Source organism: Malania oleifera, unplaced genomic scaffold (genome assembly GCF_029873635.1).
Source record: "Malania oleifera isolate guangnan ecotype guangnan unplaced genomic scaffold, ASM2987363v1 ctg505, whole genome shotgun sequence".
Lineage (NCBI taxonomy): Eukaryota > Viridiplantae > Streptophyta > Magnoliopsida > Santalales > Ximeniaceae > Malania > Malania oleifera.
In genome coordinates, this window is record NW_026652034.1 from 14,561 (window position 1) to 85,316 (window position 70,756).

At 36.7% G+C, this 70,756-nt stretch overlaps 2 protein-coding genes and 1 pseudogene across 6 annotated transcripts; 1 reads left to right on the forward strand and 2 right to left on the reverse strand.

The window, feature by feature from the left end:
* Nucleotides 1-8,299: 8,299 nt before the first annotated feature.
* Nucleotides 8,300-32,388, reverse strand: LOC131147204 (pentatricopeptide repeat-containing protein At5g38730-like). 5 transcript variants are annotated; one of them, XR_009134650.1, is made up of 5 exons: nt 32,055-32,352; nt 13,758-13,865; nt 11,140-11,730; nt 9,348-11,007; nt 8,300-8,599 (listed from the first exon to the last, which is right to left on the reverse strand). XR_009134650.1 is itself a non-coding variant. In XM_058096974.1 (4 exons), exons 3-4 carry the CDS (start codon nt 11,272-11,274, stop codon nt 9,517-9,519), a joined length of 1,626 nt encoding a protein of 541 aa, XP_057952957.1. In that variant the 5' UTR covers nt 11,275-11,730; nt 13,758-13,865; nt 32,055-32,352; the 3' UTR covers nt 8,795-9,516. The 5 variants fall into 5 exon arrangements, 1 of the variants encoding a protein (XP_057952957.1); XR_009134648.1 differs by having other exon boundaries at nt 9,348-11,730; nt 32,055-32,388; XR_009134649.1 differs by having other exon boundaries at nt 9,348-11,730; nt 13,734-13,865; nt 32,055-32,357.
* Nucleotides 32,389-34,040: 1,652 nt separating this feature from the next.
* LOC131147205 (uncharacterized) lies at nt 34,041-45,077 on the reverse strand (annotated as a pseudogene).
* A 12,500-nt stretch (nt 45,078-57,577) lies between these two features.
* On the forward strand, nt 57,578-60,622 carry LOC131147206 (receptor-like protein EIX1). The gene has a single exon (XM_058096975.1). The coding sequence runs from the start codon at nt 57,578-57,580 to the stop codon at nt 60,620-60,622; it is 3,045 nt and encodes a 1,014-aa protein (XP_057952958.1).
* The last annotated feature ends 10,134 nt before the right edge of the window (nt 60,623-70,756 follow it).

Genomic DNA, 70,756 nt, shown 5'->3' on the forward strand with positions numbered 1-70,756 from the left:
ATAAAAAAAAATGATAAGAATTTTGAGGTCGTTACAAAATCTCTTGTCTACATTTTTTCTATAAATGTTCTTTGTGCTATTTATTTTATTGATCAGGAGATTAAAATCGTTATGCATCAACACATAACACATTTTCATTCTCATTGCATTTCCTGTATACCCTGCATTTCATACATATAACATAATTCAGCACAGAATTTTCATTCTACTCATGTCACACAATTTAGCAATATATATCAAACATTTTTTTTAAAATAAGTCAACCCTCATTTATTATTTATATACTAAAAGTATACCTTTAATTTCTTATACAATTATCCTGAAAAATCTTTCACTTTCATTAGTCTATTTTTACAAATACATACCTAATAAAACAATCATAGGTTCAAAAATCATAATTTAAACGGTTGGCATTTTAAATCCATACGAAAACATATATATATATATATATATATATATATATATATATATATACATAACATAATTCATTTATCCATTTAATTCATAAAACCTAGTTTAATATATATTCCCCCTTACCTGTGTTCTTGAACTACGTCAACAGGGGATCTCGAAAAGATACCTGCGGCGCTCACCCAAATCCTGAATCAAAAATCTTAATTCCATTAAATCAACCCTAAATAAAATACTATTTTAAAATTTTCTAAGCGCATAAATTCCAAATAAACAATTTAACTCTCAAATATAACCAATTTACTTAATTCCCCAAATCACACTCTCGCATTGGAGTGGTACCTAGGATACCCAAATTAAAAATTGACTTTAATCAAAATCACGATGGTCGAGACTAGGACCCTATGGTGGTGCCCGATCGTCGATTTAGCTAAAGATCTAAGGAGAAATTAAGGAAAAAGTGAGGATTTGCCTTACCCCAGAAGTGGTGCATACGCCGCTCCCACGATAAATCCGCTCTAGTAAAAATGTCGATGGCGGGAATAGGAACCCAACAGTATCTTCGATTTTATGATCGACCAAATATTGGGCGAGAAAATGAAGAAAGAAATGAGGAGGATGGAGGAGAGAACTAAGAGTTGGAGAGAAAAGAAAGAAAAATTTGAGAGATGCGTGAGGCTGGAGGGTTCAAATTTCCAATTTCTAAGCAATTGGATTCCAAATGGAATTCCAATCCATTTAATGGCATTAAAATAATATATACTTTATTATTTTATATAAACATTATATATATATATATATATATATATATATATATATATATATATATACCCATCATATTATTTACTTAATTATTTCAATTAAATAACATTTAATTAATTTATTAACTCAATTAAATAATATTTAATTAATTAATTTTTTTTAGGATCACTATTCCTTTTATTTGTTTATTTATTATTTTTTTTATTTTTTTTCTTAATTATTTTAATTATTTTAATTTTCGGGTCTTTGCAGCTGTCATATAAACCTTCTTTTTCAATTTTAAGGGTATTATATTATCACAGAGCACACTTGAAGCACTTCTCTACTTCACCCAACCTGCTTCAACTCTATGCATTCATCACCTTCAATTTCTCCTTCAGCGTGCATAATAGATCCAAGGTATCGAAATCTACATATGTTATTTATTTCTTCATCATCAAGTTTTTGTCCCCAATATTTCTCTTATCATTACTAAAATTACATTTCATATATTTTGTCTTATTTCTATTTATCCTAAAACTTCTAGATTGCAAAGCTTCTCTCTATAATTCTAACTCAACCTTTACTCCGTTCCTAGTTTCATCAATTAATATAGTATCATTTGCAAACAACATACATCATGGAACCTCTTTTTGAATACTCTCAGTCAATTGGTCCATCACTAAAGCAAAAAGATAAGGACTCAAAGCAGATCATTGATGCACACCTATGATGATTGGATATTCTCTAGTTTCTCCATTTATAGTTCTTACACTAGTCATTACTCCATCGTATATATCCTTAATAATATCAGTATACCTACTATATACGCCATTTTTTTTTAAAAAAAAAAAAAAAAACCCCCACCATAGAATTTCCCTAGGTATCCTATCATATGTTTTCTCAATATCAATAAAAATTATATACAAGTCTCTCTTCATTTCCCTAAACTTTTCCATTAATCTTCTTAAAAGATAAATAGCTTCTATGGTAGATCTCCCTGGCATAAAACCAAATTGATTTTCTGAGGCCTTCATTTCTAACCTTAATCTTTGTTCAACTATCCTTTCTTATAGTGTCATCGTATGACTCATAAGTTTAATTCCACAATAGTTATTACAATTTTGAATATCTCCTTTATTTTTGTATATAGGTATTAAAGTATTTTTCCTCCATTCATCTAGCATTTTCTTAGTTTTTACAGTTGTCACGACCTGCTCATTTTTCACATATTTTTTTTTTTAAATAATAATATCAACTTCATCCATTCCAGCTCAACAGGTCACCATCCACCTGGACCCGTGGATACCAAGGATATATCAGTATATATATAGCAGAAGCTTAGCAGCAGAAATCATACAATCTCATTCATCTCATCATTTCATAAATCACAATATCAGAGATACTACATTCACTGTATTTCCATATATACATCCTAAAATGTAATCTATGGACAATCCCCACAAAAACCTAACTGTCCCTACCAAAACTTACCCTTCAAAAAGGGCAACCACTGCTCTAGATCAGCGGGGCTTTTCCCGCTCTCCTATAAGAGGCTCTTGAAAAGTTAATAAGATTTAGGGGTGAGACACCTTTCAGTAAGGGAAATAAACTAATACCAGTGTGTGGCAACATGTGTATACCGTGTTCTACATATACCATACATATCATATTCAATAGTGTTTATCAAATCTAGGAAAACATATGTATATTAAAACATGGTAAAACATATTGCATTTTCATAACCATTTCTCATCTCATATCATAATAATAATAACATAAAAACCATCCTGGTAGGTTAGCTGGTTATTGTCATGTATTAGCCCCACATGACTGGGTTGTGTGGCCCAAAGGCGGAACCTGACAATGGTTGGCCGACCACTGCCAAGTCAACAGTCTGATTTGTAGGTCCGATGGGTCTGCCTGACCTAGTCCGTACACCAGGGGCGATAACAACACACTTCTTAAAAATAACCACATCAACCATCCAATCTCACACCACTCCGTATAGCGGCGTTAACACAGATATCATGATCACGAAGATCATGGACACATAGCAACAGTAACGTGCAAGTGCTAGCCTAAACCAAGGCAACCAGGTTCTGATATCATATACATATACTAAAATCGTGATACATAAATAACTCATATCATTTATTTTCACATCAATCATATCATTTGCATATATATTCGTGTATCATGAAAATCATCGGCCCGTACGCCGGCAAATCACATAGCACAGCCCATACGTTGGCAAATCACATAGCTCGGCCCGTGCGCCTGCAAATCACATAACACAGCCCGTACGCTGGCAAATCTCATCCACAGAGCACGGCCCGTACGCTGGCAAACATATCCACATAGCACGGCCCGTACGCCGGCAAATCACATATATATATATATATATAAATATCTCGGCCCCTACGCCGATTTTCCCATCATAAATATTCATATCATCCACATTCCCAGAAAACAGTATTTCACAACAGTTTTATACTCATGCCACACTAAACAAATTTTGACATATTCAACATACGACCATTTTCACAATATTTTTGTAAATATAAAACATATATATAAATATATATACATTTTCTGCAAATCAGATGCTAAATATATATATATACATACATTTTCTCAAAGCAAACTAGTTTAGTTTATCCCCTTACTTGTTTCCTGCAAAGCCCTTAAGAAAATCTTCCCTACACCCGCAGGGTTCCTAACTCAACAACCCTGGAAACGAAAACTCGTAGAATTAAAGTTTAGTATTTTCGTACGTACAACATTTTCTATAACTACCACAAAATCAAATTTGGCTTAGAAAGCCTTACTTCAACTTAGGGATGATTCCCAATGTTCCCAACTAACACCCCTGAAAATGAAAATTTTCAGTGTTAAAGTTCAGTATTTTTAAGCGTATAACACTTTTCTCAACTGTAACAAATCCAAATATTGAGTAAAAAGTCTTACCCTGGATTTGGGATGATTTCCACCTAACTTCCACCAACGGTCCGCTCTGGCAGATTTGGAGAGAATTTCCCCTAGAGCGTCGTGGTGACTTTGGATTGTCGATCCAGCGCAAATCTGGCCCAAAATTGACAAAAGAAAAAGGGAGAACCGAAGGGGAGAGAGGAAGGAGATAAATTTCTTAATCTTTAAGTAAAATCCGGATTTTTCATATTTATAGAACAGGGGATTTCGTCGACGAGCCCGTCCTTCGTCGACGAGTCATTCACAAATTTCGTTGACGAAATCCACTCCTCGTCGACAAAGTCTTGTGTTCGTTGACGAAATCTTTAAAGCCTTCGTCGACGAAACCCTGTGTTCGTCAACGAAGCTGGGCAGCTTCCCTTCTGTTCTTGTTTCCATTTTTCCCTCCCTCTTAATTATCTAAATTCCATTTTTATTTAGGTCGTTACAACAATTGTATTAAATAAATTAGTTAATCATATAATTCCATTATCACCTAAGCATTTCCAAACTTCAATTGGGATGTTATCTAGTCCCATAGCTTTCCCATTTTTCATTTTTTTTTAGTGCGAACTTAACTTTGTTAACTCTAATTTGCGAATAAGTCTCATATTTTTAGTCTTTTCCTTATTTGATAATTCTAAGTTTAAGTTTTCTATTTGGTTTTTATTAAACAACTTACTAAAGTAACTTCGTCATCTTTCTTTAATGTCTTCGTCCTTAACCAAGACAATATCATCCTCACTTTTTATACATTTTATATTTCCTAAGTCTTTACTCTTCCTTTCTCTAACTTTAACAAGTGTAAATATATCTCTTTCCCCTTCTTTTGTACCTAATCTATTATACAAACTATTAAATGATCTATATTTAGTTTTACTAACGACCTTTTTTGCATTTTTCTTGTCTCCTTATATTTTTCAAAGTTATCTCTGTTTCTACATTTTTGCCACATGTTATACCAAATTATTTTTGTCTTTATAATTTTTTTTACATCTTTATCTCACCAACTCTCTTTGCTATTCAAGAATCTTCCCCTTGATTCACCTAAAATATATTTTGCTATTTTTTCAATAGAGTTAGCTAATCTATTCCAAAGATTATTTATATCTATCACATCCTCTATGGTCCAATCCTCATCTTTAATCATTTTATCTTTAAATTTTATTATATTTTCTCCTTTTAGGTTCCACATCTAGTTCTCTTACATTTGTTTATTTTATCCTTCTTTTTTCTTTTTTTAATACATATATCTAATACTAAAGACTTTATGTTGTGTGGTTACGCTTTCACCTGGAAGAACTTTACAATCCTTACATGATAAACGATCTACCCCCTAATTAAAAAAAAAAAAATCTATTTGACTTCTATTTTGTCTACTTTTAAAAGTTATTAAGTATTCTTTTCTCTTCTTAAAACAAGTATTCATTATACTAAAATCATATGACATAGCGAAATCTAAGATCATCTCCTCCTACTCATTTTTGTTTCCATATCCATATCTTCTATGTATCCTCTCATAATTTTTATTATCTATTCCAACGTGTCCATTCAGATCTCCTCGTATAAATATTTTCTCAATCCCTAGTATGCCTTGTATAATACTATCCATATCTTCCCAAATTGTCTTTTAAGATTTTCTGCTAAACCGACTTGAAGAGCATAAACACTAATGATATTTATTATCTTTTGTCCTAATACCATCTTGCCATCTTTTAAGTTTTTTTTAATAATAATATCTACTCCATTCTTATGTTTTTCTTTTCTAATGCACGAAAGTTTACGTCCTAATTTATCATTTTCTCTAACTTTTTTCCCCACCCACTTAGTTTCTTAAAAGCAAATTATATTAATTCTTCTTTTGATCATTGTATCCACATTTTCCATGTTTTTACCCGTAAGTGTCTCTATATTCCAAGTTGTTAATCTAATCATAATTTCCTGAACTAACGTTTTACCTGCTCACATCCAGAATGATGTAGGAACCCTCACATACTTAACATCGTACCTAGGGCGCCGACATGGCACGTCATTTTGGGGCGACTACCTAGCCCACCCTCGCACACTTTTCGCTGCACCCAGGTGGTTCAAATGCAATGCGTCGCTCATAGGGAGACATCCTAGCAAATATTAGGAAAGGATTCACATCATAGTGATCTAACAAATTTTACGCTGACTATCAGCTACCTAACTCATCCCTCCTCCTTTACCCGGGCTTAGGACCGACTATGTGTGAAAAACTTAGGATATTAAGTGCATCACAGGTGGAGTTGTATTTTAAAATATGTTTACAAATAATCTTATAAGGTCATTTAGTAAAAGTAAGTATCCAAGTGTCGCTTATTTTAAACATAATCAAACATCACTTATAACTTTCAACATTTTTCTAGTTCGGCAGTTAGTAAATTCAACACTTTTTTCCGAAAAATATTTCTGCATAAATGGCTCCAAATGATCCCTTAAAAAGACAATGTTATAATAGCATTTGACAATTTTATTTTTTTTTTTTAAATGATAGAAACATTTGAGGTTCTGTTTCACAATTTTTGTTTATTAAATTTTAGTTATTTAAAAAATTAGAAAAATTTAAACTTATTTTTAAATTTTTCATCATTCGGATTAAAAAGTAGAAAGTAAAGAGATTGTATAAATAATTTTTTTCCTAAATTTTAAATCATATTAAAAAAAAAAAAAACTTTTTCATGGTCATGGTAATTCGTCCCAATGTATTGTAGCTTTAATAAATGTCATCTCAGCCATTTGGGAGTCGACGTTCAATTCATCCAACATGTGAAATTTACCCTTTTTTATTCCTTGTCCAAGGTTTACTATCAACTATTAAAGTTTAGTTTAGCCTGGTATGCCTTTTTAAAAGGAATTTTGTAAAAAAAATTAATGAAAATAAATTTTCTAAATAACTGCAAAAATTATTTAACCCCTCCTTGAAAAAGTAATTATTAAAAAAAGAAAATGTTGGGGTTGAGTGTTTAATAAAAAAATTATAAGATATTATTTAAAATAACTAAAATAAGTATATAAATGTATGGATGTTTCTGTTAAATTATTTATCAAAATATAAATTTAATATTTAATAACATAAATTTTAAAAATTAAAATATATGAATAATATGATTTAAAATTATTTTTAAATTATTTATCAAAAAATATTTTTATAAACAAATATTATAAAATTATCTTCCAACCAAAAGCTCACCCTTTGCTTTTTAAAGTTTCAAATTCGTAACTTCTATAAATTTTCCAAAAACACGATACATATAGCTTTCACTTTAAAAAGAGGAAATTGAGCCAGAAAATAGAGATCAAACTCACCCTAAGTCACAACTATTTTAATCTAGTTCCATGAGTCTCCAAGGAAATTGGATTTCTTTTAATTAAGTTGTGCTTGGGCTGGATAAGCATTGTCCCTAAAAATTCCAGCCTTATAGTTGGATGGCAGGCATAAATTAAAATTATATTTCTTTTCGGGTAAACACCCTCATATAGGAGAAAACAAAATGGGCTAAATATATATATATTACGGTTGCTAGTGGAAAGAATAAGAGGAAATGCAACATTTAAAGAGTTCTAATTTTCATAATGGGCTAAACAGTGATTGGGTGAAAAGAAGGGAAATATAAACTCCACTTTCCTATTCTCAAACGCAAGAAATTTAACAAGTGCGACTTTGCATAACAGATGAAACCCTAAAGCAAAAATTATCATTGGTCTTTTATGATGGGGATTGCATTTCCCTGGAATAAAATTATTTTTAATTAGTGCAATGCCCATGCCTCAATTAGCATCCAGCATTTTTGGCAGGAAGGGCAGTCCGGTTGACAAAGCTCCTGCGTGTGCAAGGTTCGGAAAAGGAGCTGATCCACAATAGATCTATAAAAATGCTCTTGTTACAATTTAAGCAAATACTCTAGGTTTATTGGGTGCAATCATACCAGCACTAATCCACCGAATCCCATCAAAACTCCATAATTAAGCATACTTAAGCGAGAGTAGTACTAGGATGAATGACTTCTGGGAAAGTTCTCATGTAGTACTCCTATTTTTAAAAGGATAAAAAAAAAAAAGACAAAAAACACAAAAAAAATCAACTTTTTTAGTCTGAAAAAAATTTACAGGGTTATGTAACAGCCTCTAAATAGAACTCCAAAGAACCTCAAACTTTGACACAAAATTCCATCAAGTGCACTCTAATTAAGTTTGCAGCAAAAAACTGCATTTTGTTCAAAATCAACTGGTGTTCCCCAGGTGAAACAAGTGAGTTTGACTGCAGAAGACTCGTCATGAAGCCAAAAAAAAAAAAAGGAAAATGGATTCTGGAATTATTAACATAAAATTTGGGTGGATCAGGGGCATGCCTTTCTAAAGGACTCGGGATAAATCCATTCTGTTCATTTCCTGACTGCAAGCATAAGTTGTGGCGAGTGTCTCATCGTTTTCAATAACAGATCTCCTAGTTTTCCTGCGTCAAAGAAATAATCAAGCAATTTCAAATAAAGGGCAAGGAGGAAATACAACCACATTCTGAACAATGCTGTAAATTGGGAATTGTATCCAAAAACAAAACAAAAATATTAGCATAAAGAAAAGGAAGGAAACAAAAACAAAAATGACAAATCATAAACAAGTAAGGAAAAAGAATGCAAGACACCAAGTAGATAAAGAAAATTCCATTGTTAAACTGATGTATTAAAGGGAATATGTGACAAAGAACATCAGTCATTTTACATCCAATTTTTAATCAAGGAAAAAAACACATTACAACACAAAAAGGCTGTTCTCAGAAATATTTTTTTAGCTAAAAACCTTAAAGCATATGATATTAGGTTAGGTGGTTGTTAAACATGGTAATGAAGCAATGGTGGCCCCAAGGTCCAAGACTCAACTGTTGCATCCCATGTTCATTTCCGATTACACCTCACAACACCATTGAAATTACTGCTACTGGTACCATGCACTCCAGCTGCACCGGCACCACTCTCAACATTCCCACAACTTTTTTATTCCACAAAATTACAGCTATTATGTGCTTTCTAAACAAGAAGTTGGATTCCACTGCCAGTAAAACAGGTTTGAAGAAACTTATAACACGAGAAACTAGGGATTCAGTAAAATTTAACAAAAGTTCCTATCATCGTTTGCCTGTGAAAAACGAAGAAAATATGTCAGAAACAAAGAAGAAGAAGAAGAAGAAGAAGATTTAGGTTCACCTTCAGGCTTCAGGCTTCACCGCTTCAGGTTCTCTCTCTCGCCTCTTGGTTCTCCTTCAGACTTGGATTGGAGCTAGGATGACATTGGGGCAGCATAGCTCGTGCATTGTGATTTACATAAGCCTGCAAGTTCAGGGTGAACTTCAAGGTTCAGCCATGAGTGCAAACACTACAGATGCTTGGAAATATTTTTTGACATTAAACCCCTCTCAACCACATGATCCCAAAATGGATCTAACAAGCTGTTATCCCCAGCATAAGAATCTCTGAAAGAATGGTATATCTTAACAGTTATCATCAATCTCCTCTTAGCCATCTCATCTAACACATCTGAAGCAGCCATTGAAGTCCCAGCTTTGAAGTAAGCACATGCAAGAGCAGTGTATATAACACTATCTCCTGATAGACCCTTCCATTGCATAAGACCAAATATTCTTTCAGCATAATCGACCTTTCCTTTCTTGCAAAACCTTCTTATAAGTGCCCTATACACTGAGAGGCCAAGGCAGAGACCTCTACTCACAAACTCATCGAGGAGTGTAATAACTGCTTCTTCATTATCTTGGTTGCAGTAACCATCTACAAGCCAAGAATATGTGCAATAACTAGGAGAAAATCCTGCATCAAGCATCTGAAATAAGTGCTCTTTAGCACTGTCCATCTCCAAAACTTTGCAGAAACCATGAATCAATGCCTTGTAAGTAAACTGGTCTGGCTTCAACCCAGCTTCCAATAATTTATTTTTTACTTTCAATGCAGATATCATATCGCCTATCTTGCAATAAGCATTTATCAATGTGTTGCAAGTGACAGTATCTGCATTAACCTTCCTCTCACCCATTTCATTCAAGAGCTTATTTGCATCTCTAATCCTGCCCTCCTCACACAATTTACGAAGGATCGCATTGTAAGTAACAACTCCAGGATACAACCCTTCATCCTCCATTACCTTACGCAATCTTAATGCTTCTTCAAGGTCATTCATTCTACAATACCCATCAATTAGAGTAGTGTATGTAACATGGTTGGGAGAAACGCCTTTGATTTCCTTAAATAGCCTTACAGCTTCTCTCATTCGACCTTCTCTAGAGAACCCATGAATAAGGGAATTATAAGTTACAATGTCACAATGCACTCCTGCTCTTTCCATTCTATCTTGAACAGAAAAGGCTTCATAGTGCATACCCTTCTTGCAATACAATGAAATTAATGCATTGTAAGTGAAAAGATCAGGAACAATAAACTTGTTCTCCATATCACCCAAAACTTGTTCTGCCTTCTCCACATCCCCAGACTTGCAACAAGCATGGATCAACACGTTGAAGATGTGGATGTTAGGAACAACACCCACTCGAAGCATCTTCCTATAAACTTTCCATACCATATCAGTCAATCTCTCCTTCACCAATGAATTTAAAAGCACGGTGCAAGCATGCAAATGGGGTTTCAAGCTCTTCACCCGCATGTGCTCAAAAACGTGGATTGCATCTTGGTTCATCTTTAAGTTCACATAGAAGATCACAAGCCAGCTTAAAATTTGGGAATTCCTATCCGGGTCATCATGCGTATCCATAAGAGCATTCAAAACTGACGGAGACGATAAAAAATCCTTATATGCAATCTTTTCCAGCAAGTTTTGTGCTGTTTTGAAGTGCTTTTGCTTAGTGAGAATGTGAATCATCGTCCAAGATGTTTGCAAAGAATGCTTATAGTTAGGAATGGATTCTACCCATTTAAATAATGCCCAAGAAAGAGAAGAACCATAATCAAATAGTGAGAGATGAAGCAATACCTGGTTCATGATTGTTGAGGTGATATTAGACCCAATCCTGGGTGTCAGGAGACAATTCCAATGTCCCTTCACCGCAATAGCACAAACAGTTTGAATTAAATGAGTTTCAGCATTTAGATAAAATAAGCTAGTCATCAAGACAGATCAGAACTCCGTAGAAGCCCCAATAATTTCATGGGCATGAGCTTTTACTCAAGTTGTGGGTATCATTGACTTGCCTGTCTTCGAATTGTCCTTTCATTCAAGAAACTTCACAAGCATGATTGATTGGGTTGGTGTTTGTCAAATCTTGGGCTAATTGCAGAAAAAGATGTCGCTTGGCAATGTAAAGTCTCTCAGCCATTGTTCATCTTTCAGTCGAGCAAAGAACCCATAAAGTTGCTTCTCAAGAAGCAGACACATTCTGCACCCCAAGTTGGTGACCCACAGGAAAGAACCAAGCCTTCCATGGTTGTCCAGTTCCTCTCCATACCCTTTCCTCTACACCTGCCACCATAAGCACCTTGGCACCTTGTCTCCCAGACTTGGCCGACCAATCTTCAATCACTGAGAAGAAATCTCAAGAAATCATGCAGGGACGGCCCCTTCTCCCTGCGCAGTAGGTGTGAGGTGTGAAAATAAGATACTCCAGCAGGATGAGACTTATTAAGGTTGTGTTTGGGAATGGGAATGTGAATTTGCATTTGACATGTATTTTAAATTCATGTATTTCAGTCTTAAATTTGAAATACATGCATTTACGAATTCATTGTTTGGTAATTCTTAAAGGCTGTGAATTTGAAATGCATGTATTTATAAATTCACTGTTTGGATACCTTAAGAACCTGTGAATTCTGATTTCAATTTAATTATCTAAAAATATATATAATTATAAAAATGCCTCAAATGCAAAACAAAAAACTAACATTCAAAATATCAAATGAGAATTAAAGTGTGTGTGTGTGTGTGTGTGTGTGTGTGTGTGAGAGAGAGAGAGAGAGAGAGAGAGACAGAGAGAGAGATAATCAACCAAATACTTGAACTGAAAATTTAAAATAATATTGTTTTTACAATCCCAATTAAAGAAATTCAAATCTAGTAGAGTTCAATAACAAGTTTTAAAAAAAATGTTAAAATCTAATAATATCATCCCAACACACCACCAAATGGAACATTAGAATATAACATGTCACAAATTGAAGACAAGATAGACTTTCTGAATGCAAAATGATAAGAATTATGAACAAGAAACATAGCAACAAAATTCAATTGGACTATAGGAATGGAACCCTCATTAGTGGATATTTAGCGGTGGCACAAATCCAAACTGAATTTCTAACTCGCTAACATGGGGTAAATGTAACAATATCATGTCAAGTTCACTTCATTTATTCCACTCTTTCGGCTGATGCAATTTTATAAGGCTGATAAGCAAAATGAAATCGTTTTTTTTCTAGATGAAAGCTTCCAAAAAAATGTCCCATAAGAGGCTACAATCAAAGCACTGTCCCAAAAACTGCCTCAGAACAAAAACTCCAGCTGAGGGATGTCACTTAAGTGCCTAAATCAAACAGAAATGAATCAGTAGTCTTTTCAGAAGCCCCAACATAGCACAAAACAAAAATGTATTACTTTATATTTAATGATAGTGGTTGTTATTCATATAGCTTTTTATTTTATCAACAAAGAAAATTTATTAAACGGAGAAGAGCGCAAAGGGAAGCAGACAAAAGATCTCCTTCCACAAACAAAACAAAAGAGAGAGAAACAACCTATTATTGTTAGAAAGCCCTCCAATATATTTGGATATCAACCAGGCAAACTCCTATAAAAAATACAAAAAAACAAAGTTGCCAAACTGCCGCACTGCTCTGCATTTGGATTGTTTGGAGTCTTGCTCCAACTAAACATATAAAACACACAGCAATTACATGTATGGTTTTCATGTATGTTATTCGATTCATAATCAATAAATCTGTGTAATGATATTCTTTGGTATTTTCAGTATACTATTTGCAGGTGGGCCACTGTTTCAATTACATGTCGTAGGTAACTCTTTAATACATATATAAGGCTATCATATTCCAAAAATTCAGCATCATCCCCTTTCATGCAACCAGACACTTTATCTTATTGTATCATTATTTGCATCTTATGTGTGATATTCAGAGAGATGTATACCATCAGCAGTTTTGGAAGTCCCAACATTAGCAATTATAATTAACATTAGCAATTATATTCTAGCATACATGTACTTTGGAAGTTTAGACCATCAGCAGAAAGGATGTATGCCTTAACATAAGGTATTACAAAATCAAGGTACAAACAAAGAAATGAGTTTCGTAACAGCAACAATAACCTGTTAGGGAAGTGAAAAAAGAAATTACAAACTCAATGTACATACAGTATACAGATTTGGCAGCATTATAGTATTATTATACTATTATTTTGAACATTTTTTAATTTCTAGATGATCAGTAATATTTTATTTCTAGAAATGCAATTTCCATTCATGCATGAGATTTTCTACTAGCTAGAGAAGTATCACCTCAAATTCATAGTTCAAATTTGGAAAAAAAAAAATTGGAAATTTTTCTTGAGAATTAATTTTTGACTGGTATAGAAAAAGTCAGGCAGACCAGCCACAGTCGGACGAGTGATTGAATGCATAACAGAACTGCAAAGGCAAGTGGAGAGGCTGATTCAAAAGAAGGAAGACCTCTTGTCAGCTATGAATAATATATTTCCTGCAGGCAATTAGGAGAAGTCAGTACTGCAGAAAATCGAAGGATGGGAAAGGTTCAGAACCCAATAAAACAAAAGAGAGTCTCTGTCATCCCTGGCATTTGAACGTAATAGAAATACCAAACAGACCCCTGCATAAAAGACTGTACCACTAGCAGAAAAATCTAAATTTAAGAAAACAAATTATGCAACATGAAACATATCAATACAGTTACACTGGTAGGAAGTTCTCATCAGCCATAATTAAACCAAACTGGAGAGAAGCAATCAGCTTCTGCTCCAACATCTCTCTCTCGGGATAAACCCAATTACAACAAGTACCTTATCCTATCTTTTTATACCTTCAAAGCAAAGAAAAATTATAATTTTTTTCCTTTATTTTCCCTCTTTATTATAATTTTTTTTCGGATTACAAGCAGGGCAGGATGCATCCATGTGTTACTATTTTTCGGATTACATTTATTCAATCAAGTTCTTTTCCCCCACGAAGAAAAGACCAAAACCAAAGGAGGACTTGAATTTACGCCAATAATGAGAGCAATCGCGGTGATCATTTGTGTATTTTGGATGCAGTCTGTTGATATGTGAAGTTAACAATATTAGGTAGTTAGTTATGAAGTTAGCATGTTAGTTAAGAAGTTATTTTATTTTACTCCTTGTATATAAAAGCTTAGATTTCAGCTGTATACACAGTACTGAATTTTATCAAGAATGCAGAGTAAATTTTTCCTTTCTCTCAGCTTCTTTCATTTCCCTCTACATGATTGATCTCAGTTTATTTTTCCACATGGTATCAGAGTAATTATGAGATCATTTGCTGCTCTTCCAATCCATTTTACACAAGCTGGTGATTCAAGAGGGAGTAATCAATTCTGGCGATTGAAGCCAGCCTCCTCAATTGAAGGTCCCAGGAGTTTCTTGAGACTAGAAGGAAGGTAACTTGATTATCATTAATGGCGTCCTCTTCCTCTGTCTCCTCTGTCAATCCTGCAGATGATTCTTCAAGTCCTTATCATCTCAATAATACTGAAAATCCTGGCATTCAGCTGGTTACACAACCTTTAACTGGAGAAAATTATCATGCTTGATGTCGATCAATGCAAATTGCTCTACAATCAAAGAATAAGCTTGGTGTTAGGGGTTGACAGTGTGACCTCAATTAAATGGGGAGGAGAGATGTCTTCACTTGCCCTTGTCAAGGATTTTTATACTGGATGTTGAATTATTCGGATGATAGCTCATTGGTTGTCATGTTGATTGAATATAACAACTAGTTCCACATGTCATTGAGTATGAAAGTCGTTTGTCTTCATGAATTCATTATTGTTGGAACTGAAATTTCATGCCTATGATGGCTTTTGAAAACTTCTCAAGTGTTCATGGCAGCCGGATTGAATGTGTAGTTGTTGGCTGACTCATCGAGGGAGAGCCTCGACGAGTGCCGCGCGGCCCGTTAAGTGAGTTTAAATTGGCAATCCGTGACAGTTGGTATCAGAGGACGGTGTGCGTGAACCCGATGGGCGTGAACACTCTAAGTTGGAAAATGAGAATTTAAAATTTTGTAAAATAGAACGATGTGGAGGCATGTAAAGCAAGGGATAACTCAAGAGAAAGGTGTGCCAATAGAATTTGAAGCCGCCAAAGAGAAAATTGATTTTGAAAATAGAACTGTGGAACTAGAGTACCTCACTCCATGTATAAGAATCGCTGGTATGGAGTAGTTGGAAGCCTCGAGAAAAGGGTGAAAAATATAGAGGGCATGTTGCCATCTCCCATCTCTTGAAGGAGAAAGACAAACAGAGTTTGTGGTATTCGAAAAGAGGATTAAGCAGTCGGAAACTCATTCAGGGCATGATGCCATCCATAATCCCAAGAAATAGTGCCAATAGAGCTTGAGGCCTCCCCAATAGAGCTTGAGGTCTGCCAGAGAATATTGAGTTATTGGAAGCCTTGAGTAGGCTGAAACATATCGAGGGTGTGATGCCATTCATTGTCCTAAAGGGTAGTGCCAATAGAGCATGAGGCCTCACTGCAGGAAACAGACCAATAGAGCTTAAGGTCTGTCAAAGAATATTAAGCTGTCAGAAGCCTTGAATAGGTTGAAAGACATCGAGGTCGGATGCAATCTAGAATCCCATGGGTTTGTGCCAATAGACCTTGAGGCCGCCCTACGGAAGTTAATTGAGATCGTTGCTTATATTGCGCGTACAAAGGATGGAAAAAGAATCCATGACAATTTGATGGGTAAGTGAGCAGAGGACTTCCAGTAAGACTACAGAGAGAAGGTAATGGTTCACACCAAGCACCCAGGAAAGTAGGCAAGGTGCCACACAAAAGTGCAAAGGGAAGGCAATGTGAACGCTGCGCGCTCTGTAAGTCAACGTGGTAGAGAAAGAGTAATAGTTCACACCAAGCGCCCAAGAAAGTAGGTAGGGTGTCACACCAAACGCTAAAGGGTTGGCAGGGTAAATAATATATGCTTCGGTTGGTATGGCAGAGAAACGATAATGGTTCCCACCAAGTACCTAGGAAAGTAGGTAGCGTGACACGCCAAACACGCGAAAAAGGGTAGGTAGGGTGAACGCTGCACGCTTTGACCAAGTTAAGATAGATAATTGCAAGCCTTTGACGACTTGAACGACGCTACAATGAGAGTTTCAGTAGATTTCAATACCCAGAAGACAACCAACTGAAATGGATGAGTCATAGACCCTTTTCATTTCTTTACCAGTCGATAATCATAGATACCTCACATAGTTGATGAGTCGTATCCTTTTTTAGATCCTTAACTATCTGTTGTCAAAGTCATCTCACACAATCGATGAGTCTTATCCTTTTTCATTTCTTTACCAGACAGTTGTAGTAGTTACTTCGAACAGTGGGTGAGTTGTATCCCTCTTCAGTTCTTTATAAGTCGGTGGGTGTATTTCTCTCATACCGTTGATGAGTCATATAGAGTAGATACTAAATACGTAGAGTATAACCTAGTAGACATGTAGTCAATGACGAAGGTCACCAACAACAAGAGTGGAAAGTCTTCTTACAAATACATCGACAAGGTTGTCGATAGAGTGAGTGGGGGAGAATGTTAGGGGTTGACAGTGTGACCTCGGTTAAATGGGGAGGAGAGATGTTTTCACTTGCTTTCACCAGGGATTTATATACTGGATGTTGAATTATTTAAATGATGGCTCGTGTGGTTGTCTTGTTGATTGAATATGACAACTAGTTCCACATGTCATTGAGTATGAAGGTCGATTGTCTTCATGAAATCATTATTGTTGGAAACTGATATTTCATGCCTTCAGCTTTCAAAAACCTCTCTCTCAAGTGTTCATGACAGCCGGATTGAATGTGTAACTGTTGGCTGACTCATTGAGGGAGAGGCTCGACGAGTGACGCACGGCCCATTAATTGAGTTTAAATTGGCGGTCCGTGACACTTGGCTTCATCGATGGAAGTCTTACCTTGCCATCTGATTTTTCATACCCAGCACATAATGCTTGGTTATGGTGTAATGATATGGTCTTCTCATGGTTACTCAATTCTGTATCAAAAGAGATAGTAGCGAGTTGTATCTATATTGATACTGCAAAAGAACTTTGGTGTGATTTGCAGCAACGTTACCTGCAAAACTAATGCACCATGAATTTTTCAGATTCAGAAGGAAATTGGAAATCTGGTGCAAGATGATCTCTCCATAAGTACATACTTCACTCGTTTGAAGACTCTTTGGGATGAATTGATGAATTACATGCCCTAGCCTCCTTGTGGTTATTCAAGAAATTGTAATTGTGAAGTCTTGAAGGCTGTTCTTGAATATCGGCAACGAGAATATGTGTGTGTTTCATGATGGGACTTAATGACACTTATGCAAGTGTTCGATCTCAGATTTTGCTGATAGAGCCAATTCCTGATATGAACAGAGTTTTTTCTTTGATCCTACAAGAAGAAAGACAGCGCAGTGTTCATCCTAATGGAAATTTGTCAATCTTGATTCTATTGCTCTGGTTTCTACTACTCAACAACAGAATTTTCAAAAAAACAATTCAAGATATAAGGCCTCTTCGAAGCCTAAACCCGTGTGTAGCCACTGTGGCATGATGGGGCATACCAAGGAGAAATGCTATAAACTTCATGGATGCCCTCCTAGTTACAAGTGTACAAAGTCTCAAATTAATTATGTTAATGGTAATTTTTCTAATACCATTTCACAGGGAGCACAAATTTCTGAAGGATCCTCATTGCCTTTTACTCAAGAGCAGTGTCAACAGCTTCTCTCTATGCTTGATTCACATAATTCCGCAATTAAACCTATAATGGTTCATCAAGTAGGAGTGTTCATCAGCCATTGTAAAACTCACTAGCAATTGTCAACGTGCTTAGCCTACTTGCCTCCCTCGCTAAGTACAACATGTCAACGGAAGATTTGTTAATGAATTACGTTTGCTTCAATGTTTACTGCTAGTTTGTCACGACTTTCATGAATTGATTATTGTTTCCACTGCTATCTGAATGAATGTTAATAAAAGTGCTTCGTGAATGAATGTTGGTAAACGATACGCTGGCTAGTTAAGCAAGAGTGCTTTAGCTAGCGCCGCACAGCCCTTCACAACAGTGTGAAAATAGTTGGACCGTGACATGTTGTCACGAACAAAGCTTGTTCAGGGCATTATGCTTGCCTGTGACCGCTTATCTAGTGTACTTAGGATGGGTTTCCATCATATAAATACTAATGTAGGGTTATTTTCTACTAGTAGAGTCTTTGTAAGCCAAATAAGGCAATATGACTCCTTGATCACTTTGATGTTTCCTAGTGCCAGAGTAGGAATAGCCCAGAAAGCTCTTTAGGGGAGGGTGAGTTTTCATCAGTCGTTGTAAAACTCACTAGCAATTGTCAACGTGCTTAGCCTACTTGTCTCCCTCACTAAATACAACATGTCAACGGAGGATTTGTTAATGAATTACGTTTGCTTCAATGTTTACTGCTTGCTAGCCACGGCTTTCATGAATTGTTTACTATTTCCACTGCTATCTAAATGAATGTTAATGAAAGTGCTTCGTGGATGAATGTTGGTAAACGATTGGCTGGCTAGTTAAGCAAGAGTGCTTTAGCTAGCGCCGCACGGCCCTTCACAACAGTGTGAAAATAGTCGCACCGTGACATTTGGTATCAGAGCTGAGTCGGTGACACTTGGTGAGAGCCCAAGGTTGAGTTGCTACGTGAATTCGATTGCCTTCGTTGTTGGATTTGGGAAGCTTTGGTAAGTGACCATGGCACACTGCTGAGAGGATCAGCGTGCTGGAAGCACAGGTTGAGACAACAACCAACACTATGGCCGCAGAGGTGGCCCAGATGAGAGAACTTGTTGATGAGGTGATGGGATCACAAAAACATCAAACAGGTTTCATAGGCGACTTGTCAAAGGACTTTCGCCACACAGTTGAAACTTTGTAGTCGCGGATAGCTGATCTTGATGCAAAGGTGAATCTGATGGTTCTTGCTATGGGGAACTCCAACACTACAGGAGTTAGCAAGACCAAGGTGCCAGAACCCAGGACATATGGGGGTGCCCGAGATGCCAAGGAGTTAGAGAACTTCTTGTTTGATGTGGAGCAGTACTTTCGCGTTGTGAGGATAGCCTCAGAACAGGCAAAGGTCGATACTGCGATCATGTACTTGGTGATGCCAAACTGTGGTGGCGTACCAAGTACAGAGAAATTGAAAATGGAAGCTATGTAATTGATAGTTGGGCAGACTTGAAGAGAGAGCTCAAGGCCCAATTCTTTCCTGAGAATGTTGAGTATAATGCAAGGAGAAACTGAGAGATCTCAAGCATACGGGGTCGATCAGAGAATATGTGAAACAATTTTCTGCTTTAATGTTGGATATTCGGGATATGTCGGAGAAGGACAAGTTGTTCTATTTTCTTGAGGGGATGAAACCGTGGGCAAGAATTGAACTTCATAGGCAAAGGGTTCAAGACTTATCAACTGCACAAGCGGCTGCAGAACACTTGACTGACTACGCTGGTGATGATACCGCTTCGTCCAAACGGTTTGGCGGAGAGGGAAACGGTGGAAATTCTTTCAAGAATGGCAAACCCAAGAGTGGGGGAGCGGACCCTAACCCATCAACCTCAAAGAAAGTTTCTTCGTCTCAAGGGTTCAACACACCCAATGGAAAGGGGAAGAGTAAAATTTCGTGCTACTTGTGTAGTGGGCCTCATAGAGTTTTTGAGTGCCCTCACAAAGCATCACTTAATGCCTTACAGGCTTCCATTGTAGAGCAGGAAGTGGAAGACGATGAGGAAGAGGATGGTGCCCCGAGGGTGGGTTCAATGCGGCTAGTGAACGCATTGGAAAAGTAGGCAAAAACACCAAAAGTTACACGAGCAAAAGGGTTAATGTTTGTGGACTTGAGGATAAATGGGAAGAGTACTTGCGCTATGGTGGATACAGGGGCTACTCATAATTTTGTTTCGCAGTTGGAAGCATGGAGACTCAACTTATCCTTAGAGAAGGATACAGGACGCATGAAAGCAGTTAACTCTGTAGCCCAGCCTACTCTAGGAGTAGCCAAGCAAGTGGCTATAAAGCTTGGACAGTGGGAAGGTAATGCGAATTTCACAGCGGTGCCATTGGATGACTTTCCAGTCATTCTATGAATGGAGTTCCTAAGGGAGACGAGGGCAGTGTTGATGCCTTCAGCTAGTTCCCTGTGTCTGATAGAAGATCACTCGTGCATCGTGCAAGTCGTTGCAATGAAAGGAGACGACCGGAAGTCCCTTTCAGCCGTACAACTCAATGAAGGATTGGGTAAGGGTGAGCAAACACGTTTAGCCATGGTGATGGTAGACAAATAAGTAGGCCAAGAGCTAGAGCCTACGACCATCCAAGCGGTGTTGGATGAGTATGAGGAGGTGTTGCCAGATAAGCTGCCTCACAATTCGCCTTCACAACGGACTATGGAGGATGAGATCGAGTTGTTATCAGGAGTGAAACCACCTGCTAAAGGGCCATGTCGGATTGCACCTCGAGAGATAGTAGAGTTGGGGAAACAACTTGATGAATAGGAAGCAGGATGTGTTGACCCTTCCAAAACACCGTTGGGAGCATCGGTGTTATTTCAGAGGAAACATGAAGAACATCTACGGAAGGTGTTCGACAGGCTGAGGGGAAACAGTCTGAATGTGAAGAAGGAGAATTTCTCTTTCGCTCGACAAAGCAACAAATTCCTTGGTCAAGTGGTTGAACAAGGTCATATCCGGAGGGGTATGGAGAAGGTAAGGATGATTCAAGAACGGAAGATCCCCACGACAGTGAAGGAGTTGCGTTCCTTTCTTGGCCTTACTAAACTTTGTAGGAAGTTCGTTAAGGGATATTCGCGGAGAATGATTCCAATGACAGGACTACTGGGGAGGTATTATTGGCCGCACACGCCGGATGATGTGGTCGATTATACCAAAACTTGTCTCACTTGCCAACAAGACAAGGGGGAGCAGAAGAAGTACGGTACTTTCATGGCCGCACCGAAGTATTGTTTGGTAGAGGGGACGACACAATTGTTCCTTGTGACTATTGTGCGATATTGGGGTTTTTTCCAAGTTATTATTTGTGACCAAGATTTAATGTTCACTGACAACTTCTTGACAGAGTTTTTCAGGATATTCAAGTCACATATTGACATCTCTTCGTGTTATCACCGACAGACAGACGAACAGATGAAGAGATTCAGAGAGCTGCTAGATGAATACTTGAGCCATTTTGTCAATGACAACCAGAAGAATGGCGTGCAACTACTTGATGTGGCTCCATTTTGTGGCAACGCCCAAAGGTGCTCAACAACCAACAAGAGCCCTATTGAGCTTGTTACAGGCCAGCTGCCGCTGTTACCTCACACAGTGGGCAAGCCGTATAGACGAAAGAGTCCCAAGGTGTGCATCTTCACCAGAGAATGGAGACTGAATGCAGAGTTTGCCTAAGCCTATCTGGAGAAAGCTTCTAAGCAGATGAAGAAGGGGGCAGATCAGGAGAGAAGACCGCAGTTTCATGTCAATTGCCTCAAGCCATTCAACGCCAACACCAACGACCTGAGCAGAAGTCAGTCAAACAGCACAGAGTTGAAGACAGTGCAACTTGACAGACATGAAGTTGAAGAGATCCTTGCAGATAGAAAGTTCATATCCTCAAGGAAGAAGCGATAGAAGTTTGTAGTGAAATGGAAGTGCCTTGATAACAAAGAAATCAGCTGGATTTCTGCGGAAGATTTGAAGCCATTCATGGACAAAGTTGAAGTGTACCTATCGCCAAAAGTCTACGAGGACGTCGACCGCATAAGTGGGGAGAATGTCACGAGCTAAGCTTGTTCAGGGCATTATGCTTGCCTGTGACCGCTTATCTCGTGTGCTTAGGATGAGTTTCCATCATATAAATACTAGTGTAGGGTTATTTTCTGCTAGTAGAGTCTTTGTAAGCCAAATAAGGCAGTATGACTCCTCGGTCACTTTGATGTTTCCTAGTGCCAGAGTGGGAATAACCCAAAAAGCTCTTCAGGGGAGGGTGAGTGTTCATCAGTCATTGTAAAACTCACTAGCAATTGTCAACGTGCTTAGCCTACTTGCCTCCCTCACTAAGTACAACATGTCAACGGAGGATTTGTTAATGAATTACGTTTGCTTCAATGTTTATTGCTTGCTTGCCACGGCTTTCATGAATTGATTACTGTTTCCGCTGCTATGTGAATGAATGTTAATGAAAGTGCTTCGTGGATGAATATTGGTAAACGATAGGCTAGCTAGTTAAGCAAGAGTGCTTTAGCTAGCGCCACACGGCCCTTCACAACGGTGTGAAAATAGTCGGACCGTGACAAGTAGGTACTCAGCAAAATTCTCAAACATTCCTTAACCAATCAGATATATTACCTTCTCCTCAACTTAGTATCTTCACTGCTATTAATTTTCAACATTTCTCTTCATTCATCAACAAGGTTGAAAACAACTCTTCTAAGGCACCTTGGATCATTGATAATGGTGCAACTGACCATATGGTCAGCTCTGTTTCTTTCTTACATTCATATTCACCTGTTCAATCTACTTTTGAGACCCTTCCAAATGGTCACAAAGTCAGTGTTACACACATAGGCATAGTCAAAATTTATGATACTTTAACCCTGACTAATGTTATATGTGTTCCATCTTTTTCATTCAATCTTTTATCAATTAGTAAGCTTGTTCATTCTACTAACTATGTTGCTGCTTTCTTGAATAAATCATGCTTCATTCAGGACCTATGTGCATGGAGGATGATTGGTCTGGGTGAACAACGAGATGGACTTTATTACTTGCTGCCATCTAAGCCATCAGCATCTGTTGTAGCTGATGTTTCTATTTCAAATGTATTTTCTGTAGCTAATGTTTCTGTAGCCAATACAATTGTTTCCAATCCTCATCCTTTGACAAATGGCATTATCGTCTACATCATCCATCACATGCTAGACATTGTTTGTTGAATAAACACGATTTTGTTATCAATTCTCCTTGTGCAAATGTTTGTGATATATGCCATTATGCAAAACAAGCTCGTTTATCTTTTCCTCTAAGTAATTATGTTACTACAGCACCATTTGAAATCATTCATACTAACATATGGGGTCCTTTTTCTACTTCCACCTTGGAAGCTTTTCAATATTTTCTTACAATTGTGGATGATTTTTCACGGGCAACTTTGGTCTATATGCTGAAACATAAATCTGAAACTCGACCTAAGCTACTTTCTTTCTTTGTTCTTGTTGATGTTGAAACACAATTCAATCATAAAGTTAAAACCATTTGAAGTGATAATGGTCTAGAGTTCAATATGACCAATTATTATGCTTCTAAGGGTATCATTCATCAAAGCAATTGTAATGCAACTCCTCAGCAAAATGGGATTGTGGAAAGAAAACATAGATATTTGTTGGAAGTGGCTCAAGCTCAGATTTCAAGTAATCTGCCTTTATGTTTCTGGGGTGATTGTGTCTTAACAGCTGCTTATCTTATTAACAGATTACCCACTCCACTTCTTTCAAATAAATCTCCTTACGAAGTGCTCCTCTAACAAACCTTCTTACTCTCATTACAAGGTTTTTGGGTGCCTTTGTTTTGCTAGTACTCTTTCTGCCCATAGAAGCAAATTTGATTCCCGAGCTTGCAAGTGTTTGTTTCTTGGTTATCCTTTTGGTGTAAAGAGATATAAACTCTATGACTTACATTCTCATACAATTTTTTTGTCTGGGGATGTTGTTTTTCATGAAACCATATTTCCCTATAGGTGTAATCCTGCTCCTTCTTCATCACAACCTGTAGTTTCTTTAGATTCTTTTGTTTTACCAGTTCCATTTTCTGATTCTATCTCAGATTCCAGCAACACACAACCACATCATCCTTCTCCAAGTACTAATTCTGCCACTGATAATGTTCTTCCGCTTCGAAGGTCCACTAGACAGAGACATCCCCCAAATTATTTGCACCGGTATCATTGTCATCTCAGCAGTTCTGCTTCAGACCTTGGTTCCCTTGCAGCAGTTGCTCCTTCCAAGGTATGTACTTCTTATCCTTTGTCTTCTTATCTTTCTTACTCCAACTTGTACTCTACATACAAAGCCTATACTATTTCCTTGTCTTCCAATATCGAACCTAAAACTTTTTCACATGCTATGCAATTTCCTCATTAGCGTCATGCTATGTCAGTTGAATTAGCTGCTCTTGAAGAAAATCATACTTGAATTCTCACTAGTTTACCTCCTGATAAACATCCTATTGGGTGCAAATGGGGGTACAAAATTAAATATAAGTCAGATGTTACCATTGAAAGATACAAAGCTTGACTTGTAGCTAAGGGGTACACTCAACAATAAGGTTTGGATTTTCTTGATACTTTTTCTCCTGTTGCTAAACTCACTAGTGTTCATTGTTTGCTTGTTATTGCTGCTGTGAAAGGTTGGTTTTTACATCAATTACATGTTAATAATGTTTTTCTTCATGGAGATTTAGATGAAGAAATATACATGTCACTTCCTCCAGGTTATGGAAGTGAGGGGGAGACACGAGTATGTAAATTTTCTTAAGTCGTTATATGGACTCAAGCAAGCTTCTCGCCAATGGTTTCACAAGTTATCACATTGTCTTTTGACTCATGGTTTTTCACAATCTAAGTGTGACTACTCTTTGTTTACTAAAGTTACTACAAGTTCCTTTATTTCTTTGCTTGTTTATGTGGATGATGTGATAGTAGCAAGCAATGATATTCAAGTTATGCAAGACATCAAGAATGTTCTTCATGCTGAGTTTAAGATTAAAGATCTTGGAGAATTGAAATACTTCCTTGGATTGGAAGTGGCTCAAACATCTAAATTCATTTCTGTTTGTCAAAGGCACTATGCTCTTGAAGTGTTAACTAATTCAGGTTTCATTGGTTGTAAACTAGCTAAACCACCTATAAATCCTAACTTGCACTTTACTAATGCAGACTATGGTTTATTAGAAGATCCTACCATCTATCGAAGGTTAATAGGGAGGTTGCTTTACCTTACTATTATCAGGCCAGACTTGGCATATTCAGTCCATATTCTGGCTCAGTTTATGGATAAGCCAGCACAGCCTCATTTGGATGCTGCATATCAGGTGTAGAGATACTTAAAAGGGACTCCAGGGCAGGGCATATTCTTATCTACATCTTCATCCTTACAATTGAAGGCTTTCACAGATTCAGATTGGACAACAAGTCCTGAAACAAGAAAATCAATTACAGGATTTTGTGTTTTCTTGGGTGATTCTCTTATTTCTTAGAAATGAAAGAAACAAAACACTGTATCAAGATCATCAGCTGAAGCTAAATACAGGGCTCTTGGTTGTACAGCATGTGAATTAACTTGATTACTTGTTTTGCTTAAATAATTTGGTATCCATCATACCTCACCAGCATTGCTTTTCTGTGATAGCAAAGTTGCTCTACAAATAGCAACCAACCCAGTGTTTCATGAGAGAACAAAACACATTGAGATTGATTGTCATTTGGTTAGGGAGAAAATTCAAGCTGGAATACTACATACTCTTCCTGTGAATTCAAAGCATCAATTAGCAGAATTCTTTACCAAGGCATTGGCATCACCACAGTTTATATATTTCCATTCCAAGATGGGAGTGATAAATGTTGAATTCCGCAGGTGTGGAGCCGCAGACAGCCGCACCAAAACCAGCAACCATCTTTGACACTGGAGATGGACGGCCACCTGCTCTGCAGGCTTTGCTGAAATTGCAAGCTACCATATTTGAATATTGCTCCCCCCTCTTGTATATATATATGTGTGTGCAGCAGAGAGTTGTGAGAGTGTGTGTATTGCAGAGTGCAGAGTGCAGAGAGCAGAGAGTTGTGGTGAGAGAGAGAGTTGAGCAGTGGCTCCTCCGTGTGTTATTTCTCCCAGATTATAGTGCAGTGGTGTGCTCCCGTGGACGTAGGTCAGTTTGGACCGAACCACGTAAATCCGGTGTTCCTTGTGGATGTGTATGATTTTTTTTTTTGTGCGTGATTATTACTCCAGGTCGGTTTATTCCCCAACAACTGGTATCAGAGCTTTGGTCGGAGTAAAAATAGCCAGATCAAGAAAAATTTCGGTTTTTTGAGCCCCTGTCCAGTACCTCAAAATTTAATTTTGAGGCTACCATCGAAGTCCTCTCGCCGAGACGAAGCCAACGGCAGTAACCGGAGCTCAAACAGAGCTCAGACGAAGCCGCACGCGCCCACACGCGCCGCCAACGTCCAAAGGACGTTCCCACGCGCCCTCACGCGCTCCCACGCGCCGGCGACAGGAAGGGAGTGGTCCTCACGCGCCCCCACGCGCCGGCGAACGTCCGGCGACCAGAAGAAGCTTGAAGACGCTGACGTCAGCGTCCACGTCAGCGCCGCGTCAGCCAGGCCCGCCACGTCAGCGCTGCTGCGTCAGCGCCACGTCAGCTCCAGTCAGCGCCACGTCAGCGCCAGTCATCTGCCACGTCAGCCGCCACGTCCACGCCACGTCAGCACCACGTCAGCGGTGGGCCCCAGTGCCACATCAGCAGTGGACCCCACAGTGCCACGTCAGCAGTGGGCCCCACAGTGCCACGTCAGCAGTGGGTCCCACGTGCCACGTCAGCAGGGTTGACCAGGTTTGACCAAAAGTTTGACCGGGTTTTTTGAAGCCATTTCGGGTCCGTTTTTCGAGCGGCTTAAGCCATTCCTAGGGTTTTCGACCGTTCCGGATCCAACCGTGCTGTCCGATTGAGCTAATTCCATCTCTAGATCAGTGAATCGAGATGTCGAACCAGAAAAGCTCTCACATCGAGATGTTTGACGGCACGAACTTCGGTTTCTGGAAAATGCAGATCGAGGATTTCTTGTTTGGTAAGGAGTTACACTTACCACTGATGGAGAAGCCAGAATCCATGAAGGAGAGCGAGTGGGAGTTGCTTGACCGAAAAGCCCTCGGAGTTGTGAGGATGACGTTGGCAAAGTCTGTTGCCTTCAACATCAAGCACTTGACAACCACCAAGTCCCTTATGGATGCGCTATCGAACATGTATGAGCAGCCATCAGCCGCAAATAAGGTACATCTAATGAAGAGACTTTTTACCATGAGCATGTCTGCAGGTGAAAGCTTCAACAGACACTTGAATAATTTCAACGAGTTGTCGGATCAACTCGCCTCGGTCGGGATTACCTTTGACAGTGAGATCCGTGCTCTATTAATTCTCAGCCAGCTGCCTGAGAGTTGGAAAGGTATTGTAACTGCGATCAGTAGCTCTGCAGGAAAATCGAAGCTGAAATACGACGAGGTTATCAGCATGATTTTGACAGAGGAGATCAGAATGCAATCGAACAATGCCTCCACTTCAAGTTCAGCTTTGAATGTGGAAAGCCGAGGAAAGGGAAGCGGGCATGGAAGATCTAACAATCGTGGCAGATCCAGGACTAGGAGGTCCAAATCCAGAGATTCCAGAGGTACTCAGGACACAGGTTCTCAGAGCAGAAAAGTTATTGAGTGCTGGAACTGTGGAAAGACTGGTCATTACAAGAACCAGTGCAGAAGTCAGAAGAAAGATACGAGGGCAAAGATAGAAGCAAATATTGCTTCCGAGAACGATGATTTGTTGATCTGCTCTTTGGAGAGCAAAAGGGAGTCTTGGGTGTTAGACTCTGGAGCTTCATTCCATGCCACTTGCAGCAGAGATTGCCTGGAGGAGTATACATCAGGTAATTTCGGTAAAGTATATCTGGGCAATGATCATCCTTGCGACATTGCCGGAAAGGGGACAGTAAAGATCAAAATGAACGGGTCAGTATGGAAGCTGAAGGATGTCAGACATATTCCAGACCTGAGGAAGAATTTGATCTCAGTCGGTCAATTGGCAGATGAAGGTTATAACACATCTTTCATTGGTGATGAATGGAAGATTTCGAAGGGTGCATTGACAATTGCTCGAGGTAAGAAAAGTGGCACTCTTTATGTAACTCCTGATACATGTATGTCTATTACAGTTGCTACAGAAAATGATGATAGCAACCTATGGCATCAACGACTTGGACACCTGAGTGAGAAGGGACTTAGGGTGATGCACTCAAAGGGTAAGTTGAGTGATTTACAGTCGGTGAAGATTGACACATGTGAGGACTGCATATTTGGGAAACAGAAAAGAGTTAGTTTCCAGGCAAATATCAGTACCCCGAAGAAGGAGAAACTTGAGCTAGTCCATTCAGATGTATGGGGACCAACAACCGTTTCGTCTACAGGAGGAAAGCATTACTTCGTCACGTTTATCGATGATCATTCACGGAAGGTATGGGTTTACTTCCTGAAGTATAAATCTGATGTTTTCAATGCTTTTAAAAATTGGAAAGCGATGGTAGAAAACGAAACTGGTTTGAAAGTCAAAAGGCTGAGAACTGATAACGGTGGAGAATATGTTGACACCGAGTTCAAGAATTTCTACTATGAGCACGGCATCAGAATGGAAAGAACTGTGCCAGGTACGCCTCAACACAACGGCGTAGCCGAGCGGATGAACAGAACGTTGACAGAAAAAGCCAGAAGCATGCGTATGCAGTCAGGCTTGCCAAAGATGTTTTGGGCACATGCAGTCAACACAGCAGCTTATTTGATTAATAGAAGTCCTTCAGTACCATTGGACTATTGCCTACCAGAAGAAGTTTGGAGTAACAAAGAGGTAAGACTTTCACATTTGAAAGTTTTTGGTTGTGTTGCATATGTACATATCAATGATCATGTCAGGGATAAGCTGGATCCGAAATCCCGGAAATGCACTTTCATCGGTTATGGTGGAGATGAATTTGGATACCGCATTTGGGATGATGAAAACAAAAGGGTGATCAGAAGCAGAGATGTGATTTTTGATGAAAAGGTGATGTACAAAGATAGGCACACAGCTGAATCCACCGAACCAGTTCAGAGAGAACCAACCTGTGTAGATACGGATAATGTCCCAGAATGTATGGGAACACAACAGCAGAATGCCGAGAATCCTCAGGCAGAGGAACCAGTGGAGCAATTCGTCACACCACCGCCTCCTACTCCAGCTCCGGAGCTTAGGAGATCTACTCGGCCTCATATACCAAACAGAAGGTATATAGATTATTTACTTCTTACAGATGGAGGAGAGCCCGAATGCTATGATGAAGCATGTCAGGCAGGAGATGCGAGCAAGTGGGAGCTTGCAATGAAGGACGAGATGAAGTCCCTCACCTCCAACAGAACGTGGGAACTAGCTGAGTTGCCCAAAGGTAAGAAGGCCCTTCGCAACAAGTGGGTGTACAGAATCAAAGAGGAGCATGATGGCTCCAGAAGATACAAGGCTCGGTTAGTAGTTAAAGGCTTCGAGCAGAAGGAAGGAATTGACTACACCGACATTTTTGCACCAGTTGTGAAGTTGACAACCATCAGATCTGTTCTGAGTATTGTTGCCTCGGAGGGCTTACATCTTGAGCAGTTAGATGTGAAGACGGCATTTCTTCACGGTGATCTTGAAGAGGAAATCTACATGCATCAACCAGAAGGATTCTCAGAGAAAGGTAAAGAGAATTTGGTGTGCAGGTTAAAGAAGAGCTTGTACGGTCTCAAACAAGCTCCCAGACAATGGTACCAGAAATTTGACGGCTTTATGCACAGGAATGATTTTACAAAGTGTAACGCCGACCACTGCTGCTACTTCAAGAGGTATCAGTCTAGCTATATCATTCTGTTGTTATATGTGGATGACATGTTGATCGCAGGACCAGATATAGAAGAGATCAGGAAATTGAAGCAGCAATTGTCAATGGAATTTGACATGAAGGACTTAGGCTCAGCGAAGCAGATACTTGGGATGCGAATCTCCAGAGATAAGCGACAGGGAACATTGCAGCTATCTCAGTCGGAATACATTGGCCGTGTTCTACAGAGGTTTAACATGAGCAACGCCAAAGCAGTAAATACACCTTTGGCAGGACACTTTCGCCTCTCCAAGGATCAGGTTCCCCAGACTGATGAAGAGAAGGACTTCATGGCTAAGGTACCTTATGCCTCAGCCATTGGAAGTCTCATATACGCTATGGTTTGTACGAGACCGGACATTGGCCAAGCAGTGGGAGCAGTCAGTAGATTCATGTCTAATCCAGGGAAGACTCATTGGGAAGCAGTGAAATGGATCTTCAGGTACCTCAAAGGCACTATTGATAAATGCTTATGTTTCGGCAAAGGAGACTTGAAAGTCAAAGGATATGTAGATGCCGATTTTGCTGGTGAAATTGATCACCGCAGGAGCACCACCGGATACATATTCACTGTTGGCACAACAGCTGTTAGTTGGATGTCGCAGATACAAAAGATTGTTGCCCTATCCACTACAGAAGCTGAGTACGTAGCAGTGACAGAAGCTAGCAAAGAGATGATTTGGCTTCAGGGTTTGTTGACAGAGCGTGGGTTGAAGCAGGAGAGGAATGTTTTGTACAGCGACAGTCAGAGTGCGATACATCTGGCAAAGAACTCAGCATTTCATTCCAGAACCAAACATATCGGATTGCGTTATCACTTCATCAGATCTCTATTAGAGGATGGAGTACTGGCACTTGAAAAGATTCAAGGCAGCAGAAATCCAGCTGACATGTTGACAAAGGTGGTAACTACAGAGAAACTGAAGTTATGCTCAACTTCAGTTGGTCTTCATGATTGAAGACATACATGAGCACAACATTTGCATATACACTGGTTGAGATGCTGTCTCCACCTCCAAGTGGGAGATTGTTGAATTCCGCAGGTGTGGAGCCGCAGACAGCCGCACCAAAACCAGCAACCATCTTTGACACTGGAGATGGACGGCCACCTGCTCTGCAGGCTTTGCTGAAATTGCAAGCCACCATATTTGAATATTGCTCCCCCCTCTTGTATATATATATGTGTGTGCAGCAGAGAGTTGTGAGAGTGTGTGTATTGCAGAGTGCAGAGTGCAGAGAGCAGAGAGTTGTGGTGAGAGAGAGAGTTGAGCAGTGGCTCCTCCGTGTGTTATTTCTCCCAGATTATAGTGCAGTGGTGTGCTCCCGTGGACGTAGGTCAGTTTGGACCGAACCACGTAAATCCGGTGTTCCTTGTGGATGTGTATGATTTTTTTTTTGTGCGTGATTATTACTCCAGGTCGGTTTATTCCCCAACAATAAATATATACACTCCATCTTGAGGGGGAGTGTTGATATGTGAAGTTAACAATATTAGTTAGTTAGTTATGAAGTTAGCATGTTAGTTAAGAAGTTATTTTATTTTACTCCTCGTATACAAAAGCTTAAATTTCAGTTGTATACACAGTACTAAATTTTATCAAGAATGCAAAGTAATTTTTTCCTTCCTCTCAGCTTCTTTCTTTTCCCTCTACACGATTGATCTCAGTTTATTTTTCCACGCAGTCTTTGCTTTTCCTCAAAACTTATCACTCAATTTAAAGGGTATTCGTCTTTTCACTCACTTCACTATTATAAAAAAGGAAAGGCAGATTCCATAAGCTTTAGTTGTTTCCTAAGATTCTCCGAATGAAGGAATAGAATGCACAGGGCCATTATTCACATCATGACAATCCATTTGACCATCATATGTATGTCCGGCAGAGAGAGAGAGAGAGAGAGATCAGATGTACCTGAAGTGAAAGAGTTGGGAGTACTCCGCAGTCTGCACACATATGATCGCACACAAGGATTGGACAGAACGACGAGGATGCAGGGGAAAACAGCTTTCCCGTTGAAGGTTCGAGGGAGAGACGAGCAGCTTCACGTTGGAGCTTCGAGGGATCGTCAAGAGAAGGGATGGGGGGGGGGGGGTGGTGGAAGAGGGAGCAGCTCTGCGCTTGGAGATTCGAGGGATTTCTGTCGAGAGAGCTTCAAGCCTTCAAGAGAGAAGCCGAGAAGGGATACAGATTTAAGATTCCCAAATTCAAATACATCCTTCCAAATTCACGTCGCCAAACAGACCACAGGTTTTTTTTTTCTCAAATTCAAAAATATAGAAAATGCGTAAAAGGGAAGGTTGCAAATTAGTTTCCAAAATCATTTAGGCTGTTTGTAACTCACAAAATATTAAAGAAAGAAAAGAAAAATGTAAGGGAATTCTAATTTTTATGTTTAGTTATTAAGAAAAATGAGAAAGAGTATCAAAAAATATACTAAATTTATAAATAAAAATTTAATTTTACATATCATTAATATTTACTTTTTAATTTTAATTATATTAAAATAAGCTTTCATTTTTTATAATATTAATAGAGAAGGAAAAATAAGAAAAAAAATTTGATAAGAAAAAATAAGTTTACTCCTTATTTTTCTTTTCTTTTTTTCATGTAAATTTCTTGATCCAAATGGACCCTTAGGCCCGTTTAGAACTCAAAAAATATTTTAAAAAGGAAGGAAAAATATCAAGAAATTCTCATTTTCATGTTTGGTTATCAAGATAATGAAAAAGAAAATGAAAAATATATCAAATTTATAAATTAAATTTTGAGTTTACACATTCTAATATTTAGTTTTTCATAATTTTTAGTCATATTAAAACAAACTTTCATTTTGATAATATCTAATAGAGAAGGAAAATATAAGAGAAAATCAGTTTTCTTTTTATTTTTTTTTCCTTTCTCGATCTAAAATCTTTGATCCAAACAAGCTCCTAAGGAATATAGCATTTATGTGAGCATAATAATAATAATAATAATAAGGTTCCATTCTACTCAAAATCTTTCACTAATTTAATTTCCTAAAATAATTCAAATAAAAATTTCCCATTTGATGAGCATAATGCTCAAATTTTTGAATAAATTTACGAGAAATTATGCAAGAGACCTCTCTCTCCACATGTTCATGCACCTATCTACTAGATGTTAAATATATGACAAATTGATCTTACATTAATTGATATCAAGTATGCAAAGAGAGACTCATTTTCAATATGTTGGAAATTTATAAAATAAACACAGACAAAAAAGTCTCCTAATGTTGAAACAATACAATGAGATTCACAAGAGCAATGACCAAGGAGGCCTAAAATTACCATCCAAGGGCATCTTCTTCCAAGATTTTAATAAAACATGTGCGCCATTTAATCTATTTTTAGAATTTCTCATTTTAGATTATCTGGATGCAAAGCACATGCATTTTACTATCCTTAGCCAATTATTCAACTTGGTTTACTTTTCTGACACTCTAGGTTAATTAAGCACACAAACTAACTACTTGAAAATGACCATCTCTCTTTTTTTTCTTACATATACATCTCCATAGTTGTCATATATATACCCATATATACATATCCATACAAATGTATGTATGTATATATATATATATATATATATATATATATATATATATATACACTCACATAGTATATATATTTGTTATCTGAAAAAAAGTTCGAAAAATGCTTGTTTAAGTTTGTGGGTAGGGAATTTAATGGCCTTGCATGCGCTTCAAAGAAGGATTTTTTGCTTATATCCTTTGTTTGGCTTACTCCTACCCCTAAAGACCCAGTTAACCCTGGCCAGTGGGCTAAGACTGCATTTCTAATGATAATGAACAGGCTGTTTCTTCATTTATATATATATATATATGTAAAAGGAGGGGGAGGAGAAGAAGAAGAATTAAATAGAGGAGTATTTCATTGAGTTTACACATATCCAATGTACAAACTGCCACTGTGCTAACAATTGACTGAAGTTCTCCCCACTCCCAGTTTCTGAATTCCCATGTGCATTCCCTTGCACTCACTTCCACATTACATAATTTTTCAATATGCAGAGCGGCAATTGGGTTGCGTGGGGAGAGGAACTAATAAAAATACAAATCGACAACTCTTTCTCTTGCTCAAACAATAGTAATACAAGAGTAATGAACCAATTAAAGGGCATATCAACTCCAGTTCAAGCTCTAATGAATTTTCAGCATTTCTCTGTTGTAGGACTTGGTGCAACAGCTTTTGGTTCAACCCCTTACCATTGCATACCCAGAACTACTGGGTTCCATTGCCTTTCCTGAACTTCATCTTGCTTTCAACCATGACTCTTTCTGGTGAATAGTTTCAGATGTCAATTCTCAACAATCTAGAGGAAGTAAGTCAACTGTTGCTTCTTCCTTGAACCTCCTTCTCCATACAAATCGTTCCACTGCTTCAGCTCACCCATTATTGAGCCCTCGGAAGCAAAAATAGCAGCAACCTGCATTGCATGATATATTTTGAGTCTTCAGACATAAAAGTTTACATAGAATAATATAGAGAAGTCATGACTAATAACCCTGGTACACAAATCATCCGCCAAATCCCAATTCTGTCCCTCAGTTCCATATTATTTTTACCAAAAATTACTTCTACTATTTAATAAAATTATTAGTTTACCAAGGTAAAAAATATATATTTTTACCACTTGGAATAAGAATAGAAACAATTTAACTAGCTGCCAACTTTCATGTAAGAAACACTGCAGTAATGAAGTGTGAAAACAGTCTTGAGCATCTCAATAATTTAGTTTGGGGATTGTGCATGATACAAATGAGTTCTTGGAGTTAGAAGATCAGCCCAATGATATTTTTTTTTTAAAAAGCAACACCCAGTGCACAAGACTTCTACACCATATCAAGGGTCAAATACAGGCCAAATGTCCATTTACTATGCTTCTATTAAAATCTAAAATGAAGCTCTGGTGTCTATATTTTCCTATTTAAAAATTCCAATGACTGTTCATAGAGACAGTTCCACACATATTTGCTGTGGGAAACTAACAGCAATCGGATACAGTCTGTCCAATAACTGAGTTTTCAAGAAAAAAGAGCTTTCCAGAGCTTTTACAAAAACAAGATTCCGGACATTACCTGATTCTTAGCCTGCCTCATGTCTTCCATGTTCAAGGGCCTCAGAGTAATCACTCTTTCCTCTTCACTTTCTTCTTTCTTATCTGCTCCACTTTCTGAGCTCTGTTCCTCTTCACTTGTCCGTCCCTCCTCAGCTTTCTGCTTCCTTTCCTGTTCAATGTCATTGAGATTTAGCAGAAAAAAATATTAAGGACTGCAACCAATAACATTTGGGAGAGGAAGAATATGACATGAAAATACAGGAATTTGATATTATGATAATGACCTTGTCTTTCAGTCTCTCTTGTTGTATTAACTCCCTTACGGGCCGATAAGCAGCTGTCACGCACAGATTCTGTTTTGAGCAGTAAATGCTGAGATTCAATCACCACTTATTATAAATCAATTAATCAACCTGTTATAAAAAATACAGACCTTAAGATCGCTTCCACTATAGCCTTCCGTCAAAGTTGCAAGCTCTTTGTAGTCCAAATCTTCAACTTTTCCAAATCTTCAACTTTCTCCTTTGCCAAGAGTGTTCTCAAGATCATTTCCCTGCTCTCCACTGATGGCAGACCGACCATGACTCTGCCCACCACAGAAAGCATTGGAGTTTATAGAAATAATGCTCAATGAAACAATATCATCCCTGCATTTTCTTCATGTTTCTAGGGAAGTACTTAAAAAATGAGTATTATAATAGTTAATGATCATTGTTAGATGTTAAGAGTGGGCACCTTTACTCAGAACTTCTATGAAATTTGTTTGACTGATAAGGTAATAAAAAGCAAATTATGTACTGCAGAATATTAATATGGTGGAAGCACTGACATCAACATATTAGCCACTAATGTTGTCAATTTCAACCCCTGAGAGATTTTAAGAGGCAAAAACTAGTCTTCAAAAATTCCTTGCAAAAGGGTCCAAAGATAGACCTAATTTTGACAGAATTATTGAGATTGATGAAGAGGAGATTCCTGAAGGTGAACATCCTTCAAGCCTCAAAACATAACATAAAAATGAAGAAGGGTGTTAATTCAAAGGAGATCAATTAAAAGTTTTTATGATGTTATATGCAAGGGATATGTATAAGAAGGAAAGAGAAACCAAGAGAATGACAAATACAACCAGCCGAGCAATTGTCAAATCAATTCCCATGAAAGCTTAAGCATGTTAGGTGAGGCCTTGAGATGGTTTCAATACCAGCCTAATATGCCCCACATGCAAAATTCCTTGTGCCATAATATTTTAATTTTTAATTAAAATAATGGGAACGTGAGGATGAGGTTTGAACTCTAAGCTTTTGGCCAAAAAGGTTCTGATACCATCCCAAAAAACAATTGGCCAAAAAGCTTAAGCTTGTTAAGTGAGACCCCATGAATGGCTTTAATATATGCCTACATATATAGTCTCATGTTTTCAGTAAAACATGGCTTCAGACAGTTTAAGCCTTGCAGTAAGAAATGAACTGAAGAGATGATTATGTTGATGCTGCCTTTAAAATGAATATGCAATTATACCTGCGCTCAAACCGTCTAATAATGGCTTCATCTAGGTCAAAAGGCCGGTTGGTTGCTGCAAGCACAAGAATTCTTTCACCAGGTTTTGTCAAAAGCCCGTCCCAATGTGTCATGAACTCATTCTTAATCTTTCTCATAGCTTCATGCTCCCCTAATCTAGTCCGCTGCCCAAGCATACTATCAACCTCGTCTACAAAAATGATAGTTGGGGAGACCTTTGCTGCAAGAGAGAATAGAGCTCGAACATTCTTCTCATCTTCCCCAAACCATTTTGAAGTGATGGTAGACATCGATACATTGATGAAGCTTGCTCCAGCCTCATTAGCAATGGCCTTTGCCAGCATTGTTTTCCCAGTACCAGGAGGCCCAAAGAGCAATATACCTCTGCATGGTTTTAGAAGCCCACCATTAAAGAGGTCTGGTCTTCGGAGAGGAAGCATGACTAGCTCCTGAAGTGACTCTTTAATTTCATCCAAGGCACCAATATCTGCAAAAGTTACTCCAATCTCATTTGCTGGGATAACCTCAGGCCTTATGCGCTTCTCAAATTCATTGTCAGGAGGAACATCCTGTAGGGGAAGATTAACACACGATTAGAGTAACGGATTTTGAGAAAAAATGGAAACCAGCATCATTTTGGTAGATTTTTGTACCGTTCTTTTCATTTTCAGTTGATCTTTTTAAAAGACAGGCCTTTTTCTAAAGATTTTCATAGCATTTAATTGCATTAAGCTGGGATTTTTGGGCTGCTTGATATGATTTGCATCCTTTATCTGGGTTACATCTTCACCTTATTTCATGCAGCTTCCCTTTTCAATTATCTTTTGTAGGATTTTGACTTACCGGTGTTTTTGCTGGGGTTGGAGCCTCACCATCTTTCTTTACTGTAGGAGCTGATCTTTCTGCCTCACTTTTATTTTCAGGTGCCTGGATGTCACCTTTTGAATCAGCGCACCCTTCCCCATCAGCATCCTAAAATTGATGAAAAATCAGAATAAAATCAGAATATGTTGGGGATGTCAAGTGTTACGACCAGTTACACTATTCTTGAATTGTTGAAAAGAAGGATGCTGGGATGTTGGAGAAACCTTGGATGATTCAGCATTTGTCTCGAGTTTTATTGAGTCTTTTCCACCACTTTTGCCCTCCTGGAATATACTCAAACCATGGGACAAACTGTTGAAGGGCCAGAACATTGCATTAATTACATATTTACATGGATCTCTGTCTGGAGCAAAAACAAAAAGAAAAATTGATGGAACACTGATGTCTACCTCTTGGATGATATTACAAGCTTTCCATTTCGGTATTCTGGATCTTTGTTATTCATCAAATGAAATGATATTGCTGAGACAACAATTTCTTCAATGTAACTACTGAGAACCAGCGTGTCAGCTTGGCAGATAGAACCCAGATCATCACAGTCCAGGTCATTTGCTGCCAGTACTTCAGCAATGTGATTTTTGTTGTCCTGGAACTGGACCAATTTCATGTCTTCCTCCAGTTTGGCTTTCCATTTGACAAGATTAGTCTCATCTTCAGGTGGCTTGACCTCAACGTTGTAAGGGAATAACAATGAGAGTTTCTCATCCACTTCATCACAATTTTTTGCCGGGTCCAAGAGCCGCGAACCGAGTATCAATATCGGTCCTGAAAGTTTCTTCAACATTTTATGAAATAAGTTGTATAATCTTTGTGATTGAATAAGCAGCTTCTCCACATCCCTAAGGTACAAAATTATAGAACTTTTCCCTGATGTTGAAACCAAAACCTGTAAGTAGAGCAACAATTCGGCCTCAGTACTCAGTAGCTTTCTTAAAAACAAGCAACATAATCAGCTAATATTTAAATCACGTATAAGAAGGAAAACAGTGCATGATTCTACGAGCAACTCAAGTTTTAAAAAAGCAACAACTGCATATAACAGTACCTTGTAAAGTGACTGTAAAAAAAGTTTCTCATCAAAACACCAGCTGCTTGTGCGTTTGAGAGGAGCTAAAAATGCAAAAAAAGAACATTCAGGTAAGAATAAGAATAAGATTTCAGTATTTTCCTATGCATTATGATGGTAAACTAGTTTACAACTGTGTGTACACTTCACCTCGAACAACTGTTCAGATACTGAAAAAGAGATGATGTTCAACACTGTATAAAAAAACAGACAAAACAAGCTTTCAAGGAACAAGGAGCATCAATAAAAGAAACTAGATGGAGTGCATAAGTTTCCCACATGACATTTAGAAGCCAAAAATGAGATTACAGTCAATAAGAAATTCTCACAGGGAATTAGAGCTGCTAGTGACTACTATCGCACCTCAATAGAAGCAGCCGAAATTATATTAACCATTTTCATGGAAGTTATTTTCCTGGGCAAGTGATTTGAGAAATTGTGATTGAAGGGTTATGAAAAGGATATTGAAAGTTAAAAACTAGTGTGCATATTTAGCGCTTTCCAATATCAAAACCGGGATAATACAAACCAAGATAAAGTTTCCCCAACCCAATTTTAAATTACTGAATGTAGGAATGGAGGGGTAGACTCACAATAATTAGGACTGAGGTAGAAAGAGAAGATTTTATAGCACTCCAACTTTTTGAAGATATTGCCCTAGATCAAGCAAAATGGAAGAAAAGGATTCATATAGATGACTCCATCAGGGCTTATTGTTCTTGGGAAACTTACACATCAATAAGAGAGCCCATAACCTTACACTAGATACCATGCTCACAAATTGCAAACCATTCCAGACAAACTTTTTTGAGAATCAACTCATGGAAAGCAAAAGGATTTAAAATTAAGGATCAGACAATCAGAAAATTAATGGTTATGATCATCAAGCTTCATCTATTGGAACCAAGGTCATAAATTTCGATTTCGACTCAAATTTCGAAGCTCCAAAAGTACGGAAATTTCGATAGAAATTTCGATTTCGATCCCGATTTGAAAAAATAACGGAAACTAGTAGTAAAGCATGGAATTCTGTGTGAAACTTTAGAAATGGTTAACAAACATAAAAATATAAGTTTTAAGAGTAATATATTACAAATTAAATACATCTATGTTTTGTATGAGGTGGAAAAGTTGTAAAATAGTATGTGTATCAAACATGTTTGTAAGATAATGTACATTAAACATATTCTGTTAATGCAAATGAAATTCATAAATCATTTAAATATTATTTATTATACAAATATTGAAAATTTAGACATGAATGGTTAAATAAAATATTACTATGAGTTTATTTTTTCATATAATTTCAAAAGCACTTGTGATAACCTTTTGTTTCAATAAAATAAAAAAATAAATTAAAAGAGAAATTTCAGTTCACTCTCAAGGTTTCGATCAATTTTGCTAAAATTTCGAGGTTTCGATAAATTTCGGATGATTCGTTGAGATTTCGACGGAAATTATGCAAGACGGAAATGGACTGCCATTTCAATTTCGAAGGTGACGGAAATCGGAAATTTCGACGGAAATTTCGACAGTTTCGTGGAAATTTAAGACCATGATTAGAACAATAACTGAAATGACAAGTCAGATCTTAAACCATCTTATTTATTAATTTATTTTAAAACTAGAATAAATAATGCATGCTCCAGATAAATTAAGAGTCCATATGTTCAAAATATTGAATTCAACACAACAATATGTCCCACAATGTTGTAATAGAATGACAATGGAAGCTTCTTTCAGCCTCAGTAATTCTCTGAAAGAACTGCTTCGGATGAAGCTAAAATCCAATTCTATCATGCAGCTTCCAGTAAAATCGTTGTATGCATGCATGAAGAATTGATATAAGCAGTGTCTTCTAACAGTTGTGACTTATGAATATTACTTAATTTCAAACAAAATCCCTTATGGTGACTCAAGCATTCATTAAAATACAAGCAGGAAAATATTGCAAGTAATCAGTGTTAGTGATAATTTCAAACAACATTCCTTATGGTGATTCAAGCATTCATTAAAATACAAGCAGGAAAATATTGCAAGTAATCAGTGTTAGTAACAACAGAAATTCTGAAAGAAGCCAGAATTTTTGTTTTTTTGGGTACATAGATTTTATTTAGAATAAATTCTGAAGCAAGAACCTGAAATTGTAGGAGGAAATTGGGAAGTGATGCCACTCATATCAGCTGAAGCAGAGGCATTTCTATGTAGTGTTGAAAGATTATTAGCACCTTCCATGCCCCTGTAAACGTGTGAACATGCACAGGTAACACATAAATGGCTGAACCTTCATCTAGCTATTCAACATAAAATAGTAAAAACTGATCTAGTAAACAAACTCTTAAAAGCCATCTTCTTTTGTTCAGCAGAATTAAGGATATTGATTATCTACCATACCTTGGTTTAATATCCAACCCGCTGGTTTGCCTATGTAACGTTCGTGTAATGAAATTATTAATCAGTCCATGACAATGAAAAATGTAAAGAAGAAGGAATCAAAGAACTTAAAGATATAATAGAACTTATCAAAAAATCAGGATATCCTGATTGACTATACAACACAAAAATGTGCACACACGAAAACATGCACGCACCCATACAAACATTTACGCATGTGCTTGTATGCGCAAAAGAAAATCAACTTTTTATATTTGAGAATGAAATAAGACTAAACAACTATGAAAGAGATGCAGTTCAAACTCTGTCTATCATCTAATTGAACAGTACATTATGCAATCATACACGTGTCAAGCTACCTAAAAAACATTACCTTGCCTACAAAAGTTTATAATTCAAGATTCACATACACACACATGCGCGCACACACAGACACGAGCAAAGCAATCATTCCTGAAAACTAGAAATTGAAAGACTATTTCCATTAACTATAACTGCCACATCAGAGCTGTGATCTGAAATATCCGAGACTCTTTTTCTTCTTTTCCCATTACAAAGGTAAAAATTTTGGGTTTAGGTAGACTATGATGTCCTCTTGAACATTTTAATTGCACTGTTGATATCACATGATTCATGAATAGCATTAGTTTTACGCTGGTTATCAGCTACTTAAAACAACTCTACTCCTTTATCCATCCTCTCTCTTTATTTTTATTTGCATGAATGTGTGCATATATGTATATAAAGTCACTGTTAGATTACCATTTTACCTAAGCTTAAGCTGTCAGGATGCGGGCCAACAATGTATATCAAGCTTTAACACTCCCCCGCACGTGCAGACCGACAGCACATGGAGAGATAAACACACAATGAATAGCACCCATGATAGGGAAATTCAAATGCAACACTCAGTGCATAAGGCTCCCCCGCACGTCCATATCCCAATATGGCATGGAAGCCTTATGCACGTGCAGACCGACAGCACATGGAGAGATAAACACACAATGAATAGCACCCATGATAGGGAAATTCAAATGCAACACTCAGTGCATGGGACCGCACGTCCATATCCCAATATGGCATGGAAGCCTTATGCACTGAGTGTTGCATTTGAATTTCCTTTTTTATTTGATTCTTCGGGGGAAAAAAAATAAGAAAAACTCTTCTTTTATGGAAAGTTGCTAAATTTGGCACAGAACAATATAGTCAGCATAACTGCTGAAATTTGCACATATTCACTATTTTAAATTGTCTTGAAATCCATAATGAATCAATGTAAATATTTTTCACATCCCTAGGCATTTCAATTTAAGGCTTTTATGTAAGTCACAGGTTCCCCTGCGGAATGAAGAGAGGCGTAATAAAGCTAAAAGAGAAGAATGTTTGTATGGCATGTCAATCGGACAAATTTAGTGATACTTGGATTAGCGAGGGAAGTCACTCTCATCTTCGTTGTTAGGCCTGGCAAAACGGGTCATAACCCGTCGGGTCACCCGGACCCATTTATTTAAAACGGGTTTGGGTTTAAAGAAGTCGATCCGTTTAATAATTGGGCGGGTCACGGGTTGACCCGTTTATAACCGGGTTTAACCGGGTTTGGGTGGGTCACCCGCCGGGTGACCCGTTAATTTGGTTCCTTTATGTCATATATATCACAGTTATCACTCACTGTCCACCGACTCCAACCCTAACCAAAAATCCCGTAGCCTTCAGCCGTCTGCGCTTCACTCTCGTCTGGTTCTTCTCGGCCTTCGCCTTTCGGTGCTTCAGCTTCGCTCTCCTCTGGCTCTCAGCCTCTCGGCTCTCACTCTCTCAGCCTCTCTCACTCTCTCAACCTCTCATCTCGGTCCTCTCCTCTCGGTTTCTAGGCATCTAGTAGCCCAGCCATCGCCGTCACCCACACTGCACGCCATCGTCGTCACCTACGCCACACGCCGTTGCCGTTGCCCACACCGCACGTCGTCACTGTCACCTATGCCGCACGCCGTCACCCACGCCGCACGCTGTCTGCCTGAGTGCCTATACAGCCCGTCCCCCTCCCTCTCACGATCTCGACTCTCCCTCTCGCTCTCAGTTCGGCGTGACAGCATCAACAATCACTCTCCCTCTCTCGGTTCTCTCACTCAATCAGACCCCGATCTGGATCTTTCTTTTCCCACTTCATTTTTTTTTTTTTTTTAAGATTCAATAAATAAAATAAGTATTTTTAAAAATAAAAAATAAATTTTAAAAATTAAAATATATAATTATTTATTAAACGGGTGACCCGTGACCCGCCCGTTTAATAAACGGGCGGGTTAGGGTTGAGATGTGTGTGACCCATTTAATGTTAACCCGTTTATGACCCGCCCGTTTATGACCCGGCCCGTTTACAACCCGCCCAAACCCGACCCGCCCGCCCGTTTTGCCAGGCCTATTCGTTGTGGAAGAGAATAATATAGAAAAGTGTGAATCTATGCCTGTCCATTACGTCCATGAAGAGTTGAGAAAAACTAGTTAAGCCAATAAGAGAAGAAAGAAGGTTTAAAAGGTTTTATATCAGAGTTCCAGCATGCAACATGCTTGGTCCATCACAATTGGTTGAGGACCTTTGCTTTCTGCAGTTCTGGAGAAGATTTTATACCATTACATTACGTTGGCTTTATGCCCAAATTGTGTTCATTAATGTTGCTAGCTTCTAGTTTTGCCCAAAAGATACATTGGTGGCCCTGTTCTTCCAATAAAAAGGGCATTAACCCCATTTTGGAGCCTGGAGCTACAACCTGGATTTAGATGTAGACTATCATGTTTTGTCCAAATCCAAGTCTGAGGCCTGAAATCCATGCTCCCAAACCCAAGCTAAAGGTTTTCTGACTTGTAACAGTCTCTAGGCAGGCTGACGTTTACAATATACGAAACCCTCCCCCCCCCCCCCCGAGGCAGGGGAAGTACTTGCATTTACCTCAAGGTATAAAAAAACAGTAAATATAACCAGCATTAATATCAGCCTTTTGTCCGAGATTCATAAAAACAAGAACAACAAAGCAATTAGCACACAATCATTAAAATACCCTTCTAACAATGTCACAGGATGAAGTGAAAAAGCAGTCAGCTAACCATAAACAGTTTTTACAGAATCTCTCTCATTAACCTAATATTTTACATGTGAAAAACTACATGTACCTCTAGTTTCCTCCCTTGAAGAAAGAACTGAGAAGGAACCAAACAAACTGGACATTCGCCGCAATGTCACCTCTGACATGGACCGCTTGAAAGACTACAGGAAAAAGCTTCTGGATCAGAAGAAACTTCTAGAAAAAGAATAAAATTAAATTTACACAACTAAGGCACACTATTACATTGAAATACATGTTTAAACTTCATCTGCTCTTGATTCTACTACAATAGAATGCAAGCATTAGTGGATCATAATTCAAAAGCTACATTTTCATGTTCAGGGAAAAAAAATTAAATATGCCAAATTTATGACAAAATCAAAAAAGAAAAAAGGCTTACAGATTCTTTTCTGGCACATCCATACTTGCTCTGCATCTGAGGGAAGTAAACATGACATAAGTTAGCATGACTGAAATGAAAAGCTTGAACTTATAGACAAGTAACTGCTGAACAGTTACCTTTAAAGAGAAGTCTGTCACGTCCAATAACAACAACTTTGCTTCAAAGAAATGTGCTAATCCCTTGGCAAGCATTTGCTGGTAAAGTTCTTGAGAAGATAACAAATAATGGAACAGGATTAGGTCATAAAAGTAATAACAAGCACTAAATCGCAATGCAATTGCAGGTGAAATAGCCTACTAGCACTAATACATTCCATATAGCATACCAGCTGGCCCTGAGAGCAAAATAGCCCTGCTAGCAGGAGAAAGGTTCCGGGTGTACTTGGAAAAATCAGTGTGCTTTAAATGAACATATGCAGAACTTGTTAATAGAACACGTGTCTGCTCACTGCAATATCCATAAACAACCATGGACATCAGAATAAAGACAAAAAGGTACTGGCATACCTTAAAAAACTCTGATATACAGTAATACATAAATCGTGAAGATGTGCTGTAGTGATGAAAGCTACAAGTAACACATCATTATCAAAATATGTGTACAACTGTGCAAATTTAGTATTGAATAATTTATTCATACCAAAAATTCAACAATCCATGTAAATGGAAAGTTAAGCACTAGGAATAAAAACTATTGCCAAAAGCTCTAATGAATATAATAACTCAAAGGTAATAAAGTTAAGTCCGGTTAACAAAATGTCTATTTCTAGGAATCGAATGAAATAAGATGCGGATGTAATATAAAGTGCACAGGAAAAATCACTCATGCAAAAGCTGATGTCATCTGCTTTATAAGCTGTCAAATTCTTATATTATGGCTGTTCTATTCCTAAAAATAGACATTTTAAGAACCAAACGTGACCTAATATTTTATTTTTTTTTAAATAGAGACCAAGGAATCTGTGCAGTGAGTTACATGTAACTCCTCAAACAGCAATTGATGCATTCAAATTCGCCGGGAAAAAAATGCATGATGGCAAAAAAACATGAAAGTTGGAGAAATGATGTGGGCAACTTCTCATTCTTCCACCACACAGTATTACAGCACAATCTTGCTCCAATTGGATTCTTGAGCCCTTGCAATCACGAACTCTTGTTCCCCATCACACCGTATATTTAGAAAGGACTACTAATACAACAATAACAACAGCAACCAAACCTTACGTCCCACTCAATGGGGTTTGCTTTAGAAAGACCTAAAACAATTTTATATATACATACACACACACAACAACAACAACAAGACCAAGCCTTAAGCCTCACTATATGGTTGTTGTTGTGTGTATATATATTCTTCCAATGAACTCCCACCTATAGAACTTTTATATTGAGATAGCATCCTCTGTTTTTCTGATACATTCAACTAGGAGTGACAACAATCTATGGTATTGTGCGGTAAAGTTTGCCTTCATCATAAACAGCAATATCATAATCAGCACCAGGGTTTATAAGCTAGTTCAAGAAAACCCAAGACCAACTTTGTCAACCTGCTCATGAAAATTCAGATATTCACATATATGTTAAATTTGAATTGGGGTTTATACCACAATGCATGATTTTAAGCAACATTGTGTGTGATTCATGTGCAAGGTGAAGCCCATCTTGGAATCAGAAGAAGAAACCAAAACTCCGAATCAAAAGAAGAAGAAGAAGAAATTAGCAAAAAGAAATATAAAAAGAAAACTCCTACATGTTATAATTGCAACAAAGTTAGACATATAAAACTGGAATGTCCACTACTTAAGAATGAGTCTAAGAAGAAAAATAAAAAGGTCATGAAAGTCACTACTTGGGATAGTTTGAATACAAGTAGTTTGGAATGTGAATCAAGTGACCAAGAGGTTGCTTATACTTGCTTTATGGTTTGGGATTATGAGGAAAGCTCCTTATCCAAATCCTTAAATAATTCTTGTAGTGATTCATCAAATGAATCCAATGATGAGTGTATGTCATCTTATGATGAATTACAAAATGATTTATTCAAAGTACATAAGATGCTAATCAAAGTAACTAAACAATATACATCACTAAAAAATAAGAATGATGGAATGATGAAAGAGCTAAAATCAATTAAGATTGCTGAAAATGATAAAGATTCAAAACTCAAGAAAATAGAAAATAAGTACGAAGCTGCAATAAAAGTATTAGAAGTTAAAAATCTTGCTGAAAAAGAAAAAAGACTTGAAAATCAAGAAATTAGAAAGCAAGAATGAAAAAATGATAGAAGACCTTCGATCCCGATCCTCTATGAAATATGAGAAAGATATATATATATTTCTGAATTAAAAGATAAGTTCAGAAAAATGTCTCAAGAATTAGAGAAATCTCAAGAGAAGGTTAATGATAAGAAAGATATTGAGATAAATGATCTCAAAAATCAAATTGAAGATAAAGAAAAGATCATTCACAACTTCACAAAAGGAACGGAAAATTTTTACAAAATGATAGGATGACAAAGAATGACCTTAAATAAAGAAGACATTGGTTTTAATGGAATTAAAAATATAAGGAAAAAGAGTCTTTACATGGAATATTTTTCAAAAGCATCTAAAGATTATGCTAACACATCTTCTAATGTCTACACTAACATCATATGCTATCAATGCAAGAAAAAATGACATATAAAGTTTGAATGTTCATTTAAGAGAAAGGGTGTGAAAACTAAACTAAGTATGGAAAATTAAGGAAGCATCCTTTATTAAACCAATCGGACCAAAGAAAGTATGGGTATCAAGATAAAATACTAGTTCATAAACGAAAAACTCCATGGATTAAGTCATTCCCCTTTAAAAATTGAGAAAGTAACTTAATTCATGATCAACAAACGAACTAGTTGAAATAGAAAAATTTAAAGATGAGTTTAAGAGCTTGTTATAATAAATTCAAAATGGCATTGTTGGTCAAAAACATAGGATGATTTTTACAAGGCTTAACTTAAGAAAATATCAAATTGAACTTATTACATAAGTACCTTGATTAAGAAAAAGATAATTGAGAATGAAAGCCTATATGCTACATGCTTACATGCCTATATGATATGTTATATGCTACATGTGTATGACTTGACTTATATTAATAATTTATGGCTCACTATAATTTTTTTTTTTTTTTAACAAATAGAAAAGAGAGAATAACATTGCTTTCTAGGTAAAGAAAAGGAAAAAGATACTTGGAGATGTTGAAATGAATCAAGGACCCTAGGGAATTTGTTGAGTTGCGACTATCTTCTCACAAAAAACAAAAATTAAGTATATATTATTTTATTATTCATTATAACCTATTCAAGACTAAAAAAATATAAGTAAATTCTTAAATTAATAAAAAGAACCATCTATAAATTCAAATTAATATTAAATAAATTAAAAAACTTAATTTAGTTATTAGTGCTATTTTTTAAATAAATTAATGTGATAATCATATGTTACAAATACACATTAATAACAAGATTATTATATTATTTTTGTAAATAAAAAATATTTAAATTTTAATTAGAAAAATAGTATAATTATCATTTAAATTTTTCAATGTACAAATTTTAATATTTTTATTTAAAATACATTAAATATACATATTAGTTATTATAATTCAAATATAAATTAAACAAGAGTTATTTATTAATTTCAATTAATATTAAATAAATTTAATTTTTAAATTTAATTAATAATATTATTTTTATCATAATTTAATATAATAGTATTATCTTATAAATATACATTAATCAAAATATTATTATTAATTAAAAATATTACAATTTAAATTATAAATAATTAAAATAATTATTAATAAAATTATTAATTAAAAATATTAATAGTTGTACTTTAAAATATACAACAACAACAATAAAAAAAATCAATTCTTAGTCCCACTAAGTAGGGTCGGCCATATGAATCATTTTCCGTCAATTTATGCGATCATGGATCATTTCTTTTGATAGATTCAATAATATTAAATTTTTACTCACTATCTCCTCCCAAGTTATTTTAGGTCTACCCCTACGTTTCTATTGCCCCCTACAGTAACGTTGCAAGTGTCCATACCACCTTAGTTGTCTCTCCCTTATCTTATCTTCTATAGAAGTTACACCTAACTTATCACGAATATGTTCATTCCTTAATTTATCTTTCAATGTTATACCACTCATCCATCTAAGCATTCTCATCTTGACAACTTTTACTTTTTGGAAATTATGTTTTTTTAGCGTCCAACATTCCAATCCATATAGCATTACTAGTCTTGTAGCTGTTGTAACACTCCCAAACCTGAAAATATGGCCCAGCGCGTTATTCTACTTAAATCATGCTCTGTGGTGCCCCGAACCCGCCTAGTGGGAATCGAGTGTCATATAATCCATTTTCCTATACCTGTTATTCCATTTACAATTGCGCAGCAGAAAACATAACTACAATCCTCAACCAATATAATACCAGAGTTTTCTACATCTATCTATATTCCCAAAATAAACCATTCATCCACCTATACCTACAAATATACATATCTCCAAAAACATAATCTACAACTTTTAGTATTGACAAGTCAGAAGACTTAAAACATAAAACATAAAATATAAAACTTATACATCCCAAAAGTATCATCAAAGTTTATACCATTTTTCTTTCTATATCCAAAAATGCTATAACAACCTCGAGCTCTCTAAGCTCGATCGCGTGGAGGTCCTGAAAAAAATAAATTTGTATTCGGGTGAGACACATCTCAGTAAGAGAAGAAACAATATATTAAATCAGCATGTGGTCAATATGAGGTTTGTAAATAACATATGTATATGTATTCATCATTTGCAAATCATTATCATAATTTCTAAAATCCTTTCCTGAGCCTGATCAAACACATGCGAGGTATTTTATTCACGAGAATACCTAAGGATTTAAGTGATTACCTGCTCATACAAGTTGCACCTCTCTGCTCTGATACTTTAGGCAACCAATGGTCACAACTGAAGCATATCAGGACACTTACCTTACTTAGTAAGCCCTCAGGTGAAAAAGTAATCTCATACTCACACAGTTCATACAACGGTTTACCAACAAAGGCTCCCAAGAATAAGGAAATTTACCCATCCATACAAGTAATTTCCCTTTGTCATAATACGTTATGCAGTCTACTGCTACATTTGATACCTATCAGGGCACTCGCCTTTCTCAACAAGCCCTCGGGCGAAGAGTTTGTCCCGCTCATATAAATACATATCATACTAGCATGAATACTGATACTACAATAATACATTACTCTGTCTGTCATTTATTTTGTATTTCTCATTTGTTCATGTTCTTAACTTTGACATTTTGCAACATTTCACTTTACGTAACTCTTTTCCATTTTACATTATTCACATTTCACGTTTCATTTCCATCTCATTCACATTTCATTTCATTCTTTCCATTTCATTTTCTGCATTCATTACTACAACTCCTTTCAGTTATATATCAGTTAATCCACATAGATATGCGCTATTTTTCTACTATAACTCCTTTCAGCTGTTCATCAATTAGTCCACATAGATATGCACTATTCTGCTACTATAGTTCCTTTCAGCTGTTCATCATAAAACTTATCAATGGTTAAATTAACAATCACATGCATTATAATTCATAATGTTAAAAAATATGTTTTCATTTATTTATTTATTGTGACTTTTATCACAACCGTTGGATCGTCTCTAATCCAACGGTTGTGTGGTGTCATATATATGTTTGTAAGCCATGGAAAAAATAGTGTATTTCTTGTCATTTTGTACAAGGAGAGCTACAGGGGGCTTTCTCTCTAGGAAGATTTTTTCTTCACTGGTTTAAAGGTGAAGGGGTGCACAGGGGATCTGGGATCGGGGAGAGTATGATCATATCTTGTACTATCATCATTTCATAGTGGATTTTTCTCCAAGTGCACACTCCATGGATATAGGCAATCTTGTCAAACCACGTAAAATCTCTCATCTACATTTTTTCTATGAATGTTCTTTGTGCAATTTATTTTGTTGATTGGAAGATTAAAATCATTGCACGTCAACAAGTGGTATTAGAGCACAATTTTGATTGGGTGCAAATATGATAGATTAGATCAGATTGAAAGAAATTTTTTGGATCTGTAGTTTTTTAGCGGAAGTGCTCAAGATCAAAGCAGTTCGTTCAGATTGGATTGAGGTGGACAGATTCAGATTAGGTGTTGGAAAATTATTTTGAAATTTTTTCAATTGAAGAAGAATCAATTTTTTTCAATTGAAGGTGTGAAAAAAAAATTCGGAAGAAGAAAAAAAAATTTTCGCAGATGAAGAACATGATGAACAGTGCCAGAATTGGGTGACAGACCCAAATTCAGAATCGAGTCAGGTACAGAATGCAACAGGTTAACACGCAGGTCAATAGGCTAGGTTGCAAGTCAGATCCAAGCAGAACCCTCAGGGTCAAGGTGCGGGTTAGCATCTAGGTCGGCTAGAACATGTGTGGGTTGAACGTGCAGTGGATCAGGGATTCGGGTCGAGCGAAACGATTCAGGTCGAGGCGCGGATCCTCCCTGTGGAGCACTGATGTCACGCTGACGTCATCCTAACAAGTGCTGATGTCAGAGGAGAGAGAAAAGAAAAAGGGAGAAGAAAAATTTTAAATGGTGAGTACTTCGACGACCAAGTTCAAGGTGGAGCCCTTTAATGGAAAAAATAATTTAAGTTTGTGGCAGAGCACTATGAAAGATGTGTTGGTCCAACAGAGACTGATTAAGGTACTATATGGGAAAGACAAGAAGCTAGAGACCATGTCAGATGATCAGTGAGAGGGGTTGGAAATTAAAGCGGTAAGTACCATTCACTTAAGTTTAGCTCTAGAAATTAAACACAGTGTGTTAAATGAAACATCACCAGCCGAGCTTTGGAAAATATTTATATGTCCAAGTCCATAGTTAATAGACTATATTTGAAGAAACAATTGTATCAGTTGAGGATGATCGAGGGCACAAAAACCTCAATTATTTCAATAAAATAATCACGCAGTTGCTAAGTATTGAGGTAAAAATTGAGGGGGAAGATAAATCACTGATTATGTTGTATTCGCTTCCCAGATCACTTGATACTTTGAAAACCACACTACTACTAGGTAAAGAGACTCTTACAGTTGATGAGGTGACTACTGTCATTTTGGAGAGTGAGAATTTTCACAAACCAGATTATCTAGTACATGAAGAAGGATTGGTGGCTAAGGGTGAGTCTATCCAACAGCGGAGCAGGAGTTCTAGCATGGGTAATTGGAATCGAGGGAAATCTCAATCCAAGTCCAGGGGTAAGAATGGGAAATGGAGGAGTGGTTGTTTTTATTGTGGGAAAGAAGGGCATATGAAGAAAGACTGTCTAAGGAGGAAAAGAGATTTAGAGGAAAAGAACATGAAGAAGACTGAGCAGGCTATTGTAGTGGAGAGCAGTTCATCAATTTTTGATGGGGATCTTTTGGTTGTTACTATAGGTTTTAGTTACTTTGCCGATACTTGGACTTTGGATTCGACGTGTTTATATCATATGTGTCCATATAGGAACTGGTTTGACTCCTATGAACCAATCTCTAGAGGGACGATGTTGATGGGTAGTGATACTTCCTGTGGTATTCTTGGTAATGGAACGGTCAGAATTATGATGTTTGATGGTGTGGTTAGTATAGACACCCCATTTTTTCCCAGACCCAATACAACAAAAGTTGTTATTATTATTATTATTTCTATTATCCTTATTATTATTTTTACTATTATTAAATATTACTTTTATCATCTTACTTTATTATTATTATAATAATTATTATTGTTATTATTACTATTTTCATTATTATTATTATTATTATTATTATTATTACTAGTTTTCTTATTATTATTGTTATTAATATTATCGTTATTTTTAAATATTATTATTATTACTTTATTATTATTATTATTATTATCATTGACTTTATTATCATGTTTTTTATTTTGCATTATTATCCTTATTATCCTTATTTTTAAATATTACTTTATTATTATTATTATCGTACTATTATTATATTATTATTATTTTCAAATCTTGTCATTATTACATTACCATTATTATTATGATTATTATTATTAAGAATTATTATTAGTTGCCATATTCATTATTACTATAAAAGTATAAAAATAAAAAAACAAAGAAAATAAAGAAAATAAAAGAGGGAGTTTTAGGGTTTTGATTTTTTATAACTAGGAAGGAAAAGAACACTCTTAAAGGGGGGGGGGGGGGGAAGCATAGACCAAAAAAAAAAGAAACCTTACCTTGCAGTCTCGTGCTGCAGCAATGGAGTCGTCAGCGTTTACGCAGTCAACTAGATGAAACCAATCGAGCAGCGATTTCTTATCTGATCAATGCGAAACTTTACGAGGTCTTTTCTAACCCTTTTATCTTAATTGTCACCGTTCAAATTCTTCTTTTGAGTTTTCCCCCTTTGTGTTAATTTCTTGCACAGCCGTATCACCGCCGCAGCAGTGGAGTCATTAGCGTCTGTGCATCCAACTGGACGAAGCCAATCGAGCAGCGATTTCTTGTCCGATCAATGCAAAATTTTACAAGGTCGTTTCTAACCCTTTCTTATTAATTTTCACCGTTCAGATTCTTCTTTTGAGTTTTCCCCCTTTGTGTTAATTTCTTGCATAGCCGTATCACCGCCGCAGCAGTGGAGTCATTAGCATCTGCGCATCCAACTGGATGAAGCCAATCGAGCAGCAATTTCTTGTCCGATCAATGCGAAATTTTACGAAGTCGTTTCTAACCCTTTCTTCTTATTTGTCACCGTTCAGATTCTTCTTTTGATTTTTCCCCCTTCGTGTTAATTTCTTACACAGCCGTATCACCGCCGCAGCAGTGGAGTCATCGGCGTCTGCGCATTCAACTGGACGAAGCCAATCAAGCGGCGATTTCTTATCCGATCAATGCGAAAATTTACGAGGTCGTTTCTAACCCTTTTGTCTTAATTTTTCACCGTTCAGATTCGTCTTTTGAGTTTTCCCCCTTTGTGTTAATTTCTTGCACAGCCGTATCACAGCCGCAGCAGTGGAGTCATCGGCGTCTGTGCATTCAACTGGACGGAGGCAATCGAGCGGCGATTTCTTATCCGATCAATGCGAAATTTTATTAGGTCATTTCTGACCCTTTATTCTTAACTTTCACCATTCAGATTATTATTTTGAGTTTTACGACTTCATTTTAATTTATTACACAGCTGTCTTACAGCCGCAGCAGTGGAATCGTCGGCGTTTGCGCATTCAACTAGATGAAGCCAATCGAGCGGCGATTTCTTATCTGATCGATATGAAACCTTACTCGGTTGTTTCTAACTCTCCCTTGTTAATATTTACTGATTTGATTAATTTCTTTGAGCTTTGTAATTTTATCTTCATCTCTTGGACAGCTTGTCCACACACCCACTACACACACTCAGCACACAGCACACGTATATATTTTGTTTTGTATATGTTTAAAGATTTTTTTTTATTTTTTATTTTATTCATGCTTATATTGTTGTTAACTTTGTATTATATTATTAGTATTTTAGAATTTTGGTCATGTTATATGTGGTATATTTGATTAAAAATATCATATATTTATATCTAGTATTTTGTATTGTGTTAGTTTTAGTATTTTAGCTGGTATTATATATGTTGATTAGTATGTATTGTGGTATTTTAATATTCTAGTTTATTACTATTTTTTATCTTTATTATTATGTTTAAATTATTATATCTATTATCTAAAACCTCCTAAACTAGTATTTTCATACTTAGGAAAACCCCATAAGATTTCTAAAATTTGGGAGTGTATTTTATAAAGTATTTTTGATTTTTAATCCCTATGATTTTATTGCGGGGGGTATGAGCCTTCGGGCATCACGTACCTTAAGCTCTGAGGGAATATATATGTATATATTATATTTATTTATTTATTATTTTATTTATTTATTTATTTATTTTTCATATGTATTTATAAATTCATAAAAGAGAGTAATTTAAATACTTATTAGATTAATTTAGGGATAATTTCAAATTAATTAGGTACCGTTCGTAAGAACGGGGGCGTAGGGGATGCTTGTACCTTCCCCTCTCATAACCGAACACCCAAGCCTAACTCTGGTAACATAGACACATTCTACCCTTAACGGGGTAGTAATTATGTGTTCTAACCACACTAAAAGGTTAGTGGCGACTCCGATATTCTTATTTTTCCTTGAAAATTAAAATTGATTTTTTATTTCGCCGCCCGGGGCACACGCGCTCCCGGGACGTCGCCACAGTTAGAACCATCAGGGATGTGAGACATGTTTCAGATCTGAAAAAAGAATCTAATTTCCTTGGGCTCTTTGGATAGTAATGGTTTCTTTTTCAGTTAGGGATGGTGTGCTGAAAGTGGCCAGAGGTTCGATGGTAGTAATGAAGGGTCATCTGAGGAACAATTTGTACACTCTAGTGGGGTAGCACAGTGACAGGTGGAGCTGCAGCTAGTACCTCTTCAGATACAAATACGGATGATACTGCTATGTGGCATATGAGGTTGGGTCACATGAGTGAGCGTGGTTTTCAGGAGCTGCACAGGCGGAACTTACTGAGGGTAATTCTTGTTGTACGCTTAAGTTATGTAAATATTGTTTCTTTAGTAAACAGTGCAGGGTGAGTTTTAGAACAGGAAAGCATATGAGTAAGGAGGTGCTGGAGTACATTCACTCAGATGTATAGGGTCCAGTATAGGTACAGACTCCCAGTGGTGCATTTATTTTTGTCTCATTTATTGATGACTTTTACAAAAAAGTCTGGGTGTATTTTTTGAAGCACAAGAGTGAGGTATTCAATAACTTCAAGGAATGGAAAACTCAGGTAGAGAAACAAACAGGGAAACAGGTGAAGTTTCTGAGATCTAACAATGGACTAAAGTACAAAAACAATCAATTAATTAACTTCTGTAGGGAAGAGGGGATTACTAGGCACTATACAGTTCCACATGGGCAAACTTACAGCCATCACTCCCATTAGAACTACAGGGGATTAGATTCTCTATTTACTGCAAGAAGCTCAATCAATACATGAAGTATTTGTAGTGTCAATAGACATGTTTTCTCCCCCTGAAAAATGATTAGGTCCTGTATTTAGAAGAGTCCAAGAGAGCTAGCCTTTGGCGTTATCCCGAGTCAAATTTTCGTTCTTCTTGCTATTTTCTATAAACATTTTTTTGAAAAAAAAAAATAATGAGAAAAGTTAGAATTATGTTAAGGATATGTTGGAGAATGCAGAAATTTTATATCATTTACAATGTACATGTTTATAACATTTTTCAACTTACATTTTCTATATAAATTTATCGTGTTAAATAAATAATACATTAAATCATGATATTATTATTATTATTATTATTATTATTATTATTATTATTATTAAAAATAATAATCAAATTACATGCATGCCTGCTGCAAAATACTAATTTTTCTAGTTTGTATTAAAATATTACACCCCCTCCATGCCCAGAGAATTCCTAATTACGCTAATAAAATAGACAAATACTTATTGCATGTGTCTTCCAGTGATCATGACATCCTCATGAAATTCCAGTACAATTGATTAGTAATACATTTTATGTAAATTAGTAATACATTACTGCCAGTGTAATGACATACAGACATACAGCTCTCCTGGCCAATTCTATGTAAATATTTCTTTAACGCACCCTGCCCCACAATAATTAGTGCACACATTAGCGACATTAATGTTATGAGATTGACGAAGAAACTTCACTTCGATGCCATTGAAAGATTCAAATTTCCTAATGGTGCTCATGAAATCGTTTTGGATAAGCCCTCGCACATCAAGGAAAGGTCGGTTTGAGATTTGGCTTCAAGGTAATATTTGATTGCTTAGTAACTTAATAATAATAATAATATAACTCACAAGCCAATAATTAAGGATGTAGGATGATAAGAGTTTGAATCTCATAGAATTAACGTACCTAAAGCCCCTTCACGCCATGAATTAGGATTCAAAAATTATTAGTTGCAGAACAATAATAATAATAATAATAATAATAATAATTAATCATGAGCACATGCTATAAAATAATAATAAAAAATTAAATAGTATAAGACCATTGAAATCTTTAATTTGATATTTTTGAAAGATGCTAGCCATTATATGGTATGATATTGATGGTCCATGCAATTGGAGATGGATGGAAGGAACAAAACAGGAATAAAATAAGCACCGTGAACGGATTTGGATGAACAGGCTATAGCTGTTGTGCAAGAAAGTCAGAGCAATCAAAAGCCAATGCAACGGTCCCCAATAATTCCGCCCAACAACTACCATGGACCCTCCCCTCTCACATCTGCTAACAGCATCAACCCCCGGAAGCAAACCCAACAAGCCACGCATAGAGAGAGAGAGAGAGAGATGCTAATTTTTTGGCAAAATTAAAAATAAAAGCAAAATAAAAAAGAATGGTTCAAATTATGTATTGATTTCATGTCTCCAGCAGCAACCATAATAGACCCAAAAGTACTTGGTGCACAAGAGTCCTAGAGACTTCTGTTTTTTATTATGTATTGATTTCATGTCTCCATCATTATGACCCAAAAGGCAGCAAAATGAATATGCTTGCGGTGGCCATGCCATGAATCATGGTCGATGCCAATCGCGGCGTGGAATGAGGGATTAGTCCAGTACAACAGCGCAGTCTTCACGCCAAAGTGACCTGGGCTATGACTCCGGTAACAAATCAATTTTTTATGTAAATAAATTAGAATTAAAGAGTTGATGAAGATTACCATGTACATATGCATGATCTATAAATAAAACCTGCTCATCATCTTCAAATTCAAGTGAGAAAAAAAAAACCCCTTTTATTTAGCCTTTGATCTTTGCATGCATCTATAAGAATGGACGCACACCCAACAGCAATTTTGGTGATTGTTCTAGTGCTGCTTTCTTGCGTCGGGGCAGTGAGCTTCTCTTATGGAAATCCAAATGCCATCCATTGTAGGGCAGAAGAAAGAAAAGCCCTTCTCGAGTTTAAAAAAGGTCTCAAGGATCCTTCCAACCGCCTCTCTTCATGGGTAGGCGAAGATTGTTGCAGGTGGAGAGGAATTCGCTGTGACAACACTACCAGTCATATTCTCCATCTAAACCTCGCCAATCCATTCAACTTTAATATTAATGATCTTCTTATTTATGATCTTTACGATGATGGTTCTCATTTCGATGCTTTCATGAGGTCCAGGTTGGGTGGGAACATAAGTGGTTCATTGCTGCAGTTGAAGCATCTCCGGCACTTAGACTTGAGTCGCAATGATTTTGGAGGGCTTAAAATTCCTGATTTCTTTGGTTCCCTCGCCTCTCTCACATATCTTGACCTGTCTTCGGCAGGATTTGGTGGCTCCATTCCACCTCAGATTGGGAATCTTTCAAGTTTGCGTTATCTTGATCTTGTCAGCAATTTTAAAGATTTTGTTTATGGAAATAATAATGATTTGTACGTTACAAATGATGACGTAAGATGGATTTCTCATCTCACCTCAATTGAGTTTCTAGACATGAGTTTTGTGGATCTCAGCCAGGCATCCAGTAATTGGCTACAGGTGATAAGCATGCTCCCTTCCTTATCCACTTTGCACTTATCTAATTGTTCGTTGGGTAACACTCTTCCACTTTCTCATGCCAATTTTTCTTCTCTTTCCACCCTCGATCTCTCCTATAACCTCTTCGATTCTTCAATATTTGGCTGCCTCTCTGGTCTTCCTTCTCTTCTTTCACTCGGTCTGCGGGGCTCCAATTTCCTAGGGGGTTCAATTCCTGTCTCTCTACAAAACATGACAACTCTTCAAATGCTTGATCTTTCTAATTGTGAGCTCAACTCTACAGTACCAGAATGGTTGTATGGTATGACTACCCTCCAAAGCCTCGATATTTCATTTAACAATCTTCAAGGTACAATTTCAGGTGCTATTGACAATCTTACGTCACTCACAGAACTCCATCTACATGGCAATGACCTTGAAGGAAGAATCCCAAGATCCTTGGGAAATCTTTGTAGTTTAAGAGTTTTAGATTTGTCATGGAACCAACTCAATGGAGATATATCTGAATTTTTGGGACATAATTCATGCATCCAGGAGACACTGGAGTCTTTGGATTTAAGTGGAAATCACCTATCAGGCCAATTGCCCGATCAATTAGCAGAATTTAAAACTTTGTCCAGTCTTGATATTTCTATCAACTTCATTTCAGGTCCAATTCCTGTGTCTATAAGGAAATTGTCACCGTTAAGGGACTTGGATATTTCCTCCAACTTTTTCAACGGGAGTATTCCAGAAAGTCTTGGGAGTTTCTCAAAATTAGAAACGCTGGACATCAGTAACAATTCCTTACAGGGCACCATTTCAGAAGTGCACTTGGCAAATCTGACGAGGCTGAAATATTTTTATGCTAATCAGTTAAATCAGTTGGCCTTGCAAGTGAGTCGCAACTGGATTCCATCATTTCAGCTCCATGAAATTTCAATGAGCTCATGCCACGTGGGGCCTCAATTTCCTAGATGGCTGGAAACGCAGAAGAATCTCAGTTTTTTAAAACTATCCAACGCATCAATATCAGATGTCATCCCAGCTTGGTTCTCTAGCTTATCTCTGATCTCTTATTTGGATTTATCGCAGAACCAGATCCAAAACACATTGCCACCCATGTCTTCTATTTTATATTATTTAGATCTTTCCGATAATTCTTTAAATGGATTTTCGCTTCTCATGTGCAGAAGGAAAGTGAAGGAAATGAGTTTGAGATATATAGATCTATCAAGAAATCTTTTCTCTAGAGAACTTCCTGATTGCTGGATGAAATTCAAAAAGTTACAGGTCTTGAAATTGGGCAACAATAATTTTAAAGGAAATATGCCAAGCTCCATGAGTTCTCTAACATCTCTCAAGTATTTACAGTTGAGCAGAAACAACCTTTCTGGGAAAATACCTACGGTACTGCGAAATTTTAATAATTTAATAGTTTTGGATCTTGGGGAGAATAAATTTTCTGGAAGCTTACCAATGTGGATGGGGAAAAGCTTTCCTGGGCTAAGACTCCTTCGCCTCCGTTCAAATATGTTGAGTGGCAGTATTCCGCCCAAGCTCTGTCTCCTCAAATCTCTTCAAATCTTGGACCTTGCGCATAACAACATCGAAAGAACCATTCCAAAATGTTTTGGTGACTTAAACGCAATGGTCAACAAGCCAAATAATTCATGGTACTTCACACTTGATACTCATTTTGGAATTAGGAAGCTTATTGTGTACTTCGTAGATAACATACTGCTAGTAATGAAAGATCAGGAGTATGAATATAGTAGTTCAATCCTTCCATTGGCGACAAGCATGGACCTTTCATGTAATAACTTATACGGAGAGATCCCTACAGAGTTGACCCGTCTCCAAGGTTTGATATCCTTAAACTTGTCTATGAATAAATTTCACGGAATGATTCCTAAGAAGATTGGTAGCATGACACAATTGGAGTCTTTTGATTTATCAATGAACCAACTTTCAGGCGAAATTCCAAAAGATATATCAAATTTGACATTCTTGCATATTTTAAACTTGTCATATAACAACTTGTCAGGTAGAATTCCTTTGACCATCCAAATCCAATCCTTTAGTCCACTCAGTTTCATTGGCAACCATGACCTCTGTGGCCCTCCACTTGCAGATAACTGTACCAAAAATGATGATCATGTGGCTCCAATTATACCAAATGGTAGCATGGAGGAGGAGCATGATATATGGATTGACATGAAGTGGTTTTATATGGGCTTGCCCTTTGGATTTGTGGTGGGTTTTTGGATAGTTTTGGGTCCTTTGGCATTTAACAAGACTTTAAGATTGGCCTATTTTCAGTACTTGGATGACTTGAAATACAAAGTATTCAGATTTTTCCTTTGAGTCAATGTAATTCGTAAGTCCATGTTTCAGTACTTAATAAAACAATACAAGGTCTGATGAGTTGTCTTTATAATTTTGCCAACATTATGTTTTCCTTACAATTTTGCAGATTTCTATTTACAAATTATAAGTCTATGTACAACTAAAAAGCCTTACATGTTGGATTTAAGGCAATGATCTTATTGATTTAGTGTGAAATTTAGAATAGTTACCAAGAGAGGGGTGAATTGGAAGTTTTTAGATTTTTAATTATTATTATTTTAAATTTTTACTTGTTTTAATTCAAACACTAAAAGGACAAAAACAACCAATCAAATTATACCACAAAACTTAAGAATACAATTCAATCATATAAAATTTAACCAATCATTCAAGAATTCAATTTCCCTTTAATAGAAGTCCTGCAGCTGTTTTGTAAAGTCTGTTTTGAATGAATTTTTATTGTTTTATCTCTTAACCAAGATTTCCACAAATTAACCCACGTACTCCCTTGAGGGGTTTTGCAAACGGTTAACTAAAACGTACTTTTTTAAATCAAGAGATTTCCTTGAATATGATGTATAAGCCTTGCAACCTGCACTTGATTCACACAATATATAATGTGGAAAGTAAAGAGCGTAAGGAAGAAGATGAACGCCGAGATTTATGAGGTTCGGTTTATCTCCAGCTTACGTCCTCGCCTTTGGTCAATTCCACTAAGTATGCTCTTTTACCGGGCAGAGCAAGCCTTTACAAAATTCCCCACTTTTAGGTAGAAACACCTCTCCAAGCGAACAATCCTCACTTGGTATAACAATTCAAACAATCCTTGAATCGTCAATAATACAAAGAAGTTGCTATAATGATCTATGTACAAAAGAGACTCTCAAAACAGAGCAGGGTTGTACAAGTTAGAGCACAATCAATACTTCAATCAAACAATCAATAAAGAAACTATGAAGTTCAAGTGTTTAGAGATCACCAAGAGTTTGTTTTGAATAAAAAAACTTAGAGTATGAATTTTGGCTTTGGTATTTTAGTAGAGTTTCAGAACTTCTCTCTCAGATGGAGTGTGAGCAGTAGAAAGCTTTGAGAGATTGAATGGTTTAATTTCAAGAGAGCTGAATGAATGCTTGGATGATTGAATTCTTGAGTTTAAAAGAGTATTTATAGGCATTCTTGGCTTAGTTTCCTTATTCCCCAAGTATCTTTGAGTGGTCTCCAAGTTTTTATAACGTTCATATTTTGAAAAACTAATTTTTTAAAATTGCCCGTTGGAGTTCAAAAAACAAAAACCCATTAAGTCAGTCGGCTGGACAGGCGATTGGATAGTTCAAAAAACACAGGGTCAGTAAGCTAGGCAAGCGACTGATACCATTCTGTTTCCCAAAAATTATTTCAAGAAATTGTTAGTCGACTGGCAGAACACAGTTCATTTTGTGTCAGTTAACTGGGTAAGTTTGCCTTGGTTAAGTCGGTCGACTAGACAAACAAAAATTGGTTTTTCTTTTTGATTTTTCCATTTCAACTTTACACTTATGATTTGATCTTTCATAAGATATTTCAGGGATTTAAAAATGAGTTCCTTAAGTTTATATTGGTCCCTTAAAGAGCTCATATTTTCTAAATTGTTACTTGATGCGAAATACTTACATCAAGCATTTTTTAAACATGATGCTTCAAGTCTTTGATAGGCATCTTGACTTCAAGTCCCTTTTTTTATCTTTAAACTTTTAAGTACTGAGGCTTTAGGTCTTCTTCTTTACTGTTTGAAAAGATTTGTTGAATTTTTCTCTTGATATTCATAACTTACTCTTTTAACATGATAAAAATGCACTGCTTATTCTCTTGATGATACTTTAATTCATAATTTCTTTCTCTTGTGTTAAGATATATATTCCTAAAACAAAATCACTCAACAAGCTAGTTATACCAGCATCATTTGTTATCATCAAAATAAAATTGAAAAGCCTCGTTTGGCCAACATAGTGTTTACCTCTACATATATAAAATGTCTTTATAAAATGCACGTTGTAGACACCCTATTTTTGCCTTAACCAGATAGAACAAGGGGTCTTTTACTATTTTCATTATCATTATCTTATTGTTATTATTATTATTTTATTATCACCATCATTATTTGTATTGATACTTTATTATTATAATTATAATTATTATGATTTTTATTATTATTATTTATATTATTTATGGTTATTAGTATTATTTTCACTATTATTATTATTATTATTATTATTATTATTATTATTTTGCTATTATTATTATTATTATCGTTTACTATTATTATTGCTTGTAACATCATCATCATTATTATTATTATTATTATTTTACTATTACCATTATTATTATTATTATTATTATTATTATTATTATTATTATTGTCTTACTATTATTATTATTATTATTATTATTATTATTATTATTATTATTTAAAAATCAAAAAAACAAAAAAAAAGAAAGGCTTTTTAGGGTTTTTGGGATATAGCCCACATATAGGCTTATTCAAGCGTACATTGTTGTTCTTCCTCTTCCTCTTCCTCTTCTTCTTCTTCTTCTTCTTCTTCTTCCCGAGCAGTCCTCTCCACCGACCCATAGCCGCTGCAACTCCCATCTCCGTCCATCCTCTCTGCCTTCCTCAGCCTCTCCTGAAATCCTTTTGTCCCCTGCTTCTTCAGCCGCCAGCAGAACCACAGCAGCTCCAAGCCACACACCAGCCACCTTCTGCAGCTATCAGCAACCGGGAACAGTACAGCCCCAGCCACCACCAACCCGAGAACTCCAAGCTCTCCCCTCGACCAGCCTCCACACCAGCTCCCTGAGACAGCCGAAGCACAGCAAAGATCCAGTCTGCAGCCACGCACCAGCTACGACTCCGGCCACCCATCACGATCGCCTGCAGCAGCAGCAGTGCCGCCCGCCGCTCCTTGTAGATCCAGTCGCACCAGCTCCCCTGTGCATGCCATCGCCGCCTTTCCTCTGCTCCTGCCAGCAGCCACCACCGCGCCAAGCCATCATCTCCCCTCGGTGACTCTCTCAAACACACTTTTTACACACCCTTTTACACACACAATTTCACTCACACGCCAGACACGCACACTCGCGCACCCAGCACGCACTAACACTCACAATGAAACACGCTCATAGCAGAATACACAATATACTCACAGTAAGCATACACACACTCGCAGCAAAATACACACCAACACACACCAAAACAGACACTTTTACACGCCTTAAAACACACACTTTTACACACTTTTAGCACACATCTTTACACACACCAAAACACACAGCAAGTATGTACACATACACACGTTTTTGTTCTAAAGTTTAAATTTTGTTTGGTTTTAGTTTTAGGATTTTTAATAATTAATGTCCATATTTATAAATAACAATTTATTTATCTTCATTATTGTAAGATTTTTCTTTTTATTGCCAATGTAAGATTTCAATTGTAATATTTAAATGTAATAATTTCTGTTGTCATATTTTTTTTTTTAGTGCGTAATATTCAAGCTGTATGTGTAATATATATTCTTAGGGTTCGGGTTGTTATCTTGTTGTGGTTCTTCTGTATAAGATTTTTTTTTTATTGGTGGTCTTGATTCAAATGTGTATTATTCATATTAGGGTTTTTGTCATCATATCACGTGTTAGATGGTTGTCATGTTTTATTATTGTATTTAACATCCAAAAATTTTGAATGGCATGTTGATTTTTGTTTTGATTTATTACCATAATTTTGTACTTGGTCACCATATTGATTGTCTACATATTAGGAATAGTTTGTATTTGTTTCCATAATTTCACCACCTTCTTGTTTTTGTATAATTACCTGCTAATCATAGGGTTACTTGATTTAATTTAATGAGTAGATTTTTTCCTTAGTTTTGGTAATTTTGTTTCTATATGTATTGATTGTGTTCATATTAAGGTAAGTGTCATATTATTAAAGTACGCATATTATCTTATTTACTATTATAAATAATATTATTATTATTACTACTAGTATTGTTATTTATTATTACTATTACTATTATTATCATTATTATTATTATTGTTATCATAATGGTATTTATTATTATTACTATTAATATTATTGTTATTATTACTATTATTATCATTATTGTATTATATATCATTACTATTAATATTAGTATTATTATTATTATTTATTAATATTATCATCACCATTATTAATATTATTATCATTTTTGTTTGCATTATTATTATTATTACTCTCATTACTATCATCATTATTATTGTATATTATTATTTGTTTTTATGATTATTTTCGATTTTCATCCTATGATTTTAATGCAAGGGTATAAGCTTTCGGGCTTTACGTACCCTTAGTTCTGAGAGAATATGTATATATTTATATATTATGTATATTCTTGTATTATTTATTTATTTATATTGAATGTATATTTGTAAATCCACTAATAGAAGAGTAATTTGAAAGACTTATTTGATTAACTTAGGGATAATTCCAAATTAATTAGATATCGTTCGTAAGAACGGGCGCTTAGAGGCTGCTCGTACCTTCCCCTCGCGTGATCGAACTCCCAACCCCAGATCTGGTAACGTAGACCCATTCTACCCTTAACGGGGTAGTAATCATGTGTTCTAACAATCCTAAAAGGTTAGTGGCGACTCCGATACTCATTGTTTTTCCCCGATAATTTAAAACACATTTTTAATTTTACCACCCGGGACACCCACGCTCCAGGACGTTATAAATTAAGCAGGCCTCGTCGACGAATCCAGAGTTCGTCGACGAAGTCTTAAGGGTACTCGACGATGTGTTTCAGGGGCTCTTCAACGAGGAGAAGCCGAGGGGTTTCGAAAAACTGGAAATCCTAGGCTCGTTGATGAAGCCATCGTCTCGTTGACGAGCTATCTATATGGCCTCGTTGATGAAGCCATCGTCTCGTTGACGAGCTATCTATATGGCCTTGTTGACAAGGACGCAATTCGTCAACGAGAACTGCTGAGTCAAGGGTACTATAAATATCCGTTGTCATTACTTCTCAACTAAGAAAAATCATTTTCTCTCTCTATTTCCCTAGAAACTCAACCTGCTCTCCATCTCTCTAGATTTATTTGTCGTTCGTCACGAGAATCCTTAATCCAAAGTTACCACGAGGATCGTGGAAGGATTCTCTACAAGTTCTATGGATCAGATTTTTGGTTCGGCCATTTTCGGGTTTTGGTGTAAAATCGAGGTAAGGCCCGATTATCAATTCTGATCTAGTAGTTTTGTAGAGAACAGTCTTGTGAGTACCTTCTATACTGGGGTTTGTAGGTTTTAGAACTCGATTTGCTGTTTAGGAGCTTTGGAGTCCGAGATTTGTTATTTGGGGGAAAGGTAAGGGGCATTGTGTTTGTATCGGTTATTTTCGAAATCAGGCTCAGTGGAACTGTGATCCACAGTCTTGTATGCGTTTTGGTTACTCATTTGGGGGGATCTAACAGGTAAAACTATGGATTTTTCATAATTACAATTTTGGGAAAAATGGGGCGATGGGCTGCATCCTTGGTTTTGTTGAAAATCGTATGTATATGCTGATTTATATTGTGTTATAGGAATGGTCGTGCCTTGACTTTTTTAAATTGTATGTGTTTGGAAAACCATGATTTTAGATTACTAAATGAGTGGTTTGTTTGGTTATATAAGCATGCATAGTTGTGTTTTTTTGAAATGCAAGTAGGAACAAGGTTCCGAATTTGTTCCAGGTACTGAGAGTGTCCGACTCTATATCTGTGGGCGTATGAAATCGCTAGGCCATGTTTGGCAAGAGTGTCCGACTCTATATCCAAGGGCGTGAGCCTTACCGGCTAATCACTGAAAGGTGTGAATCCACCAATTTGCGCCGGTACGATGTCATGAGAGTCTGGGACTAGTCATGTGCTGGTGGTGCCGTGTTTCGCAAGTTGGCTACAGGCCAATGCTGGATATCACGGACTAGCTTCGGGCCAAAGGGTGTGACAATACCGGGATTGCTTAATCATGTGTGTGTATGTGTGTATGCATTATTGTGAAATTAATACTAGAACTGCATTTAACTGTGTATGTATTGCTATCATGATAACACTCAAATGCCACACACTGATATAACATGTATTCTCCTTACTGAGAGGTGTCTCACCCCTGCTATACGTACATATTTTTCAGGTCCTTCGAGTAACCAGAACCAACATCCTTATATTAGGAGCGTAGTGGTCGGTTGTACTGCGGGTAGCACTTGGGTAAGTGTTAGGACTTTTGTTTTTGGCGGGTCGCCACTTTAAGATATGTTGGACACCCGATTGTACGTATTTGATGGAGCCTTGATTCTGTTCTTGTATAGACTTTGGTATGGTACTGTATGTATATAGAAAAACTTTTTCCGCTACGTATATGATTGTATATGGATGTGTATTAGGTGCCTAGGAACCCCACGGGGTCGGACCCTCATCCATTGTCCTGTATCTTTTGGATGGTTTGTATGATACAGGACAAATTAGATTACATTTTCACGCCTGGGGTCCCATTTCCGGGATTTGAGGCGTGACACACTATCTTCTCCCAAGTTATTTTTAAGTCTATCCCTACCTGTTCTATTGCCCCCCACATTAACTAAGTCACTCTTCCTCACAGGTGCACTATGTGGGCCTACGTTGCAAGTGTCCTTACCATCTAAGTCGTCTCTCCCTTATCTTATCTTCTATAGAAGCTACACCTAACTTACCACGATATGTTCATTCCTTAATCTATCTTTCAATGTTATACAACTCCTCCATCTAAGCATTCTCATCTCGCCAACTTTTGCTTTTTGGATATTATGTTTCTTCGTCGTCCAAGATCTCGATCCATATAGCATTACTAGTCTTATAGCTGTTGTAACACCCCAAACCCAAAAACAAGGCCCAACACGTTATTCTACTTAAATCATGCTCTATGGCACCCTAAACCCGTCTAGTAGGACCCGGGTGCCACGTAATCCATTTTCCTGTACCTGTTATTCCATTTACAATTACACGGCGAAAACATAACTACAATCATCAACCAATATAATACCAAAGTTTTCTACATCTATCTACATTCCCAAAATAAACCATTCATCCACATGTATCCACATATATACATATCTCCAAAAACACCATCTACAACTTCCAGTATTCACAACTCAGAAGACTTTAAAACATAAAACCATAAACCATAAAACTTATTACATCCCAAAAGCATCATCAAAGTTTATACCATTTTTTCTTTCTATATCCAAAAATGTTATAACAATCCGAGCTCTCTAAGCTTGATAACGTGGAGGTCCTAAAAAAGATAAATTTGTATTCGAGTGAAACACATCTCAGTAAGGGAAGAAATAATATATATAACTCAGCGTGTGGACCAACATAAGGTTTGTAAATAACATATGTATATGTATTCATCATTGCAAATCAGTATCAAATTTCTAAAATCTTTCATGAGCTGATCAAACACATATAAGGTATTTTACCATAAGAATGCCTAAGGATTGGGGTGATTATCTGCTCATTAACAAGTAGCGCCCCTCTACTCTGCTACTTTAGGCAACAATGGTCACAACTAAAGCATATTAGGGCACGTTACTTTACTCAGTAAGCCCTCGGGTGGAAAAAGTAATCTCGTACTTACACAGGTTTATACAATGGCTTACCAGAAAGGCTCTCGAGAATAAGGAAATTTATTGGCCCCATACAAGTAATTTCCCTTTGCCCTAACACGTTATGCAGTCTACTACTACATTTGATACCTACTAGGGCACTCGTTTTTTCTCAACAAGCCCTCAGGCGAAGTTTTGCCCATCCATATAAATACATATCACACTAGTATGAATACTGATACTACAATAATACATTACTCTGTCTGTCATTTATTCTGGTATTCTCATTTGTTCATGTTCTCAGCTTTGATATTCCTAGCATTTCACTTTACGTGACTCTTTTCCATTTTACATGTGTTCACATTTCACATTTCATTTCCATCTCATTCACATTTCATCTCATTCTTTCCATTTCATTTTCTGGCATTCATTACTATTAGCTCCTTTCAGTTGTACATCAATTAGTCCACATAAATATTTTCTATTTTCTACTATTACAGCTCCTTTCAATTGTTCATCAGTTAGTTCACATAGATATGCGTTATTCTGCTACTACAACTCTTTTTAGTTGTTCATCATAAAATTTATACCATGGTTGAATTAACAATCACATGCAATATATTCATAATGTTAAAAATATATTTTATTTATTTATTTATTGTGGCTTTTATCACAGCCGTTAGATCGTCTCTAAATCCAACGGTTGTTGTGGTGTCATATATATGTTTGTAAGTTATGGGAAAAAAGTGTATTACTTGTCATTTTGTGTAAGGAGAGTTAAAGGGGGCCTTTCTTTCTAGGAAGATTTTTTCTCACTGGTTTATAAGGTGAAGGGGGTGTATAGGAGATCTGGATCAGGGAGAGTCTGATCAAATCTTGTATACTGCTATCGTTTCATAGTAGATTTTTCTCTAGTTGATGGACAGTGGACTTAGGCAATCATTGGCAAATCACGGTAAAATCTGTACGGGAGTGACCCGAAGAAATAATAATACATTTTAATAATAAAAGAGACAAAAAACAATAGAGCACAAGAAACAGAAGGAGGCCATAGGCTTAGTCGACGACATAATTACATTTTGAAGAATAAAATAAAATCAAGAAATACAAGAACTCGTCAACGAATACAGGACTTCGTCGACGAACGTGCGTTAAGAAATTTGTCGAGAATACAGGGTTGTCGACGACGCAGTAGACAATACAAACGAGGGGTTATGAGGCAGCCATGAATTTCGTCAATGAATACAGGGTATTGTCGACGAAAATTTGTGAAGAATCGTTGAGTGATGTAAGAACGAGCTCGTCGACGGAGAATCCCTGTTCAGTTTATATATACGAGAATCGGGGGAATTGGGAATATTTCTTTTCAAGAAATCTCTCTCATTTCTCTCACTCTCTATCTTTCTATATATTTATCTCTCTCTCTCTCTCTCTCTCTCTTCGACTCTCTCCAGGATATCTTCGTTTCGGCCCCCACCACGACCAGTCGCCGAGAATGACTATCAAAGCTACCACGAGGCTTCCTGACATGGCGCAGAGTTCTCCATTAAGGTCTGCCAGTTTATAAGTTCTTGAGAGGATCGTCAGAAAAATGAAGTTGGATTTCATCCTGCAAATTCCCCAAGGGGTAAGGTCTTTATTGAGTGTTTGACTTCCTGGAATTATAGAAAAAATGATGTTAAACAAAATTGAAGAAATACTGAGTGTTTTGTCCTGGGGGATTACGTTTTCAGGATGTTGGGGGCTATGAAACCCTGCGGGTTATAGAGTCAAATTTTTATAGGGGCTCTTTTTAAAAGTTGCGGATAAGGGAAATATTGTATGCTCGGAATTTATAAAGTTTTTAGAGATTTTATAGACATATATTCTCCTCAGTTTCTTATTTAATTTTATAGAATAAAGTTAAAATGTTTGTGTGGCCTGTAGCAGGATGTCATGAGGGATAAAGGACTTATATAGTTTTGAGTATCTATATTGAGTACATAGTTAATTAAGAGTTATACACAGTTATAGTATAGAGATTTTTCCGTATGTGGGTCTTACAAAGAACAGTCTACAGATATAGATTTATATTCACAAGAGAAATGTACATGGCAGATAAAGATTTATATGATAGTTTGTCCTGGAAAACAGATTACTATACACTATACAAATCGTACATGTAGACAGTGATACTATATCAGTATTCTAATATCACAGCTATCTATCACAAACAGTAAGTATACAGAGTTATAGTATTTCATGTTTCCGTTACCCTAAATACAGATATATACAGATAGTAGTATATGTACAGAGTATACAGACAGATATACAGAGGTATGCATTCAAGATGTTTGCTCACGGATAAGATATAGAGATTACAGTCATTATAACCCAGCAGAGTTATGTAATTTTGGAAACATTGATGAAGAAAAACAAGCAAAAGAAATAAATATATTTATATATTCATATTGTATAATGTATACATAATCAGATCCCTGTGGAAATGCTTTAGGAGACAGATACAGAT

Bases quoted from the DNA above. Each gene is read 5' to 3' on its own strand.
- LOC131147204 (XM_058096974.1), bottom strand. From the start codon at position 11,274: ATGACTAGCTTATTTTATCTAAATGCTGAAACTCATTTAATTCAAACT. The intron at 11,008-11,139 runs GTATTGCTTCAT...ATTCTCACTAAG, and splicing joins CCTCAACAATCATGAACCAG to CAAAAGCACTTCAAAACAGC.
- LOC131147206 (XM_058096975.1), top strand. From the start codon at position 57,578: ATGGACGCACACCCAACAGCAATTTTGGTGATTGTTCTAGTGCTGCTT.